General features: G+C 45.9%; 1 protein-coding gene across 1 annotated transcript; it reads right to left on the reverse strand.

The window, feature by feature from the left end:
• Nucleotides 1-26,171: 26,171 nt before the first annotated feature.
• On the reverse strand, nucleotides 26,172-43,539 carry LOC126184226 (uncharacterized). The gene is made up of 4 exons (XM_049926595.1): nucleotides 43,282-43,539; nucleotides 32,924-33,115; nucleotides 26,285-26,452; nucleotides 26,172-26,195 (listed from the first exon to the last, which is right to left on the reverse strand). The coding sequence occupies exons 1-4, from the start codon at nucleotides 43,537-43,539 to the stop codon at nucleotides 26,172-26,174; spliced, it is 642 nt and encodes a 213-aa protein (XP_049782552.1).
• Between the last annotated feature and the right edge of the window lie 28,550 nt (nucleotides 43,540-72,089).

The following is a 72,089-nucleotide window of genomic DNA, read 5'->3' on the forward strand; positions in this document are numbered from 1 at the left end:
GTACAAGGCCAGAGCTGCAGACAGGAAGGATAATGGCCAATTACATGCCATGTGCCACACTGAAATATGGAGGCACCATTAAGAGAAAGGTCGAGCTGTGCCAACACTTGCTCTATGACAGTGCCTCAGTCTGTTACCACCAATCCCGCCCACGAAGGGTTATGGGCGTTAAAGTCTACCAGTAACAGAAAAGGTGGCGGCAGTTGGGCTATCAGTCCCTCCCCCCCCCCCCCCACCATCAAGGGGGCAAGTGGAGTGACAGCTCAGAGCCGACTGTACACAACAACATGGGATACGGTATAACTGTTGTCACAGTGGCAGTGTAGGTAGATGTCATATGCACAGGATGGAGCCTCTCGTATACGAGGTATCCAGCCTTGCTCTGTCACAGAATCTGCTTTCGTCTCCCACCCCCCACCCTCCACCCCGCCACAGAATCGGCGTTGGCTGCCGTCCCCCCCCCCCCCCTCCGCACGCCGCGGAATCGGCGTTGTTCCCCTCCCCCCTCCCCCACTCCCCCCGCGTCGGAATCGATCTGGAGGGTCAGAATAGGTTTGCGATATTCCTACCTTTCATAAGAGGCGACTAAAAGGAGTCACGTTTGTGCCCTTATGTGATGGTCTCCTCTAGAGATTGATCTCCATACTACCAAACTTTTCTGAAGAGCAAGCCAATTGGGGAAGGGCGCCTTACATGGTGCATAATGTCCATAGTGAGTCGAGATCCTTAGCCCCCTGTCTCGTCATTGCATTGCTGTCCTGCTCATTCTCCATCTCAACTAATAGCATCGAAAGCAAGTGATGCACCCGTTGTAGCTACGGCAGGCTTTGAATTCCGCTTTCGCTTGGGCACACATCAGTTTGTTTTCTTACGAAGCCTTTTGTCTCGTGCTGTAATCATGTTAATGTAACGACCCCGTTGGCCCACAGTTTATTGTAGGTCACTGGAATAACTTACGGTAGAGTGCACGCTAAGTAACTTTGCCCGTACATGCACAGACGGTACTGTGGAGGAGGGTGAGAGGAAGGATTACATTAGTGCTGCCTCCATTGTCAACGACAACGGCGTGGTAGGGGACGTGCAGTTCGACAGCTGAAGCGTAAGCTCAGAAGCATATTTCGCTTAAATTTTAAGGTACAGACAGTCAACTTACGAACAACTGTATTCACTGGTTGTTCAGTACGACTAATAATTGACGAATACAGACGTTCAGAGCCAAAAGTTTCAAACTATAGTACCATAAACTAAAGAAGCATGCACAGAGGATCAACCAAAGCACGAAGTAGTCTGACCACATCATGCTGGAAGGAAATTTAAAACATAAAAGGAGTATGGAGAGTAACATAGCGGTCAACGTAGCTTATTGCAATACTGACAATTTAAAATTGTGCGCGAAAACTTCAGTGGAATCTTACCTAGAAAAAAAAAAGAGCGACAAGAACGTTCCAAGAGCGCAGGTCGGCAGGTGACAGTCAACTGACGCAGCTGCACCTTTCAGGTCATTCCCATTTTCAAGAAGGCAAGAAGGATCGTTGCACATGTGCATAACCATAGACCGATATTGCTGACTTCTGGTAGTGGAACATGGTTTATGAGAATTCATTTCGACATTTTGGGGAAAGTAAAATTCCGCCATAATAATCAACATGAATTACGTAAAGAGAGATTTAGTGAAAAGCTCGCTCTCTGCTCTAGTGAAATCAAGAGCGTTGTGCACGAAGGCGCTTATGGTAATGCTGTGTTGCTTTACTTCTGGAAGATGTACAACATACCGACACTGTCTTTTAGTTAGCAATATACGAGCTTGCGAAGTATGAACGAGATGTGACACTCGATTCAACATTTCCTCACGTATAGAAATCAACACGTTCTTAATAGAATAATTTACATATTGCAGAGAGGTACCCTACTGAGTTAGAGTCCTTACTATTTACAACAAATATTTATCTACAGGATAGCGTCAGAAGCTCCACGAAGCTATTTGCAGATAATGGTTTCCGTAGGTGCGAAGAGGCTGGTGAAATATCTGAAGACCTACTACAGATCTATGTCCAGTGCAGTGTCAGGCCGTTGATCTTGAACGTAAAGAAACATTATTGCGCATAAATATGGGCAATAATGTAATTTGCATAAACTAATCTAAACAGTAACAACTGTAAGAAGTCTAGGATTAACTCGTCTGGACTGATCGTAAGTGTACTGACAACATGAAACTACATTTCCTGGCAGATCAAAACCGTGTGCCGGACCGAGACGAACTCGGGAGCATAGTCTTTCACGGGCAAGTGCTCTACTACAGGTACTGGCGGAAGTAAAGCTGTGGGTACAGGTCATGAGCCGTGCTTGGAGATCTCAATCGGTAGATCTTAATCGGTAGATCACTTGTCCACGAAAGGAAAAGGTCTCTAGTTCGGATCTCTGCCACGCGGTTTTGGTCTGCCAGGAAATTCCATACCAACGCACACTGCGCTGTAGAGTGAAAATTTCAATCTGGATCCATAAAATTAGTTTTAGGAAATGCAGGTGTCAGGCTGAAATGCATTGGAACAACGTTACAGAAACTTGATTCAACCATGAGGGAAGTTTTACAAGACTTATCGGCTCTATTGTCGATTACTGCTTAAAGCCAGGTGTTTATTATCACCTGTTTTCTGTTTAATATCCGAGACTTAAGATTAAAAATGGTAGGCTAAAATGTTGCTTTCACCCGAAAATATCTTTTACAGTGACTAACGACAAAAAAGGAACGAAACTCCATAGGAAGGTTTTTCGCCAACCTTTTTCTTTTTCCCATGGACCATTGACGTACATAACAGGGAAGAGGAAAAGTAATAGCAGTACCGAAAGTACCCTCCACCATACAACGTAAGGTGACTTTCCGAGTACAGATTCAGAGATAAAGATACTTCGTGAAGCGGGGAGACAGACATAAACAAAGAGGGATGAGGGGAGAGAGAGAGAGAGAGAGAGAGAGAGAGAGAGAGAGAGAGAGAGAGGAGAGGAGAGGAGGGGTGGGAGGGGAGAGAGAGAGAGAGAGAGAGAGAGAGAGAGAGGTGTAGATAGAAAGACAGACACTGTTCGTGCCAGTACAAGCTGGATGAAGGCACATGCCGTATCAAGTTCCATGCTGCACAAATACGAGAGGAAACCAAATTAGAAACGGACACTCCACACCTAAAATCATTTTCAGATAGCCGTTCTCCATGGACTCAGGGTAAGCAGGATGTGGATGAATACCTATGTTTTGAGAACAATGTAATAAAAATTGTCAACAATGAGACAATCAGTACCATGTTTCATATCCAAATACATAACTGCATCTCACAAAATGTGTGTTCGGACGTGAACATAGAACTAAGTGCACAGAAATTTTCCATGCAGCGTTAGTTTCTATTTGCTGCACAAGCGAAGATAAGTCCACTCAGCATATTATGTTGAATAGCTAGTGAGAAAATCTCAGTCGTGACAGACTACAACTCGTGACAGACTCTACAAACATTACATTCATCGACCAAATTGAAATATGGAGGGACTAACGGTAACCTGATGCTTTTTATGTATTTAGGAAATGAACTATTCATTCTAAAACACTCTTCGTCTACAGGAGACGAAAGGGCGCCTCTAAGTGATAATTATTTAAAACTCAGTTGCAGTTTGACCTCGTCATCTGAAAAATAATTTTCATGGTTCTGTCTTACCAGTCAGTACCTATTAAACAGTAAAAAACTTAAAATATTACTGCAGTTCTATTTGCCATTCAGAAGCCTGTCTAAGAAATCGTTACTTTTTTCCGAATCCAACACCGCTGATTCCGTCGAGCCCACATCTGCATCCAGTCAAACCATTTCTGAAAGAAAATGCACAGAAATATTAAACCTCTCACATAAGAAATTTTTCTAATTATCTGCTACGTAAACAACACACTGCATTTTAAAGAGCATCTGAACCCAAAAGGTAATAACGATAAATTCTTCAGTTAAATCTAAGCTGTGAAGGGTGGCAAAGAAACTGGTTAAACAAAAGGAATTACGAAACAAGCACAGTGCTGGGCTTTTTTTGTTATGGTTTTAAAGCGCAATACTGCTACGGTCACTAGCGCCCGGTCTGTGACTGAGGAAAAGGTAAAAAAACGAAACTGGAAACCAGCAGCAATGGGAACGAAAATTTAAAAAATTGGAGAAACTAAAAACAGAAGGAAAGCTTAAAAAAACACTATAGAAGGGGGTTGGTTGTCTCCAAAAAGAGCTTCAGATGACTGTCGTCATCTCACTGGCACTAATAAACTCGAGAACGCGATCGGCTGAGCGCGTGTCATCTGCTAAAATGGACAATATTTCAGGCGACAGCTGCAGACGGGCGCGTAACGGAGTAAAATAGGGGCACTCAATTAAAAGGTGTCTTGCCGTCCACAGCTGAGAGCAGTGGAGACAGAGTGGGGGAGGATCGCCGCTTAAAAGATGTCGATGGCTAGAAAGACAGTGCCCTATCCGGAGTCTAGTTACAATTACCTCCTCCCGACGACGCGTTCGGGAGGAAGAGGTCCAAGCGCAGGGAAGAGCTTTCACGTCCCGCAATTTATTATGGGGAAGTGTCGACCAATGTGCGTGCCATAAAACAACAACAAGACGACATAAAACGCTCCGTAGATCGTCGAAGGGAATCATGCGAATAGCTGGCCGAAGAAGAGACTGCAGCCTTGGCCGCTATATCGGCCGCCTCATTTCCGCAGATACCATCATGTCCTGGGATCCAGAGGAACGCCACAGAGACGCCCCGCAAGTGGACCAAGTGGAGGCAGTCCTGAATCCGGTGGACCAAATGGTGGACAGGGTAAAGAGCTTTGAGACTGAGGAGGGAGCCGAGAGAATCTGAACAGATAACATACTGTATCCGCTGATGGCGACGGATGTATTGGACAGCCTGGAGAACAGCGTAAAGCTCCGCAGTATAGACAGATCACTGGTCGGGAAGCCGAAATCGATCTGGGGTGTCGCCAACAATATAGGCACTCCCTACACCTATGATGTTTTCGAGCCATCAGTGTAAATAAATGTGGCTTCCTTCATTTATGCACATAGAGCAGCAAATGCCCAAACTTCCGAGGAGGGAGTGAAGGTCTTAAATGAGCTAGTAAAGAAATCCCAGCTTGCCTTCTTGCTATCGCGGATGACGCGACGGCATCGCGCACGGAACTGCTTATAGCGGATACAGTTGGCAAAAGTAGTATGGTGTCTGAAAACACGAGGAGCACGTCGCCGCTCACGTATTGCGTCACGGCATGCCTCGTTCCACCAAGGAACTGGGGGGCGCCGGGACAATTCGGAGGTGCGTGGTATTGAACGTTCCGCAGCTGTAAGAATAACGTCTGTAATATGTGTGACCACATCGTCGACGCTAGGAAAGTGACGGTCATCGAATGTCTCTAGAGACGAAAAAAGTGTCCAATGGGCTTCGGCAAACTTCCAGTGTCGCAGGCGCATATATGGCAGTTGTGGCTGCAATCTAAGGACACGTGGAAAGTGGTCGTTCGAATGCGTATCAGCAAGTGCGAACCATTCGAAGCACCGAGCTAGCGAAACAGTACCGACCGAAAGGTCCAAATGAGAGAAATTTTTCGTGGAGGCAGACAAAAATGTAGGGTCCCCAGTGTTGAGGCAAACTAGATCCGCTTGGTGGAAGACGTCTAGCAATAGAGAGCCACGTGGACAAGGATGTGGAGATCCCCAAAGCGGGTGGTGTTCATTGAAGTCCCCAAGCAGCAAATAGGAGGGTGGAAGCTGACCAAGAAGATGAAGGAGATCAGCTCGGGCCGTTGGTGTGGACGATGGAATGTATACAGTACAAAGAGAGAAGGTGTCTCCAGAAAGGGAAAGACGGACGGCGACAGCTTGGAAGGAAGTGTTTAAGGGGATTGGGTGATAATGGAGAGTATCATGGAGAAGAATCATGAGTCCTCCATGTGCTGGAGTGCCTTCAACAGAGGGGAGATCAAATCGGACTGACTGAAAATGGAGGAAAACAAAGAGGTCGTGGGGACGCAGCTTTGTTTCCTGAAGACAGAAGATGACCGGCGAGTAGGATCGTAAGAGGATCGACAATTCATTCCGATTGGCTCGGATGCCGCGGATATTCCAATGGATAATGGATATAGGGTGGACAGAAAATGGAAGAATGTGACCAAGGTTGCCCTCAACGACTTCTCAGAGCTTGCGACCGACAGCGTGGAACAGCATTCAGCCGAAGGCAGAAGATCCTGATCCATAGGTTGTTCGGGAGCAGCTCCTGCCACCAGCGATCGGCCGGTTGATCAGCCGCCAGCAGTGCGCCTCGGCGACACAGAAGGTGGCCGAGGGCGGCTACCGCCAGGTGGTGCTGTAGATGAGACACGCCGTGGAGGAGGAGAGGAACTGGGTTTCTTATTAGCCTTCTTGGAAACAGGATGTTTAGATGGAGGAACCGATGGCTGTGAAGTTGGGGTACGTAAAAAATCTTCACGAGTAGGCTCTTTTTTGGAAGTCCGGGTGTCTGACGTTTGGACTCTAGAGTTAGCAGAACCCGATGAAGGGTGAGCCATAGAGTGAGCAGGCGGAAGTGGGGAGGCTGAACAGGCGATCTTTGCGCTGGCCGATCTCACGACTGTGGCACTGAAGGTGAGATCACAAGTCTGCGTGGCCGCCTCCTTTGTTGGCTGAGGAGAGGCAAGGACAGCGCTGTATTTACCTTTCTGAGGCACAGTGGGCTTTCGACTGGCGAATAATTTTCGAGCGGCAAAGGTAGACACCTTTTCCTTCACTCTGATTTCCTGGATGAGCTACTCGTCTTTGAAAATGGGGCAATCTCTAGAGGAAGCAGCGTGGTCACCCATACAGTTCATGCAACGAGGGGATGGAGGTGGACAAGCACCCTCACCGGCATCCTTGGCACACTTAACACATTTGGCCAGATTGGAACAGGACTGGCTGGTATGATTGAACCGCTGACACCGATAGCAACGCTTAGAGTTTGGGATGTAAGGGCGAACGGAAATTATCTCATAGCCTGCTTTTATGTTCGATGGGAGTTGAACTCTGTCAAATGTCAAGAATACAGTACGGGTTGGAACGATGTTCGTGTCAACCCTTTCCATGACTATGAACACCCGTTACGCCCTGGTCAGACAGGTAGTGTTTTATTTCCTCGTCGGACAATCCGTCGAGGGAGCGTGTATAAACGACCCCACGTGAGGATTTTGAAGTGCAGTGCGCTGCCACCCAGACAGGGAAGGTGTGTAGCAGTGAAGTGCGCAGCAATTTTTGTGCCTGGAGGGCACTGACTGTTTCTAACAATAAGGTGCCATTTCGTAATCTGGCACAAGACTTGACAGGACCTGCAATTGCGTCGACACCTTTCTGAATAATTAAAGGGCTGACTGTGGAGAAATCGTGACCTTCATCAGACCGAGAAACAAGAAGGAACTGTGGCAACGATGGAAGAACTGTCTGTGGCTGAGACTCATTGAACGTACGCTTGTGAGCAGACATAGTAGAAGATGAGGAAACCATTGCTGAAGTATCCCCCATGATTACCGGCGTCTCCAATGGCGCGCTCCTCCCTTGTAGGGGCCCTCTCTGTAGGCACTCCCGCCTTAGGTGATTGTTCACACCTCAGGTCACACCTCCCGAGAAACGGATGGAGGGACCAATCGGCACTTTCTGAAGGTATCAGCTCAGGTAATCACCCCTCCCTGGGCCTGGCCGTTACCAGGGGGGACGTACGTGTCCTACCTGTCTACCCAGGGTGGGGAATTACGCGTTACCCCATCACTGGCTACGCATAGAAATGCGTGGGTTATCCTTCAGACACGCACAGGGAGGAAAAAAGAGGAAGGGAAAGGGAAAGGGAAAAACAAAGAAAGGGAAAGGAAAGAAGAGAGCTCTCAAACGCCACAGCGGAGAAAAGGGTAAAGAGAAGAGGTAAGGGAAAGAGAAGGACAATGGAAGGCCGAAGACCTGCAAGCAGAGAAAGCAAAGACCATGTTACATTTTCGAGCGTCCGTCTCCGGACAGACACAAAACATACTCCCAGACGGGGAGAAAGGGAAGGAAAGAGGCGGAGGTGGGAGGGGGGGGGCGAAGATGGGGGATGGGGAAGGATGCGGAAAAGGAAGGTATGCAGCCTGGAAAGGAAGGAGGGCCACATTAGCTCGGGGTCCCGTGCTCACTATGCATGTATCCACAAGAGAGTTTTGGACCCCCTCGGGGGGCTGCTGGGCGTGTTCCCATTTTGGATAGTTATTGTCTTTACATTATGACGACACGAAACGCGAACAACTTTCTGGGGCAGTATTGTTTCTAATACCCTGTAGCAGAATCATTACGAACACTGATTTTCTGAACTGTGTGTGTAAATTAAACAGCACTGATGCCACGAAAAACAGGAGTATTCAGACCTGTGCCTTACAAGAATGAAGGAATTTGATAATTATAAGGACTGGAAACCTAGCTACCCAAAAACAGACACTGTATTTCATAGCAATCATTGAACTAAATGTAGCGTGTGGTACCGCATTTCAAGTGCACATTGTTACGTCCCTTAGCTTTGACTGCACAGGCTGGGTTAACTATACCTACGCATTTTCTTAACTGAAATCACTGCAGATTAGCCGTTCGAGTGTCATTTCCTAGTTTCCTTTACAGTGTCAACAATATGCTAGGGAACAACAAATATTCGACGTGTTGTCAGACCTTTGGACTATCCTCAGCGGTCACTCAAGATACACCATTTAAAGTTCCCTTACGGTTGGTGTAATCAGTAAACACACACTTACTCCATGCGGTAGTCAGTCGCCCAGAAGCATATCTTGTGCGAGTTATGCTGGGAAATTACTTCAGGCTAAAATTTCTTACGTCTTAACGCTGCCATTGTCCTGCCACCATTCCAACCCAGAGAAAAGTTTTACAGCTCTTGGTGTGCTATGGCTGCACAACGAGTAATTGTCACGAAACTATGCTAATAATTTGTTAACGGGTCCAATGCCATCTATGGAAGATTAACATGTTTTAGAAGACTGCTTGGGAGAGGGAGGAACAGGAAGGTAGAGGTTGAGGGGGGAATGGGAACAGCAGAGGTGTCACAGGAATGCTACATGCTTTGTGGGGCACCAGCATCGCCACGATCAGCACACCTTACCATGGTCACAACACAACGGAGACACCACCAGTGAAGAAAGGAGAAAGGAGAAACAAAACTGCACGAAAGTTCAGACAAAACATAGGGGAAAAGCGGGAGAACCTGGCGGGTGTGGAGGGAAGCTCAAGACCTCCATAACCTACGCCAATGCTAACTGAAGGACTCCGTTTTCAGAGGAAAATTCTAATACTTTAACCTGGGAGAACAAACCACTTTCGTAAAGGAAACTTAGGACAGACGTAACCATGTAACCCGTAACACCAGGGACAACGAGGGTGGAGTGGTACATTTACTGCAAAAAAGGTGGGGGCGGTCCAGTAAGATATGGATCACCACGAGGGGATCCCGCTACTACAACGGTGGGGGAGAGCTCATTGCGGTGTAAAAAGCCATGGGTCAACCTAGTGTGGCCAATACAAAGACGCCAGAGTATAGAAATATTGCCGCTGGGAGAGGCAGAGGGTAGAACGCCACATACCTGGAGTCTCCTTGACTGCACCAAGTTTACTAGATGTGGGAGGAGGTAGCCTCCTAAGAGTTCCGAAGACTGAGAAAGAATGGATCTGGCGTAAAGCTGCAAATCCGTCCACTGATGGCTCACAGAGAACAGTAGGTAAGTATCCGCCGCCCGTCGCCCCTCCGAAGGCACATTAAAAAAATTCATTACCGGAGATATCTATGTGGCCAGAAACCCAAAGGAAATCAGCTCAACAAGCAGCATCACTAAGATCAGTGAGAAGGTTGTGGATGCAGAGACAAAGGGCTAGTGAGAAAAACATCGAGCCACAGCCTGAAGGTCACTCACTGAGCCTGTGCAGGTGAAAGTGAACTGTTTAATAAAGCAGAGTGCCTGATAGATGGCCATCAGTTCTGTAGTTTTGTTTTATTTCAGGGCGCAAGAACAGCTTAGATCATATGCCTTAGAATATGAATGTGTGAAAAGTCAAAAGCGACTACACGTTAAGCCCAGTCGATGGAAGAAAGAGCTAAGAACTAAGACTTACTCTTGGAGAAAGGTCCCCAAAATACGGTGTAGAGAGTGGAGGTGGTCCTGAACCAGAGATTAACTGTCCTTCGCCACATTGCTACGATGGATAAAAAATAAAACATGGTCGACAGTTCGTGAAAACAGCCGATAACAAGTGGCGAACACACGCTAGAACGTAAACAGTTAAAGGGTATTTGGTCAGGAAATTGCGAACAGTCAAATGAGCACATAGTGGTGGGGGATCACCACCTAACAAATGATGGCTACAACTACACTGCCCAATAAGCAACCTAGCTAAAATGGTGATCTCGTAGCGAGAAGGCTGAGGAGGAGGTCGACCAAGATTCTGGGAGAGGCTTAATTGCCCATGAAGAGAAAACCAAAGGTGATGCCAAAGTGAAACTGTATGCCTACAGACGGCAACGTGGAGATGATCAGAAGGAGTGGAAGAACTAGCGGGCCGAGTTATGGTTACTGTAGCCTTGTCAGTATAATCAGAAGCCTCATTTCCCGTCACGCCAAGGTGACCAGGAACCTACAAACATCTTAGCGCCTCTCTCAAGAGAGAGAGCAAGTGGAAGCTATCTTGGATTCATTGCACGAAGGGATGCACTGTATACAGCACAGAGAATCAGAGCAGGTGACAATTTAAAAGCCTGTGTCACCTGCTGTACTACGTGGCCTGATAGAGGGCGAAGAGCGCTGTTGTAAATATTGAGCATTATTCCTGAACTTGGTAACGAAAATGGTTGGTGCCAATGACGAAAGTACACCCGACACCACAGTCAGTCCCAGAGCCATCAGTGTACACGAAGGTGCTACTGCTGAATTGTGCGTGAAGGTGAAGAAACTGACAGCGCTAGATCAAATCTGGAATAGTTTCCTTAGGATTCAAATTAAGTCTCAGATGAACATGGGCCGCCACAACACGAAGTCCACGTGGTGAAGGGTTCACTCCCGTCATGAACATGGCAAGTAGCGTGCAGTTAAGTTGCCAGACCAATAGTCGAAAGCCAACTCCAGGAGGTAACAGGCAAGAGTGGGACACCCCATACAGGTGATGAAAGAAGCCATCGAAGGAGAAGGAATCGGATGGGTGCCTGGGCATGAATATACACTGAGGAGAACATGACACTGTTGTGACAGCGGTAATTCGGCAGCTTCTGCATAGATACTCTCAACTGGGCTAGTGTGAAATGTGCCAGTGGCCAAACAGACTCCATGATGGTGGATTGTATTAAGACAGCGTAAGATGTACAGATGAATGAACTCAACAGCCAGCCTAGTTTAGAACGGACAAGGGACTGGTACAAACAGAGGGGGGGTAGCCCGATCCATTCCTCATGAAGTACCGCTTAGGGCCCATAGGACATTGAGGGACCATGTACAGTAGGCAGCCAGGTAAGACATGTGGGAGGACCAAGAACGTTTCCTATCAAGGAAGACCCCAGTAATTTCATAGTTTCAGCAAATAGATGAGCAACATGCCCAAGATGTAAAGACAGTGGAAGAAACGCATTGCGCCGCTAGAAATTCATACAAGTGGTTTTATCAGTGGAAAACCAAAAGCCATTGTCGATGGTCCTTAAATAAAGACGATCAAGAAATAGCTGAAGAAGCATGTCAAGGAGACAAATCCGAGCAGAGCTGCTATAAATCTTAAAGTCGTTGACGAAGAGCCACAGATGCCTGATGGGAGACTGTGTGATAGGGTTAATGGCTATAACAAGGACAACGACGCTGAGGCACCCCATTCTCCTGGACGATGGTGCCCGACAAGGCCGAACCCAGACATACCTTGAAAACTGTCTAAGATTCCTGAAGAAAATGGGGCAGGTGGCGTCTGAAGCCCCACATGTATAGAGTAAAGAGATTCTAGTCCTCGAGCGCATGTCAGTCTCTCCAAAAAACACAGCCACAGTCTGGTATTTCCGCAGAAAACAGTTTGTGAAATGGTCAAATACAGGAAAGCATACCTAAAATCCACATTGTGCAGTGGTTAATGGATTGAGATATTCTAGCCATCATACCAGCTGGCCCTGAATATTATGTTCCACCACATTGCAAACACAGCTGGCGGGAAATGCGGAAGCAGCTACAAGGAAGGTGTTTAACAGTGGCTCCACGCCAGCATCTGGGAAACGTGCCATCATGCAATTTTAAGTATGAAGGAGAAATTGCTTACCCACAAGAGAAAGGTGCTGCAATATCTGAACGCAAGCAACGTCTGGCTCTGGGACAGAGGACTGGAATTAAGTGAGAGCATAATCTAGCACCCTCGTAGTAATGGTGGCATTGTAGCACGATTCTTAGAAGACAAGAGTATTACCCGAGCCACCTTCACTTTTTGCCGAGGGAGGACGGTGGGTTGATAGTGGGAGGAGATCGAAATCACCGCAAAATAGCGACCTAGGGTGTTTGAGGTAGCAATACGGTCGACAATAACATCTTCCATGGTCAGGACAGAAATTGGGAACGAATCTTGCGCCCAGAAAGCTGACGGAGTTTGACCAACACGACGGAAGATCCAGCTAGCCTTTCTGCTGTCCCGAACAATGTGGCAACACTACATACACCATTTTTATAACATACAGTTGGCCATCGTAGGATGACTGTTAAAAACGTGGAGATCACGTCTCCATTCCGAATAGCGTTGCGCCACACATTCCACCAAGGGACCAGGAAACGAAGCAGTGAAGATGAAGTGCAAGGAATGGAACGTTCTGTGGCGGTAAGGAAACTAAGTACTTTAAGTAGTCATTAAATCTGTGGAAATGTTCATCGAAGATCGTCAGAGAGGAGCTGTGTCCAGAGGGCCTTATAAAGCTCCCAACTGAGTTCACACGTATGTAGGGTATCAGCCAGCAGGTGGATAGCCAAAGGGAAAAGGTCGCTAGAGAACATGTTAGAGAGAATGGGCCACTCGAGACGATGGGCAAACTAGGTAGTACAGAGGTCCAAATGGGTATATATGTATGCAGTCTGGGACGATAGTGGGTGCTCCAGTGTTAAGGCAAATGACGTTGAGTTGACAGAGGTTGTCGGCCAAGACAGAACCTTTCAGTCAGGTTCTGGAAAGGGGCTATAGTCACCGACCAGCAACAAGATGTAAGGTAGTTGGCCAATAAGCTGCTCGACTTGAGGGGTGGGGGGGGGGGAGCATTTAAAACTCAAAGTACCCACATGGAAGCACATAAGATAGCACACTGGAGATGCCGCTCCACAGAGGCCACCGAGTGAGAGCTAGCCCAAATACAGAAATCTTCCACATACAGAGCCGGGGTGTCCAACAGCCTAGCGGAGGCTTCAAGTCCATTAACAGTGATAAGGAGGACACTAATGAGGAACCCTACGGAGCGCCATGCTCCGGGGTCTGTGGAGAGCTGAGAACAGTGCCAACAACAACTCTAACAACCAGTGGAACAGGAACTGGTGAATAAAATTCTGAAGGGGGCCCATATGACGCCACTCATGGAGCTTTAGCAGAAAGTGATGATGCCAAGCTGTCTTTTAGACTTTTCAAAGATCGAAGAAACACCAGCAAGATGGCAGTGCAGTGGAAAATTCTGCCAAACTGTGGTCTCCAATCGAAGCAAATGATCTAAGACTATGAAAGGTGAGTCCCTGAACTATATCCAGAGACTGGTGAGGAGTTATGGACCTGGGACGTGGCTTAGATTGTCACAAACACAAAGGGCAGCTGACTGGGTGGCAGTAATAGTATTCATCAACAGCAAAGCCAACCACACCTTATTGAGACACTCCGCCAAATTGTCTGACATTTTCCACAAAAAATAGCTCCTTGGTGGCGATGGAAGACTTAATCGGTTCTAGTGCAGATCAGGTAGTGGGGAAAGCATGTCACCCCAAGCTGGCAATTCTGGTCTCCTTGAAGGATGTAGCCAAGGAGGGGAAGGCTGCAGCATCATAAGAAGCAACATTAAATGATCATTACCAACTGAAGAGATGGCCATGTAAGAACAGCCAGCTTTTTGGAGCTTGGTATGTCCACCCCAATACCACCAACTCAAATCACGGGCTCTCCCCATGGGCACCACCCAGACACAGCAAAGGCCATCTAACATGGTGGCCATTGCCAGAAGTTCCAATGTTCCAGATTGAAAAGCAACCACTCCTTGGCATACATGGGGAAGCAAAAGCTAAGGTATCAAAATTGTGATCACTGTGTTATCAGGAGACTCAGACAGATGAGTACATAACAGCCCCACCACATGGGCTGGCTATCTGTGCTCATGTTCAAGTGGGGTGGAGAGGGGGTCTACAGCAAGAAAAGGAAGACGAGAGAGAGGGGGGGAGAGGTACCCACACCATAGATGCTACAAAGGGACTTCTTCCACAAATGGCTCACACTACAGAGAGGAAACTTTAGAAGTGGAGGTCAGACCCCAAAGGAGGACCATTGTGTTGCCAGGTAGACGTCATTAAGAACACAGAGGGAAGGAGAGGGCAGAGGGTAAGGAGAAAGGATGGGGAGGGAGGGACACCGAGAAGGAAATGCACCCTGGGATGGAAGACTGGGCCTCTACAGCTTGGGACCCCATGTGCGCCACACACAAACTCACGGACGAGCAAGAGATTACATGTCACCACAAATATCTGAATCAGCTTCACTGGACAGCAAAGACCCTGTCTTGTCATTGACATCTACGAGTTTAAGAAAGAAGAGTAATGTCTCTTTGAAAGGAGATGTTTGGAAATCAACTGACAGGAGACAGTAACAGGGAATTATATAATTATACATCTAATGATATATAAATGTATATTGTAAAGGTTGACGTCGATGCAACCACACTTCTGTCTTTGGCTGTTTCAGTTCCATGTAGTTTTTCACATCCTACATTTCTCGAAGCCTTCCAAATACTTCACCCTAGTCCGTTTTCTTTCCTTTCCCAGCACCTTCCTTTCAATATTCTGGAAGTAGTTGTGTCTTAACTTTTACAATAAACTTTTTTCTGTTCCTTAATGATCTCTCCTCGTGTCCTTTCATTAAGACTTCCAGGTTGGTTTCGCTTTCCGTCCGCCATCGTCACTTTCCACCATACCCACATGTTAGTAGCTTTTAGTCTATTCTTTTACCTTTTACCCAGAGCTCAGCTTTCACGTACATAGAGCAGTGAAATCCTTACAATTTATCTTTATTAGTCAAATATCGTTTGCCAATATAATCTTTGTCACTTCCTTTAAACATTTATCGTCCTCCGGTTATACCAACCAGATACAATTGATAAAGTGAACAATTGTGACACTTTCATATTTTTTCGTCCCCAACTTTCCGTACTACGATTACTATTTTTTTCCATTCACTATTGCGAGGGCGTGCTGAACAGTAATGCCTCCATAATTTGTATGTGGGAACTCTAAGCTTTTTAAATAAAGCAGATGTCATTAACAGTCCACATATTTATTCTTCATGTCTACATACTTATTTCTTCCAACGAGAGAAGAGTTTGTTGAGAGTAGTGTTGTAGAGAGTGTTGACGGAGCCAAAACCTCACCTCTGCTTGCACTGCTATCTCAGTATCTAAGTGAAGTCTCGAAGGTATTCCAATTTTGGAAACAGATGAAAATCGAAGGGGGCCATTCGGAACTCTGTAACACTGAATCCAAGAGTGGTGGCGGGAGATAGTTGCAGATGTCGCAGCGTTCATTTCATGTGTGGTCTGGCACTGTCATGCTGAAGAAGAGGGTGCTCGTGTGGACAAACTATTCGAATTCTAAACTCTATTACAGTAGTACTTGTATCCTGAAACTTATATTGCTTGTTTATATAGTCATGTAGTGTGTGACCTTCAACGTATCCTGTTTGAACTATGGAAGACCACGAAGGAATGATACACACTGTCCAGCAGGGTACAAGTTAAAAGAAAAGTGACTACGAGAGGAGTCAATACAGTGCAGGTATACTAATGATACGCGCTGGTCAAGTTACAAGAGGCACAGAAAGGGCGAAAGCTTAGACACTTACTGACAAAAAGAGAAAAAACCAACATCGAAGCACCCAGAAGTCATGATCAGAAATCAATTTTACTACGTAAATAATTACAGTTTTAATTCTGTAGTAGGTACAATGGCTAACAGAGCGCGTTAGTGTTTAACGTTGTTACTATGCCTAGTGGATTAGGTGAGAGACACGAACAGCATCTTATGTTGAGTGATCAGTGAAGGACATGGGACGCCCCGTATTTTTGAAAGAGAGCGTTATCACAATCTGAAATATCTAAACTGATCACATAGTAGATTTTCGTTTGGCCGACATGTCAAACCATGGAATAAAGAAATTTGTAGGGCATTCCGATGTGACCTGACCTCATACTGGGCTGCATGAAAATTTGGTTTTGTATTGTTTGCTTTGCTCTAGGGCCCAAAAAAAAGAAAAAACTGGGGTCATACGCACCCAAGTCGAAACTACAGAACACGGGGAGAAGTTTAGAAACGACTATACGTCAGTTCCAGTTTACATAATAGAAGACAGCTAAAAACGTGCATGTGAAGAAAGTGCTAAAAAGACACCATACAGAAACGGAGGTCCTGAACTAAAAATTATATAGTCTTCGCCATATTGCGTTGGCGGATAAAAAGTAAAACGCGGTCGACAGACGGAGCGTCATTTGCTAAAATGGCCGATAGCTCAGACGGCAAACTCAAGCGGCAACGTAAACGATTAAACAATGGGCAGTCCGTCAAGAAGAGGGCAGTTAAAACTTGGGCGCAGTGTGTACGAAGTGGTGGCGTAGCGCCACTTAAATGATGACTAAAAAGGCAGTGTTCAACACGCAGCCTAGTGAAAATGACCACCTCCCGGCGGGAGAGGACCGAGAGGAAGTCGTCCAAGCCACTGGAAGAGGCTTAATAGGCTGGAGCTTATGCCCCTGAAGCGAAGACCATTGGCGATGCCAAACGGACACCCCCTCCTGACAGACGGCTACAGAGTTCATGGCAAGGAATAAAGGAACTAGCAAGCTGAGGTACGAGGACTGCCGCCTTCGCAGCAGCAGCAGCAGCAGCAGCATCGTTTCCTGGCAGACAGACTTTACCAGGACCTCCCGAATCACCACACTGGCTTCACCAAGAGTGAGCAAGTGACAGTTTTCCTGGACCCGTTGTAGTAATGGATGGACAGTGTTCAGCACACAGGCTTTGAAGGACGCCGAGTGAGTCTGAGCAGAGGACGCAATTGAAAGGGCTGTGTCGCCGGATGTACTCCGTGGCTTGATACAAGGCGAAGAGCTCTGTTGTAAATACTGAGCACTGTTCTGGAAGCTGACGTCGAAAGACACGGGTGCCAATGGCGAAGGCACACCCGAACCCACGGTCACTCCGAGAGCCATCAGTGTATAAAAAGGTACTATCGCAAAGCTCCATGAGAAAGTCGTGGAACTGAAGGCGATAGACCGAGGCTGGAGTAGTGTCCTTAGTAAGCGAACGAAGGGCAAGGCTGACATGGGCCGCTTTACGAAGCCAAGGCGGTGAAGGGTTCACACCCACCGAGAAAAGTGCAGGTAGTGTGAATTTAAGCCGCAATAGCAAGAGCCGAAAGTGAACTCCAGGAAGTAACAGAGGAGAGGGACGCGCCCCATACTGTAGATTAGACCAAAGGAATAACCAAAGGAAGAGTAATAGGATGAGTGGCCACACATGGCAGACAAACTGCATGCATACCTGCCGAAAAGAAAGTCACAGTAGTACGACAGTGTTAGTTCAGCAGCTTCAGCATACAGACACTCAACCAGACTGGTGTAAAAGGCGCCTGTGGCCAAACAGATGCCACGATGATGGATGGTGTTGAGACGGAGTAAGAGGGATGGTAGTGCCGACGCATGAACAAAGCACCCACAGTCTAGTTTCGAACGGACAAGGGACCGGTACAAACGGAGGAAGGTGGTTCGATCGGCACCCCAGGAAGTACCATTGAGGACACTTAGGACACTGAGAAACCGGATGAAGTGGGCTGCCAGGTAAGACACATGGAAGGACTAAGTTTCCTATCGAGCATGAGCCCCAGGAACTTCATAGTTTCAACGAACGGAAGGGCAACAGGACCAAGATGTAAAGATGGTGGGCGGAACCATTTGAGTCCCCAGAAATTCATACAGACGGTTTTGTCAGGGAAAAGGGTATGCCATTGTCGATGCTCCAGGAGTAAAGACGATCAAGACACTGCTGAAGACGGCGCTCGGTGAGACAGGTCCGTTAAGAACTGCAGTAGATGGCAAAATAGTCAACAAAAATGGAGCCGGAGATGCCCAGCGGGAGACAGGCCATTACAGGGCTAATGGCGATAGCAAAGACGACGACGATCAGGACCGAACCCTGAGGCACACCTTTTTTCTAGATAAAGGTGTACAACAAGGTGGAAACCACATTCACCTTGAAAACTCGGTCTTTTAAAAATGCCTGAAGGAAAAAGGGCAGGTGGCCACTGAAGCGCCATGTGTAAAGAGTAAGGAGGATACCAGTTCTCCATCAAGTGTCGTATGCCTTCTCCAAATTGAAAAACACCGCCACAGTCTGAGATTTCCGCAGAAAACCGTTCATGACATGGGTGGACAAAGTAACGAGATGGTCATCTGCAATCGCTGCTCTCGAATTCCACACTATGCATTCCTCAGTAAATTGAGAGACTCTAGCCACCATACCAGACAGGCATGAATCATACGTTCCATCACCTTGCAAACGCAGCTGGTAAGAGATGGGGTGGTAGCTAGAAGGAAAGTTTTTATCCTTACTGGGCTTAGGTGTGGATATGACGGTGGCTTCACGTCAGCGTCCGGGACATGCGCACCTTACCCAGATGCGGTTTTACATGGTAAGCAGAAAGCGCTTGCCCGCAAGAGACAGGTGCTGCAACATCTGAATATATATGGCATCTGACCCTGGGGGGCGAAGGATCGGGATCAACTGAGAGCACGATCTAGCTCCCTCATAGTAAAGGCAGCATTGTAGCACTCACGATTCGGAGAAGGGAGAAGGGGAGATAGCTGAAGGGTACACGAGGACATCGTCTGCTACTGTCCGGCTGGAAACTGGGTAATGTATCCTGGTCCCAGAGAGCTGTCAGAGGTTGACCCTCACGGCAGAGGAGGGAGTGGAACTGTAAAGAACTAGTGAATGAAATCCAGCTAGCTTTTTGCTGTCTCGAAGAACGCGACGACACACTGCACGTATCTGTTTATAGGGAATTCAGTTCGCCATCGTAATATGATGGTTGAAAACGCGGAGAGCACGTCTCTGTGCGCCAATTGCGTCGCGGTATGCCTCAGTCCACCAAGGGACTGAGACACGACGTGGTAAAGAGCAAGTGCGACGAATGGAACGTTCTGCAGCAGTTTGTGAGATATTCCACCTTGTCATCACAATTGAGAAAATCTTGTTCTGCGAAGTTCGCCAGGGAGGAGTAAAGCTCCCTGAAGGCCTTAGTAACCTGCTATTTGGTCATGTATGTGGATGGGGTAGTAGCCGGGAAACAGAGCGCACGGGAAATGGTCGCTCGAGTAGGTGCCAAAAAGAAGAGGCCACTCAAGATGGTGGTCAAGCTGGGCAGCGCAGAGGGATAGCTCCAAATTTGAATACGTGTGCGAGGAGTCCAAAGGGAAAGTGGGTGCCCCTGTGTTAAGGCAGAAGAGGCTAAGTTGGTTAAAAAGGTGAGCCAAGAGCGGATGTGTCTGACAGGTCCTGGAAGAACCCCAAAGAGGTGATGCACATTAAGGTCACAGAGTAGCAAAAATGGGGGAGGTAGCTGCCCAGTAAGTTGAACGAAGTATGGCCTGGTGACAGCGAATGATGGAAGAACATAAATGGCGCTGAGGGAAAAAGTCAGGTGGGTAAGGAAAAGGCGAACTGCAACAGCTTGAAGATGGGTAGTCGGGGAGATGGGTGACTATGAATGTCATCCCCTATGAGCAGCATGAGATGGAATGCCGACTTCAGGGGGAAGGTCGAAACGAATCAGTAGGAAATGTGATTGCTCAAAGCGGTCGTGAAGGCGCAATGTCGTTTCCTGATGATAGAATACAACGGGATGCTGCAATGTTAAAAGCAGCCATAAACCCTCTTTGTGGGACTGAAGGTCGCGAACGATCCATGGACAGCCTGTTCATCAAGATACACGCAACAATCCCGAGAGGCGGCGGCATGGCTGCCATTGCAGTTGGTACAGATGGAAGGAGGAGGCGGACAATCACCCTCGAGCGCGTCTGTACCGCAGGTGACGTATTTGGCTGGGTGTCGACAAGACGTTCGAGAGTGATTGAAACACAAACACTAGTAGCAACGCATCAGGTTCAGAAAATACGGCCGGGTTGTAAATTTCGTAGCCTGCTTTGATCTAGGACAGAAGTGCAACTCTTAAAGGTGAGAAAAAGAGTGCAGGTGGGCACTAGGTAGGAATCTATCTTTTTCATTACACGATGGACGGCGATGACACCCTAATCAGAGAGGTAAGAGTGGATTTCGGCCTCAGACCGTCGAGCAGCCTGGTGTATATTACGCCACGGGAAGAATTCAAAGTTCTATGGTCCTCGACACGAACATTGTAGCCGTGGAGAAACGAGGCAGCTAGCAGTTTTTGTGCTTGAGGATCAGAAGTAGTCTCCAAAACGATAAGTGCCATTGCATAAACTAGAGCAGGATTTCACTGGGCCGACAATTGCATCAACACCTTTCTGAATAATGAAAGGATTCACCATGGCGAAGGACTGACCGTATTCAGTACATGAGACCAGAAGGAACGTGGAGGAGCAGGAGCAGTCTAAATCATTAGCCTCATTACCCTTGTGTTTCGTGGACAAAGATTGGGTAGATGACTGACTCACTGCGAGAAAATCCCCCTGCTCCTTCCAACTGGGGTCCTCCTTCACAAGGGGGTTGCACCCTCCTTAGGTGACAGGCCACACCTCAGGCCACAACTGACAGACGGATCTATCGGCAATTGGGAAGGTTGCAGCTCAGGATGTTGTTTGGAACTCGTTGCCAACGATGTTGAAGGCCTAGTATACCGTTAGCAGAGCCTGTTCTGTTGGTGGTGCGATTGGAGCGGTCTACTGCCTGTCTAATCTCTGAAACCGTTCTGAAGCTAATGCCACGAAGTGGTTTCTATTTGGAATCAAAAGCAAAGTAACAAAGACTTAGGTCCGGGAGTATGGTGGATAGTACAGTACTTCCCAGTCCCATAGACCGAACAGAGCAGCCACAGCTTGCGCTGTATGCACCGGGGCATTGCCGTGCAAAATTATGGGTGGGTTGCGCAGGAAGGGTCGCCGCTTCTTTCGCAAAGCTGGTCGCAGGTGACGCTCCGAAATCCAAAAGTAATACTGTGCATTGACGATGTGCCGTGGAGGAACGTAATGCGTTAGGATAATACCATCACAGTCGTATACAAGAATCACCATAACTTTACACCGCTCCATTCGCACCATCAATATAACAGACTTTGCTAACGGTATACTACGCCTTCAACATCGTTGGCAACGAGTTCTAAACACCACTTTTAACTACTTTGAAGGACAGTAACAGGTGTAAACCTGTAAATCTATTTTATTCTTTTGTGAATAAATATTTGCCACTATTTAAGTTCCAACCCTTGTATAATGCGTATACGACAAAGGGAATGGGTAATAGTGTGGCAAATACACATGGTTTGCGCAAGTGGATTTTTAGTTCAGAGGAACTTCTCCATCATCTGTTCATAATCGTTTGTTTACTACGTTGGCGATTATCTTCCATGTACGTAATTATGTTCAGTAACTGCTCCTTTGACAAATGTTTTTGCTAGGTTTCAGTGGATACCGGATTCGTGGCTCCCTGTCCGACAAGAATGATTAACTACGTGGCTCCATACCTGTTTCAATATTATTTTCACTTTTTAAGCACGTATAATCATCACTGCAGTAATCACCTACGTCGTCTGCACAGTCCAGCGCATACGCCACCATACATTCCACTAACCCATGTTGTAGAACTTACCAACCCCCCTCCCTCCCGCCTCCCTCCCCCCCCCCCTCTCTCTCTCTCTCTCTCTCTCTCTCTCTCTCTCTCTCTCTCTCTCTCTCTCTCTCTGGGAAATTCCTTGGGTTCCTTTCTGACGAAATGTCAACTTCGGCAACTGCTTTAGATATAATGCAATGTTTGCTTTGTTTACCGTGGCCACTGACCTGATTTCTATCACCACCACTACCTCTGCAGCACTGTTTAAAGTTACTCGTCGACTAAGCAGTTCAACTACACTCAGTAGCCTCATCTTGTTCTGACCACTGCATATCTCTAGTCCCACCCAGTTGCCATTAGCAGCGAATACTGTGGCTGCGTGGTAGAGGATACGTGGGGGTCTAATCTCTTAAACATCACTGGCCCTTTGCAACCTGGCATTCAAGGCGTTCCTGGTCAGCGTTACACGTCTAGTTCCCCTGTATTATGAAGGACAAGGGGGAGGGTAAGTGGCAAGGTGGAGACAGCTAATAACTGTGACTGTAATTCAAGGCAGATACATTTGAAGTAAAGGGCACGGTCATATGAGTAAGACCTCTCACTACTGCTTACTTTTTTGACAAACACTTAGGAGGAAAAGGTTATTTCTTACAATAACTTCTGAAGTATGAGACATACCGGATACCGCAGTGCTTCCATACTGCAGCCCATTAAAACTTCAATTCCATGAAGGTAGTATGCGACGAATATCTTTGGCAGTGAGCGCAACACACGTTTGGTAATGCGAATAGTCATTTCAGGACAACTGTATGAAACGGATGGGAGTAACGCCGCCTACATGATGTCTGCGCCTACGGAAAGAATAGGCCGTGGGTTTCTTTGAAAAACCACATTTGAAAATTGGTTTCTTGTGAGAAGACTGCGTTATGCATCGCAGAAGAGAAACTACTAAAAGCACACGTAGGAATTCGGAAATTCGACAGCGACAAACTTTTGACCTATCGAGGCTGCGGCTAATCATTCAGCGATATTGCCTGTCGCCTTTGTGGGGATGTCACGACTATCACGCGAATGTGGAATCGATGGGTGTTCACAAGCACAATTCGACGTCGTCTGGGCAACACTAACACGTTGACTACTCTTGAGGTTGACCTGGCAGCAGTGGCAACGCTTACAGGCTGGACCCAGTAGTGCGTCACGTTCTCTCTTCAGACAAATCAAGATTCTGCGTACAGCACCACGAAGGACTTATACGTGTGTGAAGAATAAGAGATTAATGAATGTTGTCAGATTGCAGCACTTGGTGCGATGTTGTGTAAGAGAGCTTCCACGTAGGTGGTAATTTAGACACCACGTGTTACTTTTCTGACATGTTAAGATCGGCGGCTGTGCCTATAACCCTGGTATCCTTAGACGATATAGTCTGATCACATGATGTTCGTGCTGCACTGACCAACCTCAATACAGTGCGTTTTCAACTGTTGCACTGGCCAGCTCCTCGTACCGATCTTTCAGTCCCTGAAAACTGGTCGTGGCTTGCCGAGAGATCGGAATGCTACCACCTACCACGAAATTATTTCTGCATCTCATCAAAGCTCAGTTCGACTTCTTGTCCAGCTAAGCTATAACGACTGTTGCTGCTAGATAAGGCAGCAGCTCATTTTACTAAATTTCTCACACTGTCATCTACAAATTTAACCGTGTATTGTTCCTATGTAGTGCACACGCACAATAAGCAAAATCTTGCTATTTGCTGTCCGTCCTGGACTTCCAATTTTAATGGTCAGCAGTGTAAAAGCATGGAACATTTACGAGCAGTCCAGTGCCATCCTTTTTTATTATGTAGATAATTAGGTAGACGAAGGAGTCAGGAATTGAAAAAGCGTTGGACAACGGTATCACGTATCTCCGTATTTACTTAATGTGTTCATTGAGGAAGCTAAGCAGATGAGGAAAAGGGAATGATGGTCGATGGTGAAAGGACACTATCATATTTGCGGATTACATCGTAATAGTTGTAGACTAAAAAAATGAATCGAATGCTGCAAGTACTATTAGACGTTCTTAAACTATGGATATGGAATGTGAAAAAACGGAAAATTTAAGAAACAGTACTGAACAATATCGAAGAAATTAAAACAGTTGAGTATGTTAGAACTGATCAGATGAAAAAATTTTATGACCTTGGTTGTCTAATTACAGGACAATACATGATCAACAAAAGCAAGGAGATGGACTGCGTTGGCGAAACAGACGCACGTAGGAATATAGATGTCAGAAGATCACTTCAAAAATAATTTGCATGTAGTACTACTTTGTGGAAATGGAAGTTAATGTCTGGGTAGTTTGTATAAGAATAAACTTTAAGCTGTTGAAATGTGTGTATCATGTTAAATGACAAGGAGCTATACGGAAAGAAAATCAACGTGCATTCGTAAGTACTATGAAGACAATACTACAGCAAACGGAAGAGAGAAATTATTGGACGCAACAGATGTAACACTGATTACCGTTCTTGGCGAGAAAGTGTTGGTAGGAAGGAAGAGGATGGCCAAGGAATAATTGTGTGTGCCACTTCGAGATCGGGGTATGATTTGAATTACATGGAACAGGAACGAGCAGCCAGGTAGAGAAGAGTGGTGGCATCGACAAAGCACTAGCTTTTAGAAAACGTATGTATGTACTCACACGTTAAAAACAAGAGGGTAAGAGGGAAGCTGCGATACACCTGAAGTTTTGCCTGAACGCCATGTGATTCATCGTCCCATTGGAGGTAGGAATTAATTGCCTTCTCCCCTTCTTATCTTGCCAGTTCAACATCTACATCGATACTCCGCAGTCCACCTTTCGGTGCGTGCCGGAGGGTAGCCGTACCACTTCTAGTCATTCCTTTTTCTGCTTCACTCGTAAACAGAACGAGGGATAAACGACTATGTTTATGCCCTGTATTAGTCCTAGGTTTTCGTATCTTCGTGATCCTTTCACGCAGTGCATGTTGGATGCAACATTCGTTCTGCAGTCAGCTTCAGATGCCGGTTCTCTTAATTTTTTTGAATAGTGTTCTTCTAAACGAATGTCTTTCCTCCACGCATTCCCGTTTAACTTCCCGAAGGATCTCCGTAACACTTGCGTGTTGATCGCACCCACCGGTAACAAATCTAGCAGCCCGTCTGAATTGCTTCGATGCCTTTCAGTCTGACCTGGTACGGATCCGAAACACTAGCAGTACTCAAGAATAGACCTCACCAGCATCCCATATGCTGTTTTATTTACAGGTGAACCACTGTTTCCTGAAATTCTTCCAATGAACAAAAGTCGCCTCCATTCCTCACATGCTCCTTCCATTTCATACCGTTTTGCAACGTTAAGCCTAGATATTTAAAGGATGTAATTGTGTCAAGCAGGACACTCCTAATGCTGTCCGAGTGTTGTGGGTTTGTTTTCCCTACTCATGCTCCTTAAGTTACATTTTTTACATTTGGAGCTACCTGCCATACGTTCATCACACCAACATCCCAGTTTCAGGGGGAGCTGTAGTTTAACGCGGATCCCGAATCACAGAGCTACTTATTTTGAGCATTAAAGTAATGTTTCCAGAGACAAAGGAAGCGGTTGGAGACAAAGATCCTATAACTGCGTGGGTATTTAACCCAGTATTTTAGGGCTGGCAGTCTGCGTTCACCACCGTCACTAAGTCACAACATTAAGCAGTACGCTACTGTTACGGCTGTTTGTAGTCCAACGACCGTTATGATAACACAACATTATCTGCTGAGTCGCTTACTCAGTTACGTAGCTGAACATGCCATTAGGCGAGACTGTTTAAACTAAAGACATGTGTGAACCGTATGTTACAATTTTGCATTATTTAACATCCTTTAGTCAGATCTAAAACGCCAGCAACAGTACAGCGCTATCCCATTAACAATAGCGAAACAATTCATCTGAATTACTCACCTAGATTTATCTGTCTTCTATATCGGGACACCAATCGTGTGCTAATTCCGAATCGTCCTCCACTCTGTCTGGAGAATTCTCGTCAGTGGCATGGTTCGACTGAGCACCATTCTCTTCATCGGATGCATGGTTCTTCACGCTAGGAAGTGTCTTAAGATGCAATTCCAGTCTTGGAGAACTTGAAACTTGGCCGAGAACGAGTGCATCCTCAGCTACAGGACGCCAAACTCTGCTAGCTGTGTTCCATGATGGAGACGAGGTAATCCGAAGTTTCCCGTTCCCAAATTCTGCTCCCGATGTCCAACCATTCGTCTCTCGTGATTTCGTTGAATGATTATTGTTATCTTCTTCTGAACGCGTCACCAATGGACTACCTGTTAGTATTTCCGCGCTAACCTGGGAAAGGAAAAGAAAAATCAGCGTACACCTATGCTACTTCCGGCCTTGTAAAATTGTGTACGATTATATTAAATTTGCAGAATATTCCAGAATGAAATTTTCACTCAGCAGGTGGAGTGTACATTGATATGAAACTTCCTGGCAGATTAAAGTATTGATACTGATGAAAATTTTAAGCTGCAGTTATGTGTCTTTTTACTTTGTGATGCTATTGCGATTGCTAAGAACTTTTCGATAGTTTTTTTTTTTTTTTGAGGTTCTGAAAAGCAGAATCGAGCAGTTACTGACATGGTATACAGCCCTTTATAAGAATTTTCCAATGATGTTCAGATTAGCCCCGTGTACGTAAACAGTCCCCTCAACAAGTACGTTGGCAGGGAAAGATCTGAGCCAAACAGGGTGATCATCAGCGATAAAAGGTCACTGATCAGGCTATAAAACGTTAATGACTTGCTACTTCGTTAACGACTATTTGACCAAGTTTGTTATGCAAAAACTAAGATTTTCTTACGTGCTTTATTTTAAGGGTGCATGTCTTGTTTCCCAATAAACAACTGCGGTGATTGATGCTTTTATTTTTCTTTCTTTGCACAAACGAAAGATTGGTAAGAATAGCCACAGTTCCGCTCGGCGAACACTGTTTCACACTACTGTTCGTACATCGCGTTTTGAACATATTACATAATGATTCAGTCTCAATGTATCAGCAACTGGAAACACATTGGTAATGTTTGACTAAAAATCTGCGATTTAATCATACCCTTAGAAAGAATCCATTCTTAACATCGAACCTCTAGTTTTTCAATTCAGTGTTCTACAAATTTATCAGCATCAGAACATCACTGGCAATTTATTTCATTGCCTTCGATCACATTTATTCGTTTTGTAGCGAATGAAGCCCACCAGTTTTTGCACACGGCCTACCCACAATGAAAAATTTTCGAAAATAATTTTGTATGCCTCTGTAGTGCTACTTTTTATTAACTTTTAGCGTATTCAGGTTCAATAGCTTATGATCAGGCGAGTACGTGTGGCTAAATACAGAATGTGTGTACTCGTTATAGATTGTAATTATGAATTTCTGTTTCCGAACAGTTGAAATAAGACATGCACTGACTAGATTGGGGACACTGCACTCTTAGGTTTTTTCCTTGAAACACCTATAGTGCACACACACAGTCGTGGCAAATGGCGTATATTCAGACTCGCCTGCTTTTACGTTTGCGTTCCACAATATATGTTAATTGGACCGAGATCTACATTAGAGTGTATAGAAACAGGCAACGGGCATCGCTACTGTCACGTTTGCGCATATTCGTGCAGCGAACGCATCCATGAAGCCATACAGGGTGAAACGTATTTAAACCGACAAACTCTGGGAGGTTGTAGGGGCCATCAAAAATATTTTCCCTAATGTCATTTTTTCCTATGAGGAATATTTAAACCGGTAGAGGACGATTTCTCTGGTCGCAAATTAAACCAACAAATACTTTTCCATTTTTTTATGACCAAGAGACAACACATTAACACAACCCAATTTCAACTGCAGTAGATTTTCAAAAATGCCTCCATTGACACGTAAACAAAGGTTACACCGTCGGATCATGTTCTGTCTGACACGGGCAAAAACCCCAAAAACCCCAGGAGTATCCTGACTAGTTACTACTACTACTACTACTACTACTACTATCGGGGCAACCAGATCCTCTTGTGAGGCAAGAGGAGTTGCGTAAACAGCCCACACAAAAAAGTCCAGATGAGACTTATCTGGGGATCGAGCAGGCCATGGTACAGGACCACCTCTGCCAATCCACCTTTCTGGAAACCATCGGTCCAGGAATCGACGCACACGACGACCGAAATGTGCAAGTGCTCCGTCATGTGGGTACCACATGCGTTGTCTTGTTAGGGAGCGGGACGTCTTCCAGCAATTCTGGCAAAGCTCTGGCGAGAAAATTGGAATAGTGCCTGCCATTTAATGGCCTCGGTAACAGATACGGCCCAATTAAACAGTCCTCAAAAAACACCGACTCTCACATTAACGAAGAACCGCACTGAAAGAAAGATCCCGCTCCACATGCTGCAAGACAGCTTCTTCAAATTGCAGCGTTCTTACCGTGCGACGGCGACCCTGTCCAGGTAATCTGCTAAATGACCCGGTCTCACGCAGACGTTGGTACACAGCAGCAAAGGTCGTATGATGGGGGATACGGCGATTAGGATATTGTTGATGAACCCGCTCGTCCGTTGTGGTGCGCTACGTAGTACTCAACAACCGTATCAGTGTACTCGAGGTGTATCGCTCCATTAGTAAACAGAGACAATCCACTACTACGCTGGTGGACAGCAGTTACCTACAACTGAAGATCGTAATACGGCCTTTAACTACGGACGAGCGTACTACTGCCTCCACTAGTTTAAATAATCATCATAGGAAAAATGACAGAAAAATATTTGTTTTTATGTCCCCTACAACCTCCCAGAGTTTGTCGGTTTAAATACTTTTCACCCTTTATATGAATTAGGACGTTACATTAGCAAAGATGAATAATTTCTTCTTGGTAAGAGCACTTCTTACACAATTTTTCCACTTTTTGTTTCTTCGCTGTTAGTTTCGGGGCCTCGGCCCAAGTTTCAAGCATTCACTTATTATAAAACTAGGATGAGTGATTGTAAATGGAAGGAAGATCTCTAAAGACTCAAATGTAAATAAGAGTTCGGGGACTGCTGTTCACAGAAAAGTAGATTATCAGCTACGAATCTGAACATAATTCACTTAAAATAATGAGTATCATGGACAAAAATCACTGAGCTACTTGGCTCTCAGACTAATAAAAAAGGTGGAATTCAAAAAGCAATTTATTATTGTACGTAACGAATGCTGGCTACACTTTGCACCACCAGTCACATATTCTCCACAGCTCTTTCAATCTCAGGCACCGTAAATTAAGAAATTTGCCCAGTTCGCGGGTGATAAAAATTAACAGGTCGCCGGGATTTTAAATTTTCTTGACAATATACGACTATAAGGTGTAGACAACGTTTCTACTACCAGGGGGTCCCTTATTTGTTTGGATAATTGAAAAAGTGAGACAACATTACTAAAATAGTGGTTAAGGAGTAACAAAACCTTTTGAGATCAGAATCGAACCAAAAATATTAACCCAATGGCACTGACGTAATTACGAACTTTACAGAGAAATTATTGAATCTTAGCTAGACATAAGCAATTAGGATCGACACCGAGAATGCCGAGTCATAAGAAACAGGTAAGCCAGCAACGATTGTGGAGATTTTTGTGACTTACCGTATGGTTCAAGCCATTTGTTTGCAATATAGCAGCACGAGACACTGTCACCATATGAACCGAACAGCGAGTGAAATAACACCGCTATGTTCTGTTGGAAGTAATTAACATTAACTACGACTGCTATTACTTTATGGCGGTAAATGCTTAAGTTAAAACGTCACGAACGGTGTCGAGTTCAGCAGCTGCTGGTCAGCATAAGTTCAAAACACGCTGTATTCTTCCAACTTTAAAAAATAGCGACATTTATAGCTATCAGAGTGGGGGGCCGAGGGGCCGGAGCCTGCCTGCTGAGAAATAGCAACAAACTACATCCTTTATTTCTCCCCTCCCTCCCCCCCTCCTTCCCAACCGCCACAAAGTTTTCACCTTATCTCCACACCTCCACCATCACCACCACCACCCCGTTTCAAACTAAGAGTTGGTACCAATTTTAATTTATTAACTACTCACAAAATGAAGGCAGCTGAAATCGTTCCAGATTTTGGTTTCTCAGTATATTAGGAATCACTACCTAAGCTGCTTTTGTCGAATTTCTTTAATAATTTAAATACTGATTGAATTTTTAAGTACCTGTAAATGCAACATGTAGGTGAGTTGGGGATACCCAGCAGGTTGGTTGTTACTCAAGGATCCTGAATCAATTCCTGCTTTACACAACGTTTTTGGCAGTCCGTCCGCAAGTATGTTTAGGCACGTGGCTTTCTTGGGCAGGCTCGTAACATTCTTCGCTCGCTTCAAAGCCACAATAGCTCACAATGTAATGGTGAACTGCTAGGTCATACGTTGTTTCCAGGGACGAAGAAATATATATATTATATATATATATATATATAATATATATTATATATATATTATATAATATATATATATATATATTATATATTATATATTATATATAATATATTATATATATATATTATATATATAGAGTATTGATTAAAACTTTTACTTATCTCTGGATTAATGGAAAGCTATTGCATCTGCCATTTGAAAGTACGTGTGAAAAGTGTCTTAACGTGGAGCCATCATGTCCCTAGCACCTCGCACTATGAACCGTGACAGCCTATGATGGCCAGCACCTGCCCCCACCTCGCTCAACTAGGAAGATAGCCCACGCATGTCACCAGAAAATGCTGTTAGTTCCCAAAGTGTGACAAGTAGCGCTATGAAGAAAATGATGATAAAATTCGAAGCCACGGGTTCTTTAGACAATCGGCTCCGTATTGGGCGACCAGAGAAGTGGTACTGCTGCTCAGACAGTCCAGGAAGAAATGGGAACTGTTACATCGTCGCATTGTGAAGTCATGGCTCGTTAAGTCTCACGTCGCAACAGGATTCCACCTATTACTGTTTGAAGACCACTAAGGCGTATACCCTCCAACGCAGTCCTACAAAAATCTAGTGTCATCAACTCTGACATGGCTTTTGTGACGTCGAGACCATTTGCAGAGTGGGCACTTGAAAAATGGGGGACGATGACTATTGATTGTGTAAGGTATTGAGGTCCGATTAAGCTCATTTCACACACGTAGGGCCTGCCAACAACCGGAACTGTAGAATTTGGGCTACAGCGAGTCTTAGAAATGGTGCATAAACCCCAGTGAATGACTCGAAAGTGACGATGTGGCATTCATTTACCAGATTAATCTCAATAGCACCCTTTTTCTTCTAGAAAATGCGGGGTGCTGCTTTTAAAACTGTCGCTGTGATGGAACTTTTGGGTCACCCTGTGTGGTCTCACGTGCGTATCCGAATAACTTTTGAAAACTTATCACGTTATATTAAGAATGCTACCTATGGTTGTAACATGTAAAAATACAGCAGCAGATAAATGTGAAATGAAGCATTTTGAAACTGTTAGAATTATAAAAAACCAGTTCACTCCTTAACTCTGCTCATCATAGATATCGTGGCGTTTAGGTCTATTTTTCTCAAGTCTTGTATCAGTGCAGCAAACTGTTCATTTCTTACATCACTGTTGCCACTCATCTGCATTAGTTAAACGTCACCAGAAAGAATTTTGTCATCCATGCAACCAACCAAACGCTCGACAAAGTCAGTCCGTCTGTCACCTAACATGTCTTCACGTACAATTTGTTAGTCAGCTGATAGATCGACGCGTATTTAGGGCCCTGAGGAATCCGCGTGGCAATGTAAGCGTATCAGTATGCTAGGTACTACCGTCTTCGTCAACTTTCGCCAAGTTATGTGAAGTTCTTCGTAGTAAGCTCCCTGCTTCAGGTCGAGCCCTCATTGAAATTTGTGTGTAATGGCAGCAATACTAGCATCTATAGAATTCGCAGTGAAAAATTGTGCGCTAGCACTCATTTAACCATTAGGCTATCTCAGCTTGGGAGGTAGTACGTACGTGGTAGTGGCTGAGGCTATCACTCGCAATAAGTGGGAGAGTCTGGCTCGAGTCCCAGCCCGGCACGAATTTTCCTTTTTCGCTAGATATAAGGTTCAGCGTATCTGAAAGGTTCACGTTTACGTTATTTAATGTCATTTCATCTTCATTGATGCCAACCCCACCGATCCATTTACTTCATTTCAGTGCATTTAATACAAATATCAGTATTACTTCTCAGAACAGCTGTAACTACATAAATCGAGCTCGCTGTCTTCGTGAAGATTGTCTTTTTATTCTTATTAGCGACTCGCAGGGGGTAGCAGTATCTACTGAGACACGATTTTAATTATACACATGAACCTTGCTCGTGAATATGTCTACTACCGGAAACTGTGTCAAAATCCTTACATTAGTTCCTCAAACTTTCACATACAGTCAGGACAAACAGGCTGAGAACTAATTTATAGTACGTATAAACTTCACAGGTTTCATAGCTATCACTTTGTTCCTCCGAACTGTCAGTTTATGTTTTTGTCTGGTTTTGACCTTATCTGGCCTGTATAACCCTCATTAACGTAAGAAGCTGTACAAATTCAGTGGTACTCACGTGGCTGAGCTGCTAGTGGCTTACCGCCAGCTGAATTTCAGTCAAAACATTTGAGAAGTACTGTTGGACGACTGAAGAACATATGTTTGGGCGATGACTACAGGAATGCCAAATAGATACTGTATCTTTCAGACATACTGGTCAGCCAAATGTGTCAGCAGAATTCTAGTCATTTAAATTTCGCAGATTTTAAGTACTTACGGGATCCGTTGCACTATTAGCTGCAGCTTCGCTTCCTGAAGACTGCCCTTCAAGAGCGCTGGTGTACCACCGTTCAATGAAAGCAGCAGGGTCAGAGTCCATATCTGCGTCGTCACGTGCGGTGGCACCTTCACAGCTCTTGCGTTGCACGTCAGGTGAGGTCTCAACCGCTGCAGCCCCAAGACACTCCCCCTGTTTTCAACACATACAAGTTAATTTTGCAGTCCATGGGTGACCGTTTAAACAGAATAACTGAAAAATCTTAGGAATATTTTAGAATCGATTAATTTATGTTCTGATATTAGCAAGTAATAAACAAAAAACTAAAAGGGAAGATAGTGATGTGACCAGTGAGTAAGCATCGGAAATTCTCTCTTCGTTAAGTTGAATGATGAGGTAGATTTAATATCATACTAGATACCAAATGCTTATTTTCATTACTGTCATTTCTCGCGACTACCAGAATATGTATGTACTTCGCGAGTAAACAGCCTGAGCTGCTGCACTTCAGGTTTCTGCGCTGCTTGCTCCCCTTTACTGATCTCTCACTTGAACTCTTCAACTCATCTACCATGGGTGTGAATTGTGTACATAGGTACATAGGTGATGAGACAGACAGCAAAGCTATAGTAAGCTAATAGCAGGTGAATATTTTTGATCATGGCTTCAGTAGGACAAGCACTTGTGAACAGCACTTTGTGAAAAAGTGCAGGGTATTGTTAAAATATGGTTAGAACAGTGTGTCACTAATACGTTGACGACATTTCGATTTAGGTAGTGTAACTAAAAGTTTACTAAGAAGGAATTTTGATTTTATTATTGTGCTGGAAGACCATGTGAAGACAGGAAGATTACTCATGTTTTATTAACTGGAACAGCATTAGGTTTCATAATCATGACGTCAATGAATTTGGCTGTTCTCACGAGAGCTTTTAATTGTTCTATTCTCTTCGTGGTGCTGTACAAGCAACGTTCGACGCCTTTATTCACGTTATCTGTAAGAGGTGCGACGTACCCAGTTTTACTGCTAGTCGTGATTAAAGTGATAGAACCTTTTACTAAGCGACTATGGCGAACCTTCTCCACTAATATATTATTCTAACTTTTTGCCAAGTGACGCCAACCGCTCTTCACCTAGCGTAATTATTCAACGCGGTTACAATTCTCTGAATCGAGGCCCGCCGCTATCTGATATTAACTTTTCAGGTGCAACTGCGGGACCAAAAGCCATACACTGGCAGAAGCGACCTGTTTCGTCCACAAAATCAGTCTACAACCTTGTTGACGATACTGGTGCCATTTACATACATCGGTAACTCGCCATCAATCACGACTGCAAACGGACCACAGACGCCTCTGCGCTTCTGCCAAGGTAATGTTCAAAGTTTTACTGCCATGTGCCATCGCTAGAGACTATCTCGCTCGGCATAATTTGTCATATCCTATTTCTTGTGTGTGGTTTCTCCATACTGAGCAGCGCTGTCTGCCAGTCCTTTGACCAATGAGTCAAATAACCTTTTGCCTTCACTTCGTGTATTCCAGTTTATCGGATGTGTTAGGCTTTTCTTGCAAATGTACACTCCTGGAAATTGAAAAAAGAACACTGACACCGGTGTGTCAGACCCACCATACTTGCTCCGGACACTGCGAGAGGGCTGTACAAGCAATGATCACACGCACGGCACAGCGGACACACCAGGAACCGCGGTGTTGGCCGTCGAATGGCGCTAGCTGCGCAGCATTTGTGCACCGCCACCGTCAGTGTCAGCCAGTTTGCCGTGGCATACGGAGCTCCATCGCAGTCTTTAACACTGGTAGCATGCCGCGACAGCGTGGACGTGAACCGTATGTGCAGTTGACGGACTTTGAGCGAGGGCGTATAGTGGGCATGCGGGAGGCCGGGTGGACGTACCGCCGAATTGCTCAACACGTGGGGCGTGAGGTCTCCGCAGTACATCGATGTTGTCGCCAGTGGTCGGCGGAAGGTGCACGTGCCCGTCGACCTGGGACCGGACCGCAGCGACGCACGGATGCACGCCAAGACCGTAGGATCCTACGCAGTGCCGTAGGGGACCGCACCGCCACTTCCCAGCAAATTAGGGACACTGTTGCTCCTGGGGTATCGGCGAGGACCATTCGCAACCGTCTCCATGAAGCTGGGCTACGGTCCCGCACACCGTTAGGCCGTCTTCCGCTCACGCCCCAACATCGTGCAGCCCGCCTCCAGTGGTGTCGCGACAGGCGTGAATGGAGGGACGAATGGAGACGTGTCGTCTTCAGCGATGAGAGTCGCTTCTGCCTTGGTGCCAATGATGGTCGTATGCGTGTTTGGCGCCGTGCAGGTGAGCGCCACAATCAGGACTGCATACGACCGAGGCACACAGGGCCGACACCCGGCATCATGGTGTGGGGAGCGATCTCCTACACTTTTTTTTTGGTTGTGGTTTTAGGGCGCAAAACTGCTATGGTCATTAGCGCCCAGCCCGTGACTTAAGACAGTAAAAAACCGAAATTGAAAACCAGCAGCAATGGAAACAAACTCATAAAATTGGAGAAACTAAAAGTAGAAAGAATGCTTAAAAATCCAGTACAGACAGGGGGTGGTTGTCCCCAAAAAAAAAAACTTCAAATGACTGACGTCATTTCACTGTCACTAATAAACTGGAGAACGCGGTCGGCTGAGCGCGTGTCATCTGCTAAAATCGACGATAGATCAGGCGATAGCTGTAGACGGGAGCGTAACGGATTAAAATAGGGGCATTCAATTAAAAGGTGTGACCGTCCACGGCTGAGAGCAGTGGGGACAGAGTGGAGGAGGATCACCGCTTAAAAGATGTCTATGGCTAAAAAGACAGTGCCCTATCCGGAGTCGAGCTAAAATTACCTCCTCCCGACGACGCGTTCGGGAGGAAGAAGTCCAAGCGCAAGGAAGGGCTTTCACTTCCCGCAATTTATTACGGGGAAGTGTTGACCAATGCGCATGCCATAAATGAGCAACTTGGCGACATAAACCGCTCCGTAGATCGGTGAAGGGAAGCGACTGAATATCTGGCCGAGGAAGAGAGACTGCAGCCTTGGCCGCCATATCGGCCGCCTCATTCCCACAGATACCAGCGTGTCCCGGGAGCCAGAGGAACGCCACCGAGACGCCCCCCAGGTGGAGCAAGCGCAGACAGTCCTGAATCCGGTGGACCAGAGGGTGCACAGGGTAAAGAGCTTGGAGACTGAGGAGAGAGCTGAGAGAATCTGAGCAGATAACGTACTGTATCCGCTGATGGCGGCGGATGTAGTGGACAGCCTGGAGAACAGCGTAAAGCTCCGCAGTATAAACCGAACACTGGTCGGGAAGTCGAAAGCGATTTGGGGTGTCACCAACAATATAGGCACTCCCTACACCTAATGATGTTTTCGAGCCGTCGGTGTAAATAAACGTGGCGTCCGTCATTTGTGCACATAGAGCAGCAAATGCCCGACGATAAACAAGTGTAGGGGTACCATCCTTGGGAAATTGACAAAGGTCACGGAGCAGGCAGATCCGGGGACGGAGCCAAGGCAGTGCTGTACCCCAAGTTGTCAAAAAGGTTTTCGGAAAGCGGCAGGAAAGAGAATCGAGCAATTGACGGAAGCGGACTCCCGGGGGTAGTAGGGAGGAGAAGCGGCCTGCATACCCTACATCAAAGGAGGCGTCGAAGAAAAGGTCATGGGCTGGATTAGCAGGCATGGAAGACAGATGGCTAGCATAACGACTCAGGAGGACTGCTCGCCGATTGGACAGCGGAGGTTCAGCAGTCTCAGCATAAAGGCTTTCCACAGGGCTAGTGTAAAAAGCTCCAGACACTAAACGTAATCCACGGTGGTGGATAGAGTCGAGACGCCGAAGAATAGACGGCCGAGCAGAGGAGTAGACTATGCTTCCGTAATCCAATTTTGAGCGCACTAAGGCGCGATAGAGGCGGAGAAGGACCACTCTGTCCGCTCCCCACGAGGTACCATTCAGGACACGGAGGGTGTTAAGCGATCGCAGACAGCGAGCCGAAAGATAGGAGACGTGGGAGGACCAGCACAGTTTTCTGTCAAACATAAGACCCAAGAATTTAGCGACGTCTGAAAACGGAAGGTTGACAGGACCTAGATGCAAGGAGGGCGGAAGAAACTCCTTACGTCGCCAAAAATTGACACAAACGGTCTTACTGGGTGAAAAACGGAAGCCGGTTTCGATGCTCCACGAGTGGAGGCGATCGAGACATCCTTTAAGACGTCGTTCAAGAAGGCTGGTCCGTTGAGAGCTGTAGTAGATCGCAAAATCGTCCACAAAGAGGGAGCCCGAGACATCAGGAAGGAGACAACCCATAATTGGATTTATGGCGATGGCAAACAGTACAACACTTAGCACGGATCCCTGGGGTACCCCGTTTTCTTGGGAGAAAGTACGGGAGAGAGTAGTGTTCACCCGCACCCTAAAAGTGCGCTCTGCCATAAATTCGCGAAGAAAAAGGGGCAGCCGGCCTCGAAAGCCCCAAGAGAACAGTGTGCGGAGGATGCCTGTCCTCCAACAGGTATCGTATGCTCTCTCCAGATCACAAAATATTGCTACCGTTTGGCGTTTCCGGAGAAAATTGTTCATGATATAAGTGGAGAGAGCAACAAGATGGTCAACTGCAGAACGATGCTTCCGGAATCCGCATTGGGCTGGTGTTAAAGGACTGCGGGATTCCAGCCACCAAGCTAAACGGTAATTCACCATACGCTCCAAAACCTTACAGACACTACTCGTGAGAGAAATGGGGCGATAGCTAGAGGGGAGATGTTTGTCCTTTCCAGGTTTCGGAACAGGAACGACAATAGCTTCCCGCCACCGTTTGGGAAAGGTACTGTCGGTCCAAATTCGATTATAAAGGCGAAGGAGGTAACGCATACTAGGGGTTGATAAATGCAGCAACATTTGGACATGGATACCATCCGGTCCCGGGGCGGAGGAGCGAGAAGATGAGAGGGCATGTTGGAGTTCCCGCATGGAGAAAACAGTATTGTAGCTTTCGTGATTTTGAGAGGAGAAAGCAAGAGGTCGCACTTCCGCTGCACGTTTCTTCGGGAGAAACGCTGGCGGGTAATTTGAAGAGCTCGAAATCTCAGCAAAGTGCTGACCCAACGAGTTAGAAATTGCGACGGGGTCCACTAAGGTATCATGCGCGACAGTGAGCCCAGAGACCGGGGAGAGACTAGGCGCGCCTGGTAACTGTCGAAGACAACTCCAAACTTCCGAGGAGGGGGTGAAGGTGTTAAATTAGCTAATAAAGAATTTCCAGCTTGCCTTCTTGCTATCGCGGATGACACGACGGCATCGCGCACGGAACTGCTTATAGCGGATACAGTTGGCCAAAGTAGGATGGTGGCGGAAAACGGGAAGAGCACGTCGCCGCTCACGTATTGCATCACAGCATGCCTCGTTCCACCAAGGAACTGGGGGGCGCCGGGGCAATTCGGAGGTGCGTGGTATTGAACGTTCCGCAGCTGTAAGGATAACGTCGGTAATATGTGTGACCTCATCGTCGACGCTGGGAAAGCGACGGTCATCGAATGTCGCGAGAGACGAAAAAAGTGTCCAATCGGCTTGGGCGAACTTCCAGCGTCGCGGGCGCATATATGGCAGTTGAGGCTGCAGTCTGAGGACACATGGAAAGTGGTCACTCGAGTGTGTATCATCAAGGGCGAACCATTCGAAGCGCCGAGCTAGCGGAACAGTACCGACCGCAAGGTCCAAATGAGATAAGGTTGTCGTGGAGGCAGACAAAAATGTGGGGACCCCAGTGTTGAGGCAAACTAGATCCGCTTGGTGGAAGACGTCTAGCAATATGGAGCCACGTGGACAAGGATGTGGAGATCCCCAAAGCGGGTGGTGGGCATTGAAGTCTCCAACCAGCAAATAGGGGGGGTGGAAGCTGACCAAGAAGATGAAGGAGATCAGCTCGTGCCATTGGTGTGGACGATGGAATGTATACAGTACAAAGAGAGAGCGTGTATCCGGAAAGGGAAAGACGGACGGCGACAGCTTGGAAGGAAGTGTTTAAGGGGATTAGGTGATAATGGAGAGTATCATGGAGAAGAATCATGAGTCCTCCATGGGCTGGAGAGCCTTCAACAGAGGGGAGATCATATCGGATGGACTGAAAATGAGGGAGAACAAAGCGGTCATGGGGACGCAGCTTCGTTTCCTGAAGACAGAAGATGACCGGCGAGTAGGATCTTAAGAGGATCGACAATTCATCCCTATTGGCTCGAATGCCGCGGATATTCCAGTGGATAATGGACATGGGGTGAACAGAAAATGGAGGACTGTGACCAAAGTTGCTGTCAAGTCAAAGACTGCTCGGAGCTAGCGACCGACAGCATGGAATGGCAGTCAGCCGAAGGCAGAAGATCCTGATCCATAGGTTGGTCAGGAGCAGCTCCTGCCACCAGCGATCGGCCGGTTGACCGGCCACCAGCAGTGCGCCTCGGCGACACAGAAGACGGCCGAGGGCGATTTCCGCCAGGTGGTGCTGTAGATGGGACACGCCTTGGCGGAGAAGGAGAGGAACTGGGTTTCTTTGTAGACTTCTTGGAAGAATGATGTTTAGATGGAGGAACCGATGGTTGGGAAGTTGCGGTACGTAAAAACTCTTCACGAGTATGCTCTTTTTTCGAAGACTTGGCGTCCGACTTTTGGGCTCGAGATTTAGCAGAACCCGACGAAGGGTGAGCCATAGAGTGGCCAGGCGAAAGTGGTGAGGTTGAACGAGCGATCTTTGCGCTGGCCGATCTGACGACCGTGGCACTAAAGGTGAGGTCGCAAGTCTGCGTGGCCGCCTCCTTTGTTGGCCGAGGAGAAGCAAGGACAGTGCTATATTTTCCTGTCTGAGGCACGGTGGGCTTGCGACTGGCGAATAATTTTCGAGCAGCAAAGGTCGACACCTTTTCCTTCACTCGGATTTCCTGGATGAACTTTTCGTCCTTAAAAACGGGGCAATCTCGAGAGGAAGCAGCGTGGTCACCCATACAGTTGATGCAGCGAGGGGATGGAGGTGGACAAGCACCCTCATGGGCATCCTTGCCACACGTAACACATTTGGCTGGATTGGAACAGGACTGGCTGGTGTGATTGAACCGCTGACATCGATAGCAACGCGTAGGGTTTGGGACGTAAGGGCGAACGGAAATTATCTCATAGCCAGCTTTGATTTTCGATGGGAGTTGAACTGTGTCAAATGTCAAGAAGACAGTGCGGGTTGGAATGATGTTCGTGTCAACCCGTTTCATTACTCTATGAACTGCCGTTACGCCCTGGTCAGACATATAGTGCTGAATTTCTTCGTCAGACAATCCATCGAGGGAGCGTGTATAAACGACTCCACGCGAGGAATTTAAGGTTCGGTGCGGTTCCACCCGGACAGGAAAGGTGTGGAGCAGAGAAGTACGCAGCAATTTTTGTGCCGGGAGGGCACTGTGTGTTTCTAACAACAGGGTGCCATTCCGTAATCTGGAACAAGACTTTACAGGACCTGCAATTGCGTCGACACCTTTCTGAATAATGAAAGGGTTGACCATGGAGAAGTCGTGACCTTCGTCAGTCCGAGAAACAACAAGGAACTGTGGCAACGATGGAAGAATCGTCTGTGGCTGAGACTCAGTATACTTACGTTTGTGAGCAGACATAGTGGAAGGTGAGGAAACCATTGCGGAAGAATCCCCCATGATTACCGGCGTCTCCGATGGCGCGCTCCTCCCTTGTGGGGGCCCTCTCTGAGGGCACTCCCGCCTTAGGTGATTGTTCACACCTCAGGTCACACCTCCCGACAAACGGACGGAGGGACCAATCGGCATTTTCGGAAGGTATCAGCTCGGGTAATCACCCCTCCCTGGGCCTGGCCGTTACCAGGGGGTACGTACGTGTCCTACCTGTCTACCCGGGGCGGGGAATTACGCGTTACCCCGTCACCGGCTACGCACGAAGGGCGTGGGTCGGCCTTCAGACACGCACAGGGAGGAAGAAAGAGAAAGGGAAAGGAAAGAAGAGAGGTCTCAAACGCCGCAGCGGAGAAAAGGGAAAGAGAAGAGGTAAGGAAAAAGGGAAGGACAAAGGAAGGAAGAAGACATAAAAGCAAGAAAGGCGAAGAATGCAGTACATTTACGAGCGTCCGTCTCCGGACGTAGGCACAAACCATACTCCCAGATGGGGAGAAAGGGAAGGAAAGAGCCAGAGGTGAGGGGAGGAGGGGCGAAGATAGGGATGGGGAAGGATGCGGAATGGGAAGGTATGCAGCCCGGAAAGGAAGGAAGGCCACATTAGCTCGGGGTCCCGTGCTCGCTACGCACGTATCCACAAAAGAGTTGTGGACCCCCTGGGGGGGATCTCCTACACTGGCCGTACACCACTGGTGATCGTCGAGGGGACACTGAATAGTGCACGGTACATACAAACCGTCATCGAACCCATCGTTCTACCATTCCTAGACCGGCAAGGGAACTTGCTGTTCCAACAGGACAATGCACGTCCGCATGTATCCCGTGCCACCCAACGTGCTCTAGAAGGTGTAAGTCAACTACCCTGGCCAGCAATATCTCCGGATCTGTCCCCCAGTGAGCATGTTTGGGACTGGATGAAGCGTCGTCTCACGCTGTCTGCACGTCCAGCACGAACGCTGGTCCAACTGAGGCGCCAGGTGGAAATGGCATGGCAAGCCGTTCCACAGGACTACATCCAGCATCTCTACGATCGTCTCCATGGGAGAATAGCAGCCTGCCTTGCTGCGAAAGGTGGATATACACTGTACTAGTGCCGACATTGTGCATGCTCTGTTGCCTGCGTCTATGTGCCTGTGGTTCTGTGGTTCTGTCAGTGTGATCATGTGATGTATCTGACCCCAGAAATGTGTCAAAGTTTCCCCTTCCTGGGACAATGAATTCACGGTGTTCTTATTTCAATTTCCACGAGTGTATTTATGGAGTTTATGGGACAATGTAGCTGTATATTAGTCTGAAGGCCACTCATTTATTTGGCACAGTGTACCTCCTGTCAATTTTTTATTAATATTTTGCTTTCATTATGACTAAGCGTGACGTAAGGCCAAGGAGAGTATCACCACGCATGAAAAGCGACATTTCTTTCGTGATCGGGCTGACAGTATTTCTAAATGGCTGTTTCCACTGTAGGCATAGCCCTCCAAGAGAAAATAACTTCATTATCTCGCTGAATTCTCATACTTTAAAATCCACTCTGCTATCTTCAGAGGGCCGTATCTCCGATCTCTAAAAATTTATGAAAATTTTCAGCCCTCTACCAGTCACAGAAACGTAGAATTTGCTTTCTAAACTTCATGAGTGTCTACTAAAAATTTCAGTTTAGAGAGTCCAGAGAAATTGGAGAAAACTGAATAACGTTAGGTCAGTCGGTACTGTGTGGTAGACTGGCTTGCTTCAATGACGAGCAGTGTCTCCTTTGCCAGTAATTAACTGTGTCTGCTTGCTGCCTTATCGGAGGACTTTTTTTTTTACATTTATGTGTTCAGGCTAGTTTCTACTGACGTCATAGCAAGCCCTCACCTACAAACCAGCTCAAACATAAAAAAATTCTGGATGTGGGCAACCATCTTCAATAGAATAAAAATCTGTTGAGGGAAACTGTACTTTCTGAATGGCAAACGAAATGGAGGGAGGGGGAGAATGCTTAACACTGACGAGGCTCCAGGACATTCTTTAGCTGAATTGCTTATCGCTGTCTCAACAATTAGAAAATACGTCGAGTGATTATTCGTCTTTGCTTTATGGTTTTAGTTAATCTCTTGAGGCGATTAATAGATTGTGAAACTAATCAAGCGAAGCTCAATCTTTATAACAATTAACTTTAATATCTTTGGCTTTTTCCGCTGAGTGTAAGACTTGTCCAGTACTTCGACAGGATGCGGATCCTTCTGCTAGCTGTAACTTTAATTACTGATTAGCATTCCGAGGCTACCTTCCTTCGAGCGCTCTTCCACTTACCGAAATAACTTAGCACGTAACAGTTATTTCGCGCCAGCTTTTCTCAAGAAGCAAGGACATTCACTCTGAGGTGAGCAATTTTTAACTTTCGTACGTTTTAGTACGTCTCTGGAGGAAGTATTTTCTGTAAGTTGTTTGTGCCAAGTACTAAATTTCAGAACGTTGAAACATTGTTCCTTTGTCACTATTGGTACCTCTAATGATCCTTCAGATTCGTACCAACAACTGCTGCAGTTAATAAGAAAATTATAGGAACAGTGTCGTCTGCTAAGGAACGTATGCAGCTGTGAAGCTACACGAATGTTAGTTAACTCATAAGATCGGAATAATTACGAACTTACCAGTTCCCCCGTCTTCTTAGTGGCTACTTCTTTTCCAGAATCTGGCGTGTTTTCTGAACTGCCGCCAAAGCTCTCGCTGCAATCAGTAGACAGGATCTCCACGTCACACGACTTGCATACCGCCTCAGTCATGCCCAACTCGTCGAGGTAGTCAGCCGTCACGTAAATGCATGTGCATTTATCGGCGCAGTGTTTGCACGGCAGACTAGCACCTGGATCCCCCGTTCTGGCGAGATATTTCTTGATGGCTCTGGTCATTTTGGCAAGTTGTGGGTCATACCGTTGCGCATGTGATAGCCAGTCATAGATCTCCTCAGCTGGTTTGTTTTCGGTGACCTTATATTCTGTCTTAGCAGAGGCATGAGCATCTGCATCAACCTGGAAGAACGTTGAACACGGTAATAACTCTATGCCGTTTCAGATTTGTTGATCATGTATGATATTTCAATTTAATCGTGTGTGTGAAACTAAAATTGATGTACGTTATAGTACTTGTTCTGGAAGAGGTTCATTAGATGAAAGGTCAATCTTAATAAAGACTCCATTCATATACACTTCACTTGTGAATAAATATGTATACACAGAGAACATAGTGGTAGAACGTCAATAAAATGTTTTATTTAAAGAGTTAAGGTAGAAATTCAGAGGCAATAGTTATCAGCACGCCCTCGTCTGTCTTCGGATTCGTTCTAGGTAGGCTTTCTCGAAATATCAAGTCAATTCACATAAACGTTACCGAGAAGATACGAGGCCCTTTAAGGTAACCATTTGTGTTTATTAGTTATTAACAATAAAGACTAAAAACCTACGAAAGAAATGAACATTTTCTTCCGGTGTTTGATTTCGAAGTCTCTGTGCAAGAAACCTAAACAGAAGCATGTAGTGAGCATCTGTTTCGCGAGTTCCGTGTGTCTAATTTTCACTTTGTGAATTCTCTGTGATTTCGTTAATTCTGTTTATTCTCACATGAACCCCACTCTGCTTGCAAAAATTTTAAAGTGTCCTGATACGTAACTTGTGTGTGATACGACTATGCCAAAAGTTCTGTATAATTGCTTCGTAACTTTTAGGTCTAGTTCCCTCCCATTTGACATTACAGTGAACATTCATCTTAACCACAACTACGTAATTACATCTTATCGGGAATTTTTGAATCTGAGCGTTTACTAATTTTGATATTCCTCGCGATTATGTACAATTGCAATGTACCAAAAAATTCTAGAAAGGAATGTCAAGTTTACTCTTACTCGTCAGTGACTACTAGTCAACTCTCTTCATTCTATACCGGTAAGCCACGGTAAAGCTTAACCTAAAATATTCGCATTTAAAGAAAAAATTACATGAACGTTTTTAAGGTCTCTACCTTGATAAAACAATTGTTTACTCCTAAATATTATAGAAGTTTCACCGGCAGTAAAAAATCTGAATACAGTAACTATTACATGATAATACATACTGTTTTGAGATTTTAGCTATTACATACTGCTGTTCCTATAGCTATTTATGCGGTACAGGCGATGTTCTGGTACTTTGTTCTCATCTACAATTAACAACGACTATGCTGTTTTGCTAGAGGGACACTACGAATAACAGAACGTACTATTAAGAAGTTACATATATTGTTCAGATGTTAGTGCAACAACAATCTCAAACTAAATCTATCACGCAAGCTTTTACCCGTTATTCGACAGAAAGTGAACTGAATCCAATGATCATGGTAAATCACTGAAACATGTATTGGTAATTGAAGTAAAAATGTGAGCGCTCAGAGTAGAATCATTTTCCAAAACATTCGAAAAACAGACTTTAAAGGCAAGCTTTAACCTTAAAATGAATTACGTAGTTTTGATCATGACGAATTTTGGAAGAAAAATGGTGGTATACTGTAATATTCTCCACGAAACGGGGGAAGTCTGCCCGAATGAAAGCAGGTCCGTTGGTGGTCGAATAAAGTGACGATAACGTTAGTAGCTGGTGCTCATGTGGCAGCCATAGTCCGTCGAACATCTGCTTGGAAGTAGTGAGCTAGCAGCCATAATACTGAACTCACCTTGCGTAGCATCGGTGACGCGGCCAAACTATCGAATTTGAAGTTTGCAACAGACCAAATGGTTGAATACATGGAGACCACCACCACTTTATGCGTTAATAATGGTCGCCTTGATTAAATCTGCGGTAACTGTTCAATGTTTTTGATATCTGCTTTATTGGCCAGTACTTTTACCTCTCCGCACTGAATAACTTCTTAGATATGCAGTAAAATTTGGCTGAACACCTCTTATCAACTAAGTTCATGACTTCCCCCAGAAAGATAGACGCCACTCCGTCGATCGCGAACTAAATGGTATTGACACTCTTCATGATACACTTTAGGATGCATCTATAGCGTTGTGAACGCTGTGTAATTCTAACAATTAGGTTTAAGAGCATTACAGAAATGCATCCAACGCGAAATATGAATTTTTTAAGAACTTCATACAGTATCACTATGTATTTGGACTTTATTATTAACCATTTAGGTTATTTGTTAGAGAAATGTCAACTAGACTTTTGCGAAGTAATGTAATTTTAGTACGTGCTTACCGCCGAGGACTTCGCTGTGGCCTGCTCGGGCAGGTTAGGTTCGATGAGCAGTTCCTGTAGGGGTGAAGAGTATCTTTTTGGACTATGCCTCTCTTTGCCATCGGTTACTACAGTGAGGGAAAGGCTCTGAAACAGTAATAATAATGGTTTTTAAAATGAATTAAAGGTCTGAATGAAAATAATACTGCATGTAATGGTGGTATATGCACTGAAATTAAAAATGATCGTCTGACTATGGAACACAGTATACTGAGAATAGTTACACATTTATATGAACAGATAAGGAGAGGAAACTAATTCCAATACACAAATTGGGAGAGAAGATACTGGATAACTACGTAGATATCGCTACTGAACATCGGATAAAAGACAGTATCGAGTATAGTGGAGTAACAGCGAATCAAGGATCGGACTGCTTCCCGCAACCGTAGGAACTGAACAGAATGTTTTCAGACGGACAGGATATCAAGACACTGTCACTGGCAACTGAAAATTCCGTCATCTCCGTGGACTTCATCAAAGCTTATGATTTTATGGACAGAAATAAAGAAGAGAAAATTTTTCGGGCTAGACGACAAAACTATCCCATGAATTAGTGAAAGAATTCCTTGGGCCACATACCGGAGCTTAGTGCCACAAAACTGTCAAGTAATTGACACTAGTTGGTTGGTTGGTTGGTTGTTTGAGGGACCTAACAACAAGGTCATCAGTCCCTTGTTTCAAATGTGGTCCATTCCGCTAATGTGACATCTCAGGAAGTCAGAACAATAAAAGGGAAAAGGCTAAAAACGTAAAAGCGCAGTCATGTTGTCAATGGTAAAAACAAAATGAGTGAAGTCAGCAAGTGAACGAACCCAATACTATGCTGAAGCAGCATAGGCAAGACCACCTGGGCCTAAAAACGAGCAACCGCTAGAAGATAGAAGTACGTATGGGAAAAGGAGACTAACCAATCCTTAAAAAAAGGGTAAAAACAGAGTAAAAGGGGAAGAAAAGAGGAGCTCGGTCAGGGAGGTGAATCGGGAATCTCCGAACACTGCTTACAGTGGGAGACACCCAAACACCCACAGCCCTGCCCCAATACCAAAGAGATTAGAAACCTTAAAACTGAGAATAAAAACCACTTTCCCAGAGGAAACCAAGAACCAGAGAGACCATCCGGGAATCGTCAGCCAACATCAAAGGTAAAGTGTGGGGGAGTCTGTAATTAGCACACACAGCCAACAGAAGGGGGCATTCAACCAAAATGTGGGCTACAGACTGGAAGGCTCCACAACCACAAAGTGGGGGTGGCTCGTCACGCAAAAGGAAACCATGGGTCAGCCTGGTATGGCCAATGCGGAGACGACACAGTGTGGTCGAGTCCTTTCGGGAGAGGCGAAAGGAAGAACGCCATGGACCTGGTGTCACCTTAATCGCACGAAGTTTATTTGACAGGGGAGTAACCTCCCAAGAAATGGCCCATGACTGTGTGAAGTGGGATTTGATGTGAAGCCGTAAATCCGCTGCAGGAGGGGTTACAGAAAACGGGGGTAAGTGACTGCTCCCCCAGCCAAACGATCAGCGAGCTCATTACCCGGGATACCCACATGGCCAGGGACCCAAAGAAGTCTATGGAACAAGCAGCACAGTGAATATCAGCGAGATAGTCATGGATGGCAGAGACCAAGGGATGGCGCGAAAAACACTGGTCAATAGCAAGAAGGCCACTAATCGAGTCAGTACATAACAAAACGCGGTTGTGTTGGGACTATTTAATAAAGGTAGTGGCCTGGGAAATTGCCATCAGTTACGCAGGAAACACCCCACATGTAGGTGGCAGCAGATGATTTTCCGTTCCGACAGAGAACGTGAAGACATACCCCACATGATCAGCAGATTTAGAGCCATCAGTGTAAAAAAAACAGCATCCCGAAACTCCCATAAAATTTGGCAGAGAAAGCAACGGAACACCACCAGGGCGATGGAATCTTTCAGACCTCGGCGGAGATCCATGCGAATTCGAGGCCGAGGAACTAACCAAGGGGGGGGGGGGGGGTGGAGGGGAGGGGAGGGAGCGAGGAAGACAGGACAAAGAAGGAAGTTGAAAATCACGGCAAGGAGACGGAAGGCGGAGCCCAACCGGTAAACCCGCCCCAGGGCGGGAGTCGGGTGGGCGACGTCCATGGTCTGGGAACAGGATAGAATAGGAAGGATGAGTGGGAGAGGAACGGATAGCGAGTGCATAAGACACCAGAAGCTGGGACCGCCGAACAGAAAGAGGGGGGGGGGGGGAAATCCCAGCTTCAACCAGGAGACTATCAACAGGGCTAGTAGGGAAGGCGCCGGCGGCCAAACTGATACCACAATGGTGGACTGGATCCAGCATGTGCTGTGTGTAAGGAGCAGCTGATCCATAAACTTGACAACCATAGCCCAAGCGAGACAGAACTAGAGCACAATAAAGACGGAGGAGGGAATGGTCCACACCCCAAGAGGAATGGGCAAGGAAGCGAAGGACATTGAGTTTACAGAAACATCCTACCTTCAGAAGTCTGATATGTGGCAGCCAAGTGAGCTTTTTGTCGAAAAGAAGACCCAGGAAACGAAACTGTGGGACCACAGGCAATCGTCGTGGATCGAGATAGAGCTCTGGATCAGGGTGGATCGTAGTATGGCGACAGAAGAGGACCACCCGCGATTTTGAAGGAGGAAATCGAAACCCAAAGGCAGAAATCATCCACATACAGGGCAGGGGCGACCAAAGAACCGACAGAGGCCACAAGTCCATCGATAGCAATGAGGAAAAGACACTCAAGACAGAACCCTGTGGGATGCCCGTCCCCTGGGTCTGTGGAGAACTAAAAACAGTACAAACTCGAACTCTGAATGACCGATGGAAGAGGAACTGGTGGATAAAAATCTAGAGTGGGTCCCGAAGACCCCACTGATGAACGGTAAGTAAGATGTGATGGCGCCAGGCTGTGTCATAGGCCTTGCGAAGGTCAAAAAACACTGCAACCAAACGGCGGCGCTGGGAAAAAGCCTGCCAACTGCGGATTCCAAGCGAAGTAAATGATCGATTGGAGACCGTCCCTCTCGAAAGTCACAATGGTAAGGGGACAATAGATCACGAGATTCGAGGACCCAATTGAGCCAATGGGCTACCATCCGTTCAAGTAACTTGCGGACAACATTGGTCAAACTAATTGGCCGATAGCTGTCAACAGGTAGGGGGTTCTTACCAGGCTTAAGGACAGGAACCACAAGCCAGATACGGTTAAACACCCGAAGATGATGTTGCCGTTGTGGAGCACTGAGATGTTGAAGCAGTTGGTTATGAATGGAATCTGGGCCAGGGGCCCAATCATGAGAAGAAGATAGAGCAGAAAGAAATTCCCATTCAGTAAAAGGTTCGTTGTAAGATTCTGACGCACAAGGGGTAAGACATAAGGTGGAAGCTTCAGCTTTATGTTTCTGGTGAAGGAAAGCAGCTGGTTAGGAGGCTGATGCTGATGCCACTGCAAAATGGGTCGGTAGATGTTCTGCAAGAACTAATGGGTCCGTACAAAGGCCATCTGGGAGGTGAAGGCCTGGGAGGGTGGACTGCCGATGGCAACCTTGGAGAGAGCTGAGTGTAGCCCATACCCAGGACAGTTGGACACTAGAACCGAGGGAAGAAACAAATCGTTCCCAACATATCCGCTTGCTCTGTTTGATTAAATAACGGGCTTTAGCGCGGAGGCGTTTAAAGGTAGTAAGGCTGGCTACAGATGGGTGCCTCTTAAGGTGTTGCAAAGCTCGATGGCGATCACGGATGGCAATGGCCGTACTCCACCATGGGACTTGACGGCGACGAAATGGTCCAGATGAGCGTGGAACAGCAAGGCTAGCAGCGCGAACAATCGTGTCAGACACGTCACATAGGACCTCATCAATACAACCCGACAAAGAGGGAGAAAACGCGACCTGTGCAGTGCCAATCGGCGCGTTGGAAAGACCAACGAGGTAACCTGTCCATCGGGGAGTGGGAAGGGAGCGAGATAATCAACGGGAAATTGTCGCCATCACAAAGGTCGGGGTGTGGCGACCAGTGTAATGAAGGGAGGAGTGGGGGAGAAGGAAGAGAAAGCTGAATGGCAGAAAAGGTACCATGACCGGCACTGAAATGAGTAGGGGAGCCATCATTAAGAAGGCACAGGTCGGGGTCTGCAATAAATTGGTCTATAAGACGACCTCGTCTAGATGGAAAGGCACTGCCCCACAAAGGATGATGAGCATTAAAATTCCCAAGGAGGAGGAAGTTGCTGAAGGGCGGTTAAGGTAGCAGGTGAGAGGGTCCTGTCAGGAGGGAGATAAAGATTGGGAACTGTGACCGCAGAGTCTAGGTGGACCCTAACAGCAACCGCTTCCAACGTAGTTTGAAGAAGAATCCACATGCTAGCAATGTCTGTACGGACCAACGTACAAACGCCACCAGAAGCCCGCAGGGGTCCGACCCGATTTCGACAGAAAACACGGAACCCACGGAGGGTCGGTGAGTGAGGATCAGTAAAATGAGATTCCTGGAGAACCACACAAGCTGCAGAGTAAGACGAAAGAAGGGATTTCAATTCCGGAAGGTGAACGATAGTATCCATTACAATTCCATTGGAGAACCACAGAACGATAGTTTAAATGGGGGCTGAACACGCTAAATCCAGTCATACCACCAGGTCCCCACCTGTCACCGACAAGGAGGGGGCGACATCCATGAACGACAGGTCAGAATCCGGTTGTGAAGTCGGGGAAGGGACCTCCGGTGACCCCAGAGGCTCTTTGTCCCGGGACTTACGTTTCTTCTTCCGTTCAGGCTGAGACTGAGGAGGGCTGTGTGGCATGAAGGAGCCAGCTGCAGCAAGATCAGGAACAGAAAGAGACTGGGCGACCTGGAGGCCGACAGACAGTGCCTTGCGCGGTCGTCGCGCTGCAGCAGACCTTTGGCCTGGAAGGTGATGGGAAGGGGGATCTGGGAGAGGCGACCTTGACCGGCAGACGCCAAAGGAGTGGGACACTTCTCCAGCTGGGGAGGGGGGAGCAGCACCCAGAGGCGTAACTAGATGTCATGGACACAGGGTGAAGACGTGTACATTTCTTACGGGCCTCTGTGTAGGTTACGCGAACGAGGGACTACTCCTGTATCTTTTCCTTATATACTGGGCAATCTGGTGAACGTGGAGAATGACTACCATGACAATTCAAACACAGGAGGCGGAACACAGGGAATCCCTCTTAGAGTGGACGTCCAGTCACCAGAGAGGGGCCTGTGAACACCGGGAAGACGTGTCCAAAACGCAAGCACTTAAAACACCTCATAGGAGGTGGAATGTACGGCTTCACATCACATCGATAAACTATAATCTTAACTTTCTCAGGGAGGACCCTTCTGAACACACCAAAGTGAACACCCCGCCGTCCGAGATTGTCCCGAAGTTCCTCATCAGTTTGAAGGATGAGGTCCCTGTGAAAAAAAATCACACCTTGCACCATATTTAGAGACTGGTGGGGGTAATGGACACAGGTATTGTGCCAAGATGGGTACAGGCACGAAGGGCCGCAGATTGGGCAGCTGAAGCAGTTTTTATTAGCAACGAACCCGAAGGCATCTTGCTCAGGGAGTCCACTTCGCCAAACTTGTCTTCAGTGTGTTCCACAAAGAATAAAGGTTTGGTATTGGTGAAAGTATCTTCATCAGTCCTGGTGCAAACTAGATAACGGGGGAAAGGTTTCGCCCCTAGCTGGCGAGCCTGACCCTCTTCTCAGGGGGTAGCCATGGAAGGGAAGGCCGAAGGGGGGCAAGAGAAGTAGCACTTGAAGAATCAGTTCCACGCAGAGAGACGGCAACAGAAGAATGGACAGAGTTCTGGACCCATATGCGTTTCATTTGCATAGCGTCCGCCCTGACACCACCCACTCCGATCAGGGGGTCTCCTCACGGGCGCCACCCAGCCACAGCAAGGGCAGTCTGGCACGGCGGCCATTGCTGGGAGTTCCGATGCTCCAGGATAACGAGCAACCACTCCAAGGCATGCATGAGGTGGTCACAGCTCAGGTATCAGAAGTGTGATCCCTGTGTGTTCAGGGGGCTCAACAAAAAGGGTACATAGCGACCCCACCACACGGGCTGGCTACCGTGCTGGCTATGCACCCTAGCATCAGACAACGACATGAAAGAAAAGGTGGAATGCACTAGGAGGGCGCACGTCTGACACTAGGTAAGGTGCTCTTCCCCAAATGGCTCACACTACGGAGGAGAAATTTTGTAATGGAGGTCAAACCCCAGAGGGGGACCAAGGAATGCCAAAAGGAGATGATTACACAACAAAGCCGATTTGTAAAACCAACAGAACCAGGAGGATAGCGGGGGCCAACATAAGCAAGGACACCAAGAGAGGGAGAGGAGAGGGCGACGGGAAAGTAGCAAGGAGGGGAAGGGAAAAGAAATGCAGCCCTGGAGAGAAAGAAGGCTGCAATAGCTCAGGGCCCCGTGCTCGCCACGCACGTATCCACAAAAGAGCTGTAGACCCCCTTGGGGGTTGACACTAGTTCTCATAGGAAATGTGTTGTCAGTGATTTTCAACTGTTCTAGATGCAGATAGTGTCGGAAGTTCCATGCGGCTTTTCTTGGATGATGGTCTAGTATACAGAGAAGTTGCAGAATTAGAAAATTGCAGCGAAATGCAGGAAGATCTGCAGCGGATAGGCACTTGGTGCAGGGAGTGGCAACTGACCCTTCACATAGACAAATGTAATGTACTGCGAATATAGAGCAAGAAGGATCCTTTATTGTACGATTATATGATTATATGATAGCGGAACAAACACTGGTATCAGTTATTTCTGTAAAATATCTGATAGTAAGCGTACGGAACGATTTTTTTTTTTTTTTTTTTTTTTTTTTGTGGTTTTAGGGCGCACAACTTCAATGGTCATTAGCGCCCTGACTACTCTAAAAATGCACCGCGAGCCACAAGTTGACAACAACAACTAAAAGGAAAAACACAATAAAAGACAGACTGACAGGCATAGGATTAAAAAACTTCATCAAATGTCCTTAGCGAGGTGTGTCAAATTGATAAAACAAAGAACACGAGCAGCTGCTCGTGGGTCATCCGCTAAAATGTCATCGAAAGTATTAGGCAGGTTAAGATCGAGGCGCAGTTGGTTAAAATCGGGACAGGACATTAAAATGTGTCTAACCGTCAGCAAGTGCCCACATGGGCAGTACGGCGCCGGCGCAGCCGTCAGCAGATGGCGATGGCTGAACCGGCAGTGTCCAATCCTTAACCTTGCTAAAACGACCTCCTCCCGCCGAGAAGGGCGTGAGGAGGACGTCCAAGCCACGGGAAGAGGTTTTAAGGCCCGAAGCTTGTTGTCGGTAAGTGCAGCCCAATCGGCATGCCACAGCGACACAACGCGCCGACAAATGACCCTGCTAAAATCGGACGAAGGGACACAACAAGAAGCTGTCCGAGGCTGGAGGACCGCAGCCTTGGCCGCGGCATCTGCAGCTTCATTCCCAGGGATACCGACATGGCCAGGAACCCACATAAAGCTAACCGGCGGACCGACGTCCACCAGCCGCTGAAGAGAGCGTTGGATCCGGTGTACGAAAGGGTGAACTGGGTACGGATCACTGAGGCTCTGGATGGCGCTCAGGGAATCTGAGCAGATGACATAAGCAGAATGTCGGTGGCGGCAGATGTAAAGAACAGCCTGGTAGAGGGCAAAGAGCTCAGCTGTGAAGACCGAACAATGGTCATGGAGCCGGTATTGGAAACTTTGTGCCCCGACTATAAAGGAACACCCGACCCCGTCATTGGTCTTAGAGCCATCTGTATAAATGAAAGTCATGGTGATGAACTTCGAACGAAGTTCCAAAAAACGGGAGTGGTAGACCGAACTGGGGGTGACCTCTTTTGGGAGCGAGCTGAGGTCAAGGTGAACGCGGACCTGAGCCTGGAGCCAAGGTGGCGTGTGGCTCTCGCCCACTCGAAAGGTTGCAGGGAGTGAAAAATGAAGGTGTTGAAGGAGGCGACGAAAGCGAACTCCAGGGGGTAGCAGGGCAGAGACATACAACCCGTATTGACGGTCGAGAGAGTCGTCAAAAAAGGAACGATAAGACGGATGGTCGGGCATTGACAGTAGCCGACAGGCATACCGACAAAGCAGTATATCGCGCCGGTAAGTGAGCGGCAATTCGCCAGCATCAGCATGAAGACTCTCTACGGGACTGGTATAAAATGCTCCGATCGCAAGTCGTAAACCCCGATGTTGTATGGAGTTGAGGCGGCGTAAGATGGATGGCCGTGCAGAGGAGTATACGAAGCTCCCATAATCCAGCTTGGAGCGGACGATCGACCGATATAGACGAAGGAGGACGGTTCGATCCGCTCCCCACGACATACCACTGAGAACACGGAGGACATTTAAAGAACGGGTACAACGGGCGGCCAAATATGTCACATGTGGAGACCAGCTAAGTTTCCTGTCAAAGGTAAGGCCTAAAAATTTGGTTGTCTCCACGATTGGGAGAGCAACGGGACCAAGTCGTAAGGACGGTGGGAGAAACTCTTTGTAGCGCCAGAAGTTAATACAGACCGTCTTCTCGGCAGAAAAACGGAAGCCATTGGCGACACTCCAGGAGTAAAGACGGTCAAGAGAACGCTGAAGACAGCGCTCCAGGACACGTGTACGCTGCGCGCTGCAATAGATGGTAAAATCGTCCACAAAAAGGGAGCCTGATACATCAGCTGGGAGGCAATCCATTATTGGATTGATCGCGATGGCGAACAGAGCGACGCTCAAAACTGAGCCCTGTGGCACCCCATTCTCCTGGCGAAAGGTGTCGGACAGGACAGAACCCACACGTACCCTGAACTGTCGATCCATTAAAAAGGAACGAATAAAAAGAGGGAGGCGACCGCGAAGGCCCCATGTATGCATGGTGCGGAGAATGCCCGCCCTCCAACAGGTGTCGTAAGCCTTCTCCAAATCAAAGAACACAGCCGCGGTCGGGCGCTTCCGCAAGAAGTTATTCATAATGAAGGTCGACAAGGTAACCAGATGGTCAACAGCAGAGCGGCGCCTACGAAATCCACATTGGACATTTGTAAGTAGGCGTCGAGACTCAAGCAGCCAAACCAATCGAGAGTTAACCATTCGCTCCATCACTTTACAGACACAGCTGGTAAGTGAAATAGGTCGATAACTGGAAGGCAAGTGCTTGTCCTTCCCCGGCTTAGGAATCGGGACAACAATAGACTCGCGCCAGCATGCGGGAACATGTCCCTCAATCCAGATGCGATTGTATGTACGAAGAAGAAAACCTTTACCCGCAGGAGAAAGGTTCTTCAGCATCTGAATATGAATAGAATCAGGCCCTGGAGCGGAGGACCGTGATCGGCCAAGTGCGGTTTCGAGTTCCCGCATGGTGAATGGGGCATTATAACTTTCACAATTCGAGGAGCAAAAGTCAGGTGGCCTAGCCTCCTCTGCCTGTTTGCGGGGGAGGAAGGCAGGGTGGTAATGAGTGGAGCTCGAAACCTCGGCAAAAAAGCGGCCGAAGGCATTGGAGACAGCCTCAGGGGCCACAAGGACTTCATTCGCGACCTTCAAGCCAGAAACTGGGGAGTGGACCTTAGTGCCAGATAGCCGGCGCAGGCTACCCCAGACAACAGAAGAAGGAGTAAAACTGTTGAAGGTGCTTGTGAAAGCAGCCCAGCTGGCTTTCTTGCTTTCCTTAATAATACGACGACACTGAGCACGTAATCGTTTATAATTAATACAATTCGCCACTGTAGGGTGGCGTTTAAAGGTGCGTAAAGCACGTCGACGAGCACGTAAAGCGTCTCTACATGCTGCGGTCCACCAGGGGACCGGTACGCGACGTGGAGAAGAAGTAGGGTGAGGGATGGAATATTCAGCAGCAGCGAGAACGACTTCCGTGAGGTGTGCGACCTGACGATCGCAGCTTGTGAAGGTTTGATCCTGAAAGGTTGCCCTGGAAGAAAAGAGCCCCCAGTCTGCCTTGGAGATGGTCCAACTAGAGGAGCACGGAGAGGGAGTATGCTGCAGGAGATGGATAACACACGGGAAGTGGTCGCTCGAATATGTATCAGCAAGTGCATACCACTCAAACCGGCGTGCAAGTTGGGGAGTACATATAGAGAGGTCTAAATGGGAATAGGTATGAGATGTGTCCGAAAGAAAAGTAGGGGCGCCAGTATTAAGGCAGACAAGATTGAGCTGGTTGAAAAGGTCTGCTAACAAGGAGCCCCTCGGGCAGGAGGCTGGAGAACCCCAAAGGGGATGGTGGGCATTGAAGTCTCCAGTTAACAAAAACGGTGCAGGTAGCTGAGCAATAAGTTGCATCATGTCTGCCCTGGTAACGGCAGATGACGAGGGAGTGTAAACGGTACAAAAGGAAAACGTAAAAGTGGGGAGAGTAATGCGGATGGCGACTGCCTGCAGGCCAGTGTGCAACGTGATGGGATCGTAGTAAATATCATCCCGGACCAGCAACATAACCCCTCCATGAGCTGGGATTCCTACCATAGGGGGTAGGTCAAAACGCACAGAGGTGTAGTGTGCCAAGGCAATGTGATCGCATGGGCGTAGCTTCGTTTCCTGGAGGGCTACGACGAGCGGACGATGCAAGCGGAGCAGCAACTTCAAGTCCTCTCGGTTGGAGCGAATGCTGCGAATATTCCAGTGAATAAGTGCCATCGTAAGAAAAGGAAGATGAGAGAAGGGGTCACCTCGAAGGCCGCTTAGGGCCTGGCTTCGAGCGAGCACTGCCGCCGCTATCAGTAGGCGGACAGTCATCGTCCATGGGGTCTATAGGGTCATCGGCCATCTCGGGAGGATGGCCGGGAGGGGGAGCTTCCTCCGCCGGTGAACGGCCAGATGTACGGCTACCGGCGGTGCGGCCAGGCGAAACGGATGACGGCCTGGGGCGGCAACCGCTGGGTGGCGCAGGAGAAGAGATGCGCCGTGGCGGAGAAGGAGAACTGTGCTTCCTATGCGCCTTTTTGGAAGGACGTTTGTTGGAAGTATCGGTCGAAGGCTGGGAGGTCGAGGGACGGAGGAAGTCTGCACGGGATGGTTCCTTCTTGAAGGACCGTGCATCTGACTTCGGTGTCTTCGACTTAGCAGAAGCTGAGGAAGTGGCTGGTGTCTGTGGTGTGATGGGAGGAAGAGGAGACGTCGACCGCGCGATCTTAGCACTGGCCGAACGGACGACCGTGGTGCTGAAGGTCAGATCGCATGTCTGGGTTGCGACCTCCCGGGTAGTCCGAGGAGAGGCGAGGACAGTACTATATTTCCCCGCTGGGAGCAGCGTGGGCTTCCTACTAGCCAATAGCTTGCGAGCAGCCGAGGTGGACACTTTCTCTTTGACACGAATTTCTTGGATGCAACGTTCGTCCTTATAGACAGGACAGTCGCGGGAGGATGCGGCATGGTCACCCTGACAGTTCACACAATGAGGTTACGGAGGTGGACAGTCACCCTCATGGGCATCCCTGCCACAAGTGACACATTTAGCCGCATTGGAACAAGACTGTCGAGTATGATTGAAACGCTGACACTGGTAGCAGCGCGTAGGTGTCGGGACATAGGGGCGAACAGAAATAACCTCGTAGCCCGCCTTGATGCGCGATGGCAGCTTAACACTATCGAAGGTCAAGAAGAGTGTCCGGGTCGGTACAAGGTCGTTGTTGACCTTTTTCATGACCCGATGGACAGCCGTCACGCCCTGCTCAGCGAGGAAAGATTGAAGCTCCTCGTCAGTCAATCCGTCGAGGGAGCTAGTATACACTACACCACGAGACGAATTCAAAGTTCGGTGGGCCTCCACCCGGACAGGGAACGTGTACAGGAGGGTGGCCCGAAGCAGTTTTTGTGCCTGAAAGGCATTCTCAGTTTCTAATAATAAGGTGCCGTTACGCAACCTGGTACAAGATTTGACAGATCCGGCTATGGCATCAACGCCCTTCTGAATAACAAAAGGGTTGACAGAGGAAAAATCCTTTCCGTCCTCAGTGCGAGAAACTACGAGGAACTGTGGGGCAGGCGGTAGTACTTTTGTCACTGTTGGCTGGTCACGTTTCCGTTTTTGGGTCGAAGTCGAAAGCGATGGAGTAGAATCCATTGCGGAGGAATCCCCCATGATTGCCAGCGTCTCCGATGGCGCGCTCCTTCCTTGTGGGGACCCTCTCAGAGGGCACTCCCGCCTTAGGTGAATGTTTACACCTCAGGTCACACCTCCCGAGAAACAGACCTAGGGACCAATCGGCATGGTCAGAAGGTATCAGCTCAGGCAATCACCCCTCCCCGGGCCTGGCCTTTACCAGGGGGTACGCGCGTGCCTTACATGTCTACCCAGGGCGGGGACTTACGCGTTACCCCGTCACCGGCTACGCGTGCGAACGCGTGGGTCGGCCTTCAGACACGCACAGGGAGGAAGGAAGAAGAGGAAAAAGAAGAGAGAGAGGGAGAAAGAGGACAGACTGTCTCAAACGCCGAGGCGGAGACCAGAGAAGGCAAGGAGAAGAAGGCAATGAGAAGGCAAGGAGAAAAAGGCAATGAGAAGGCAAGGAGAAAAAGGCAATGAGAAGGCAAGGAGAAAAAGGCAATGAGAAGGCAAGGAGAAAAAGGCAATGAGAAGGCAAGGAGAAAAAGGCAATGAGAAGGCAAGGAGAAAAAGGCAATGAGAAGGCAAGGAGAAAAAGGCAATGAGAAGGCAAGGAGAAAAAGGCAATGAGAAGGCAAGGAGAAAAAGGCAATGAGAAGGCAAGGAGAAAAAGGCAATGAGAAGGCAAGGAGAAAAAGGCAATGAGAAGGCAAGGAGAAAAAGGCAATGAGAAGGCAAGGAGAAAAAGGCAATGAGAAGGCAAGGAGAAAAAGGCAATGAGAAGGCAAGGAGAAAAAGGCAATGAGAAAAAGGCAATGAGAAGGCAAGGAGAAAAAGGCAATGAGAAGGCAAGGAGAAGTCAAGGGAAAGAGTAAGGAAGACAGTGAGGTGGAGAAGAGCAAAGAAAGGGACCAACAAAAGGAAGGAAGAAACGAGAAGTTTAAAACCAAAAAGACCACGATTATAGGTCGTGAAACCGTCCGTCTCCGGACGCAGGCGCTAACTACCCCCGTGAGGGGGATGGACTCCTTTTAGTCGCCTCTTACGACAGGCAGGAATACCTCGGGCCTATTCTAATCCCCGGACCCGCAGGGGGGACGGAACGATTTGAAGTGGAATGATAATATACAATTGTTGGTAAGGCGAGTGCCAGGTTGAGATTCATTGGGAGAGTCCTTAGAAAATGTAGTCTATCAATAAAGGAGGTGGCTTACAAAACACTCGTTGACCTTGTAACGGAACATATTAAAGGCTTCACTGTACCGAAGTATGCGATACCCTCCAAATTCAACCAGTTTAACGAGTATTTATGATTATAGAAAAGTTATTGTGTATGTTAACAATGATTGCATAACATGTCTGCATAAACAGTTAACCCATTAAATTATACTGAATAACTGACCCACACAAAAGTTTATATCACTTTATCACTGATACAGCAAATGTCATGTAAAAACACTAAGTTCATCTTTAATAATTAATATGAAGTACGAAAAATAGTGGCCAACTTAGGTATTTTGGATCTCCTTACATAAAAATTACCCAGTGAAACCTATTTGTTCACTAGGAGCGTTTTCACTCCGTATTCACGAAATCAATCCTATTTTAGACGAAAACCAATGTAATTTTTAATAATTCATGTTATTTACTTATTTATGCAAATTAGAGAAGTCAATTGACAAACTTCTAAAAAACAGCCTTTTTGTAACAAAGAATTATTCTGTCAAGTCAACAAATCTGTCATTTTAGTAACATGTTAAATTATGTCACTCGATGCAAATAACTTTTCTGCACAAATTATGATAACAGATGTACATGTGACTTATAAACTATATCTCTTTTTAGTAGTTCTTTGACAATGTTATAAATACAAGCAGCAAGGAGGGTCGGAAGACAGTCGGAATGTCACTTTGGTAAAGTGTGTTTGTGTGTTATTGTTTGAGGTGGATAAACAATGCAAAGAACATGTAACGGAAGTACTACTTTGTGTTGAGTCATGGTCTTTGGTGGACAGTGGAATTAAGATGGCCACCAGAGTAATAAATATTTGAAGTTTACATATTTGTTGGTTTCGCTCGTTCTTTATCATCAAAAGCACATAAAAACACGGGACCTCATGTTTTTAACCCTTGACAACCAGATTTAGAGCCAGCATCAGCATCGAGACAGCAGCGATCCAGCAAGTAGCAGCGAGTACCACAACACAATGCATTTTAATGGCGCCAACCTAAGATCAAGTGCTAACAAGCTCTGTAAATGGGAGTGAAATAGTGCGATTATAGCAATTAGCAATATCTACGACCAGGCGAACATTACAAAAGTGGGGGCTCGTCCGGGATCTTTAAGTGCATCGATGATAATAGTGCAGCGATAAATTTCGTAAGTGCTTAGCATTCCAAAAAAGTTTATTTGTGCAGTGTGGCAGCATTGAAAATATGTCAAAAATAAATAAATAAAGTGTGTTAGTGCGACTACGAAAAACTATCATCACACCGCTCGGAAGATTAACGTCTGGATTATGTCAATGGAATTCATCAATCAAGACTTCAGCTTCGATAAAACCGAATAGAAGTGAAGAAAGCCAACAGGAACACTGACCACGACATCTTAGCATAGCTACATAAAACAAGGTATTTTGTTGTTGTCACTTAAAATAATTAATAGTCAACATGTCTCTACCTGAGAGTGATGAGATCGTAGGAAATGTAAAAATTGAACCAGGGGATGGTGAACAATTAAACTTAACAGAGTGGCTAGCAGAGTTTGCAACTCAAATAAGCTCGCAACTTAAACAATCGAGTGAACAAGTAAGTTTGAAACTTGAAGAAAACACAGATAGACTGGATAAGTTAAGTTTGAATTTTGATCTATTAAATACTCATCTCAATGAGAAGTGTGAGGAAATTAAAACTACCCTCAGTAAGGACACTAGAGAACAGTTGATACACTTCAGAAAAGAATTTCAAGTTAAAGTTGAAAGTTTAAATGAAAACATACAAGCTAACACAAACAGCATTGCTGTCATCTACAACAGTAGATACTGAAGTTGAAAGATTAGATCAGAAAATAGACAAAACATCAGAAAACCTTAAACATGAATACAACCTGTATATCACTAATGTAGATACAAAAGTAGAAAATATACACTCTAAATATACACAATTGGAAGATGCATTGATGTCAAAGCAAATGTTTTACAATCAAAATACAATGTATGGGCACATCCAAGTGAAATGCTTTCCTGGTGAAAATCTGCACCCTATTGACTTTATTCGCCAATGTAAGGATATGTTTGTTGTAGGAATGTCAGATAACATAAAAATTAAGTTAGTAAAACGGTTTCTAGAAGGGGAGGCTCTATCCTGGGCAAATGAGAATAATGATTCTTGGAATACTTTTGAAGAGTTTGAAGCTAAATTTATTTGAAAATTTTGGTCACAATCCATACAAGCCAGATTAAAGTCAGAATTTCTAAATGGACCAGTGTATAGAGGGAAAGTAGGGGGAATGCAAAAATTTTGCAGAGATCAATTGAAAAAACTTGCTCACTTGAGTAACTCTTAATATTATGACACAAATTGATGTTTTAAAAAGAAGGTTACCAGAGAGAATGCAGTGGGAATTGGCCCATGGACCAGATGATTCAATCGAAGAGTTCCTGAAATTTGTAGATAGATTAAATAGGGCCTTGGAAAGAGAAAATAACCAAAGTTTTGGCTCTGGCAACAATCAGTATGGGGGGTGGAACAGGAATGTAAATAGAGATTATTATGGGAGGAGAGACTTTGAAAATTCTGGAAATAATGCTCCAAATAGGAGAGATAGGAGATATGAAAATGATTTCAGAAACAATACACAGGAGGGAGGATGGAGGAGAGATAACAGGAATGATAGAAATAGGTATTGGGGAAGAGAACAAGATAGGAGGTTTGTTGAAACTAGTGAACAAAACGACAACTACAAACAGACAGACCGAGAGAACCAGCCGGGAAACGGTGGACAGTCCCACTAGATGTCCATAGTTTTGGGGCAAGACAATGTTATGACAGGACAACACATAACCGAAACTGGAGAAGGAGAAGATACAATGTAAAGAGTAAGTACCCTGAAAATACTGATGTTGTTAGAATGAATAAATTAGAATTTAATAAAAGGTTTTGGGATACTATGAGTAAAAGTGATACAGTTGATGAAAACAGTGTTCAAGCACAGGTAGTTAGTGAAAGTGCAGAAGTTGAAGGTATTGCAGAGGTCCATAGTTGGGCTGAAAAAGATACTGGTGTTAATAACAAGTCAGACACACCACAAATAGAATCTATTTTGGGGGGTTTATTTGCTAAGAAGGGGGATGACAAAGTGTTTAATGGAGCCAAAGACTCAACTGCTGAGATTCAGATACATAGGGGGAGACTGAAGATGGGGTTGTTGTGGAGGAGGAGGAAGAAGAAGTAATAGAGGGACATTTAAACAATGATCCTAAATCAAGTGATGTTATTGATGAGAGTGTGGAGGGAGAAGTAAAAGTATTTGTAGAATTGAAAAGTGATGATGAGGTAAAGGTAAGTGATGTGACAAACATGGGTAATAATGAGGTTAATGTAAGTGAAATGCAGACTAGGGAATGTGTATCTGAGGACAAGCTATTGCCTATTGGGAACTATGAAACACTAATCTATGAGAATGGTAATAATAATATTAAAGAAAATATAAAGGGATGGAATGTAAATGTGTGTTTTCAAGAGAAAAGGGAAAAGTTTTTAGAAGTTTTGTGGAACAACTATGGAAACTGTGTAAACAAAGATGCCTTTTGGAAAGAATTAGCAAAGGTAAGTGCAACCTTGTATCCTACATGGTGGACAAGAATCCGTAGTGGACTTTATAAAAAATGGGGTGAAAACATTAGTTTGTTAAGTGACAACACAGTGTTAAAAGGAACAGATGAAAACAAAGGTTTATGTTTAAATGTCAATGCTTTGCAAACAGAGGGGGATGTGTCTAAGTGTAGGAAAGAGACATTAGACTTAGGAACTAAAGAAATTGAAAATGATCTATTGTTTGAAAATACAGAAATAGACAAAGATGTTGAGCTAGGTTGTCCATATGTTAAAGTAAACATTGGCATTTGTCCATTTGAAATAAAAGAAAGCCCACATCCTAATGCATATAGACTTATCTTTCCCAGATCAAGAAGGTTATTTGGATTAAGAAACATCACTGAATTGAAACCATATAAACATGATTAAGCACATTTCCCTGTTTGAATACAGTTACCCATTTTCCGTAAAGCATGTTATCAGCAAAGAATTTTACTGGATGTGTCAAATAGCAACTACCACTCATCCTACAGACCCTGGAAAAGTTCCAGATCTCTGAGAGAATGTCTTTTATATTTTTATTGTCACTATTGAATATTAAATTTTGAGACATCATCTTTACTTGCAACGGGCAAGAAGGTGACAAACATTTATTACTTTCCTTTTGTATTGTAGACTATTGGACATACTTGCACCAAATAAGACAATGTAAAAATTGTTATGCCTAAGAACACAATAGTATCAAAATGATGGGTCTTGCACAAGATTTGTGTACAATTTTCTACAGCTAATCAGATGTTCACCAAGTTTGATGTTTGTGTTATGTTGTGACAAATTTAAGTGTCCAATTTTAGTATTAATATGTTCTTGTACTGTCTTGACTGTGTCTCAATGGGAGACAATATTTAAAAAACTTTTATTTTTCAAATGTGTATTATATTCATACATGTGACTTCTCTAGTGTGTGTTTATATATCATGTCCTTACTTATAATTATGTTCTTTGTTTTCATTTCTTTTATGTGGCTCAAAAAGAGCAGTCAGTTGCAATATTTTCCTATGGACATACGACCTGTCCATCTATGTAATATATTTATGTTCCTCCTATTAACTTTATTAATCTGTGACTCAATGAGAACTGACTTTGAAATAATTTACATATATTTTTTATATATCTTAAAATCGCATGTGACATTTGTGTCTGTTTTTGATCATTTTCCATGTGGCTCACTGGGAGCAAAGATTAACTTTTTTTTACTTTCATATATTACTAAATATTTTTATTATGCTGTCCTACTGAATGACATAACACAAAGTGCATTTGAAACAACACAACTAAAATATTTGCAGGAAAAAGTCATTTTGAAACGTTGTAACGGTCCTTGTATACATACACATTATGTATAGTAAAACAAAAAAAAAGAATTATTAAAGTAGTACTTTTCCAAATTTTAACAATTTGACACATTTGTCCTAGTCGGCTAATATCATTCACGTTCTGTAAATTATATTACCCGAGGGGGGTATTGTAACGGAACATATTAAAGGCTTTACTGTACCGAAGTATGCGATACCCTCCAAATTCAACCAGTTTAACGAGTATTTATGATTATAGAAAAGTTATTGTGTATGTTAACAATGATTGCATAACATGTCTGTATAAACAGTTAACCCATTAAATTATACTGAATAACTGACCCACACAAAAGTTTATCACTATCACTGATACAGCAAATGTCATCATGTAAAAACACTAAGTTCATCTTAAATAATTAATATGAAGTATGAAAAATAGTGGCCAACTTAGGTATTTTGGATCTCCTTAAATAAAAATCACCCAGTGAAACCTATTTGTTCACTAGGAGCGTTTTCACTCAGTATTCACGTAATCATTCCTATTTTAGACAAAAACCAATGTAATTCTCTATAATTCATGTTATTTAGTTATTTATGCAAATTAGAGAAGTCAATTGACAAACTTCTAAAAAACAGCCTTTTTGTAACAAAGAATTATTCTGTCAAGTCAACAAATCTGTCATTTTAATAACATGTTAAATTATGTCACTCGATGCAAATAACTTTTCTGCACAAATTATGATAACAGATGTACATGTGACTTATAAACTATATCTCTTTTTAGTAGTTCTTTGACAATGTTATAAATACAAGCAGCAAGAAGGGTCGAGAGGCAGTCGGAATGTCACTTTGGTAAAGTGTGTGTGTGTTATTGTTTGAGGTGGATAAACAATGCAAAGAACATGTAACGGAAGTACTAATTTGTGTTGAGTCATGGTCTTTGGTGGACAGTGGAATTAAGATGGCCACCAGAGTAATAAATATTTGAAGTTTACATATTTGTTGGTTTCGCTCGTTCTTTATCATCAAAAGCACATAAAAACACGGGACCTCATGTTTTTAACCTAGACAACCAGATTTAGAGCCAGCATCAGCATCGAGACACAGCAGCGATCCAGCAAGTAGCAGCGATTACCACAACACAATGCATTTTAATGGCGCCAACCTAACATCAAGTGCTAACAAGCTCCGTAAATGGGAGTGAAATAGTGCGATTATAGCAATTAGCAATATCTACGACCAGGCGACCATTACAACTTATACTTAAGTATTGTTCATCAGTGTAGGATCCGTAGCAGGCTGGGTTGACAGAGGAGATGAAGATCCAAAGAAAAGCAGCGCGTTTCGTCACAGGGTTATTTGTTAAGCGTGATAGCGTTACGGAGATGTTTAGCAACTCAAGTGGCAGACTCTGCAAGATTGGTGCTCTGCATCGCTGTGTAGCTTGCTGTCCAGGTTTAGAGAGGGTTTGTTTCTGGATGAGGTATCTAATGTATTGCTTCCCCCTACTTATACCTCCCGATGAGATCACGAACGTAAAATTAGAGAGATTGAGCGCGCACGGAGTCTTTCCGGCAGTCGTTCTTCCCGCGAACCATATGCGACTGGAACAGGAAAGGGAGATAATGACAGTGGCACGTAAAATGCCCTCCGCCACACACCGTTGGGTGGCTTGTGGAGTATGAATGTAGATGTCTAACTGTGGAGGCAGATGGGAGAGAAAATCGCCACCGAAGACGTTGAAGACTTAAGACCACTTTAGACTGACCTTTGTTGACAGTATGCCATTGCTATATGAGAATGAGGATGAGGATACAAGAATGGCATTGGGCAAACTTTCTGAAATTTTAGTGGAAACTGGCATCAAGGCGATGTGCAATAAGGTTAAGACATTTAAATCAGAAGAGAAGTGTTAAGGAAGTGTTAAGGAAATGGCGAACATGCACGTCTTACAGTGCCTGAGGAGAATGTGACAGACCTGACCGTTTTCAGATGTTGTGGCTGAATAGGATTCAGAGGCAGCTGCAGTCGTTTGATCTGTGTCTCACGAAGACCTGAATGTAAAGAAACTTACTTTTATTGAAATAGGAATATGGAAAGACCTGTTACAGAATGGTGAGAGTATACTTTCATTGTAATCGAGTATATTAATTCACTGTCATAAGTAATATTTTAAACAATCGTTTTTGTGAAGTCTGCTTGCACTCTGGGTATGCAACAATTATTTTACGAATGGAGTAGTATTCAGCCAACGAAACTGGATACCATTACCCATGAGAATTGCCAACTCTGTTTCCTTGTTGCTTGTATGAAACGTCCTTTCTACGACAGCAAACGTGCTGCATGCCGACAGTGTTGATTAAGAGCTGACAGGTGGGCCGTGCCATTCCCACTGGAAGCCATTTCTATTAAACGAGACGTACGGATGACATTGAAATGGGGGAGAGAGCGCCAGCTAACAATATTTTACGTCTTGTACTGGTCCCATAATCAAGATTTTAATTACTTTTGTTAAAATTTGTGCACTTCTTGGAGAAAGGCGACAATTAGTAGTTCTGAAGTAATAAATTATCGAACTGTACGTGGATACACGGTATTTTCAGGCTGCAGTATAGGCCTACTTCAAGAGTGGTTTCAAAAGGTTGACATTATGACGTGTTTGATTTAGATAAATGAGAGTAATCTGCGGAAATATTTTTGCGCCCTGTTCTTCACTACACTGCTTTTGACAAGGTAAGCTACCAAATTTGTTATTCTTGTAAATGAAAACCAGACTAGCGTTAAACTGTGGTGGAAACTCATTTTGGATTAATATATCGAGATTGTGATCAAGAGCTATCGTCATCTTTCAACTTCGTATCGTTTACTTTGCTCAAACCTTGTAAAATTAAGTGGAAGAACTCCATTTAAAGCATCGTTTATGTAGTTCATTAACGTAAGGAAGTGGAAAAACATAAGCCTGACGGGCCGCATTGAAGCAGCACTTCTTTGAATCTACTTAAAGACTAAAATTCAGTCTCTTAACTTCGTTTTTCTTTGCAAAGTTCGTTATGTAATGTTCGACAACCAGGTCATTGTACATGTTAGTTTCATTCTGGTACTGAAAGCAAAAATTACCTTATACTTAAATATAAATTCCTTTACTGCTACAAGTGTACTGGACAGACTTCCTATCAAAAGTCTGTCCATTCCGGACTGGTGACCGGTATCATGAGGTTGAATTTTCAAGGTGAAAGTTCAAAAATTGAATTAGTATCCGTTCCTGGCTCAATGGTAAATACTCCACTGGGCTTTGCTGGAAAACTATCTAAACACTAACTAAACTTAAGATGTTAAGCGTATACTTTGTTTCCGGATACGACGACCTCTAGTTTTCCACTAAACGCCCCGGAAGAAATATGACAGTCCGTTTAATATATTAGCAGGTAGAAACGCGGTGAACATTTGTTGGAGACCAGTTTACTTTAGAACACAAAGTTTCCAAAATGGAATTTCCACTCGGCAGCGAAGCGTGCGCCGATATGAAACTTTCTGGCAGAATAAAACTGCGTGCCAAACCGAGGCTAACTCAGGACCTTTGTCTGCCCACAGCTATCCAAGCACGAATCACGCTCCGTCATCTCAGCTTTATCTCCGCCAGTACCATAGCACTCTCGTGCGGAAGATCAAGGTCTCGAGTTCGCGTCTCAGTCTAGCACACTTATCTCCCAGGAAGTTTCAGTCTTTGAGAAGACTATATTTTCGAGTCCCCATCTGCGATCAGCCACTCGCAATGAAAGACGAGAAGGGGTAACACTACATTTACGAATATTGCAGAGTGTGAAGGGTCGTTATATACTGAAGCAGTTACGCTTTATCTTAAACGGTCGAAATGAATGAAATATATGAACAGTAACAGAAGTTTCAGCATCTTAAGCACGTAAAACCGAAGATCAGTACTTAGAAATTAATGTTCCACAGAATATAATGTTAAAAACGATCTCACTGTCCAAGCGATTTAGATATTACTATCCAGATGGCACATGATTTTGGAGAGAAGCAGCTGAACTGTATTACGATGAACGTGACCGATATAATCATTTTATTCTGTCAGTCTAATTGAACAGGTAGCTAACACACTAATGTCCAAAATTAAAGCAACAAACTGAAATTTTGCAAGGTTGCCTTTATTTTGTCTCAAAACAGTCTAAACAGATGATAGTAAAGTAGAAACAATGTGAAGAATACGAAACGTAAACCACTGCAATCTGCCTAACGGAAGACAAAAAGGTTTAGTTTTTTCCCAATTTAATGGATTTGCACTATCATTCAGACAACTGGTTAATGTGCTCAGTATGGGGTGTGACCACCTGTGCCAGTAATACCCGCCTGACAACGATGGAGCATGCTGTGAATCATCTATCTCGTTGAAGAAATGACGACCACTGTTCCCGCAGAGCTCTTCGCAGTTCTTTGAAAATGACTGTTGGATGCCGACGTGATACAACCCGTCTAACCAGTGCATCCCAGACCTGTCCTATGGGATTCAAATATCGAGATCGAGCAGGCCTCGCCGTACATGCAGTGTCTTCCGTTTCCAAGAAAACATCAGCAACCCGTGCCCTATGAGGTCGAGCATTATCGTCCATCAATACGAAGTACGGGCCCTCAGCACCTCGCAACGGTCAGACGTGAGGTCCTAGGATCTCGTCACGATACCTGACAGCAATGAAACCGTGCCGATTTACCCATACAGTTTCATGTAGAGGTGTTCGAGCGGGCAACATTATCCATGTCAACGCCATTATGGATCCTCCTCGATATCGCTCTCTTTCCTCAGTTTTTGGGTCCCGAAATAGTGTTCCACTCTCCCTCCTGATGCGAATCAATCACTTATCTGGACTTATCTGTGAAAACAACATTGGCCCACTGATCGTCTAGCCAGGTGGTATGTAGACCACTCCAGATGTTGCCTTCTGTGAAGACACGTCAGAGCTACACATACAACAGCTCTCCGACATTAATGGTCACTCTGCCGAAGCGTTCTGTACACCGTTTGCCTAGATACAAAACGTCCATTGGATGTACTGGATGTTGCGAGGTCGGATGCCAGTTGCTGTCTAGTACTAAGGCGGTATCGCCACGCCCTTACAGCCAAGTCACGGTTCTCTCTGATGTTACACGTGGCCGGCCCTGCCCTCGTCTTCAGGATACAGTTTAGGTCTCTAAACTGTCGTCACATCCGAGAAACAACAGAACGATTCACATTTAGCCATCCGGTCTGAACAGTCCGACTGTCCTGCTTCCATTCTTCCTATTTTTTTTGTTTTGGTTTTAGGGCGCAAAACTGCTAAGGTCATTAGCGCCCGGTCCGGGACTTAAGAAACAGTAAAAAACCGAAAATGGAAACCAGCAGCAATGGGAACGAAAGTCATAAAATTGGAGAAACTAAAAACAGAAGGAAGGCTTAATAATCCTCTACAGAAGGGGTTGGTTGTCCCCAAAAAAGCTTCAAATAACTGACGTCATTTCACTGGCACTAATAAACGCGAGAACGCGATCGGCTGAGCGCGTGTCATCTGCTAAAATCGACAATATATCAGGCGATAGCTGTAGACGGGAGCGTAACGGATTAAAATAGGGGCACACGAAAGGTGTCTTACCGTCCACAGCTGAGAGCAGTGGAGACAGAGTGAGGGAGGATCGCCGCTTAAAAGATGTCGATGGCTAAAAAGACAATGCCCTATCCGGAATCTAGTTAAAATTACCTCCTCCCGACGACGCGTTCGGGAGGAAGAGGTCCAAGCACAAGGAAGAGCTTTCACGTCCCGCAATTTATTATGGGGAAGTGTCGACCAATGTGCGTGCCATAAAAGAACAACACGACGACATAAAACGCTCCGCAGATCGGCGAAGGGAAGCGATTGAATAGCTGGCCGAAGAAGAGAGACTGCAGCCTTGGCCGCAATATCGGCCGCCTCATTTCCACAGATACCAACATGTCCCGGAAGCCAGAGGAACGGCACCGAGACGCCCCCAGGTGGAGCAACCGCAGACAGTCCTGAAGCAAGCGCAGACAGTCCGGAATCCGGTGGACCAGAGGGTGGACAGGGTAAAGAGCTTGGATACTGAGGAGAAAGCTGAGAGAATCTGAGCAGATCACGTACTGTATCCGCTGATGGCGGCGGATGTAGTGGACAGCCTGGAGAACAGCGGGAAGCTTCGCAGTACAAACCGAACAATGGTCGGGAAGCCGAAAGTGATTTGGGGTGTCGCCAACAATATAGGCACTCCCTACACCTAACGATGTTTTCGAGCCATCAGTGTAAATAAATGTGGCTTCCTTCATTTGTGCACATAGAGCAGCAAATGCCCGACGATAGACAAGTGAAGGGGTACCATCCCTGGGAAACTGACAAAGGTCACGGAGCAGGCAGATCCGGGGACGGAGCCAAGGCGGTGCTGTGCCCCAAGTTGTCAAGAAGGTTTAGGAAAGCGGAAGGAAAGATAATGGAGCAGTTGACGGAAGCGGACTCATGGTGGTAGTAGGGAGGAGGGGCGGCCTGCATACCCTACATCAAAGAAGGCGTCGAAAAAATCTCATGGGCTCGATTAGCAGGCATCGAAGACAGATGGCTAGCATAACGACTCAGAAGGACTGCTCGCCGATTGGACAGCGGAGGTTCAGCAGTCTCAGCATAAAGGCTTTCCACAGGGCTGGTGTAAAAAAGCTCGACACACTAAACGTAATCCACGGTGGTGGATAGAGTCGAGACGCCGAAGAATAGACGGCCGAGCAGAGGAGTAGACTATGCTTCCATAGTACAATTTCGAGCGCACTAAGGCGCGATAGAGGCGGAGAAGGACCACTCTGTCTGCTCCCCAGGAGGTACCATTCAGGACACGGAGGGAGTTTAGGGATCGCAGACAGCGGGCCGAAAGATAGGAAACGTGGGAGGACCAGCACAGTTTTCTGTCAAACATAAGACCCAAGAATTTAGCGACGTCCGAAAACGGAAGGTTGACAGGTCCTAGATGTAAGGAGGGTGAAAGAAACTCCTTACGTCGCCAAAAATTAACACAAACGGTCTTACTGGGAGAAAAACTCAAGCCGGTTTCGACGCTCCAAGAGTGGAGGCGATCGAGACATCCTTGAAGGCGTCGTTCAAGAAGGCTGGTCCGTTGAGAGCTGTAGTAGATCGCAAAATCGTCCACAAAGAGGGAGCCCGAAACATCAGGAAGGAGACAATCCATAATTGGATTTATGGCAATGGAGAACAGTACAACACTTAGCACGGAGCCCTGGGGTACCCCGTTTTCTTGGGAGAAGGTACAGGAGAGAGTAGTGTTCACCTGCACCCTAAATATGCGCTCAGCCACAAATTCGCGAAGAAAAAGGGGCAGCCGACTTCGAAAGCCCCAAGAGAATAGTGTGCGGAGGATGCCTGTCCTCCAACAGGTATCGTATGCTCTCTCCAGATCAAAAAATATTGCTACTGTTTGGCGTTTCCGAAGAAAATTGTTAATGATGTAAGTGGAGAGAGCAACAAGATGGTCAACTGCAGAACGATGCTTTCGGAGTCCGCATTGGGCAGGTGTTAAACGACTGCGGGATTCCATCCACCAAGCTAAACGGTAATTCACCATACGTTCCAAAACCTTACAGACACTACTTGTGAGAGAAATGGGGCGATAGCTAGAGCGGAGATGTTTGTCCTTTCCAGGTTTCGGAACAGGAACGACGATAGCATCCCGCCATCGTCTGGGAAAAGCACTGTCGATCCAAATTCGATTATAAAGGCGAAGGAGGTAACGCAGACTATGTGGTGATAAATGCAGCAACATTTGGACGTGGATACCATCCGGTCCTGGGGCGGAGGAGCGAGAAGAAGAGAGTGCGTATTGGAGTTCCCGCATGGAGAA

The sequence above is a fragment of the Schistocerca cancellata genome, chromosome 4 (genome assembly GCF_023864275.1).
Source record: "Schistocerca cancellata isolate TAMUIC-IGC-003103 chromosome 4, iqSchCanc2.1, whole genome shotgun sequence".
Taxonomy (NCBI): domain Eukaryota; kingdom Metazoa; phylum Arthropoda; class Insecta; order Orthoptera; family Acrididae; genus Schistocerca; species Schistocerca cancellata.

Coding starts and splice junctions, on each gene's coding strand:
- LOC126184226 (XM_049926595.1), bottom strand. CDS start 43,539: ATGACCAGAGCCATCAAGAAATATCTCGCCAGAACGGGGGATCCAGGT. Junction 33,116..43,281: donor CTAAGAAGACGGGGGAACTG/GTAAGTTCGTAA, acceptor TGTTGAAAACAG/GGGGAGTGTCTTGGGGCTGC. Junction 26,196..26,284: donor CATGGAACACAGCTAGCAGA/GTTTGGCGTCCT, acceptor GACACTTCCTAG/CGTGAAGAACCATGCATCCG.